The sequence below is a fragment of the Hemibagrus wyckioides genome, linkage group LG10 (genome assembly GCF_019097595.1).
Source record: "Hemibagrus wyckioides isolate EC202008001 linkage group LG10, SWU_Hwy_1.0, whole genome shotgun sequence".
Taxonomy (NCBI): Eukaryota; Metazoa; Chordata; class Actinopteri; order Siluriformes; family Bagridae; genus Hemibagrus; species Hemibagrus wyckioides.
In genome coordinates, this window is record NC_080719.1 from 15,741,213 (window position 1) to 15,813,301 (window position 72,089).

Here is a 72,089-nt window from a genome sequence, read left to right on the forward strand (position 1 = left end):
ACATAGTTATTATTCATACCATTATTCCATATGTAACCCCCTATGTAAGTGCACTATATAGTGATTAAATATGTTTCCACATTGTGTGATAGGGGGGCATAAGCGTATCCAAGGCTGTAGGCCTACTACTGCATATTGATGTCCATATGCAAACATTTTTCTGTAACAATTACTATTATTATAATAACTAGCATTTGATACATAAGTACACAATTAGGTACACTTTGGTGCGGTAATTGGTGCAAGATCTTTAAAAAAGTATTATACATTATTTCCACTTTTACACAAATGAGAAATATAGATATTGTCTTCACTTGGGGAAATAATTTGAAATGGAGTGAGTGCTTGGATGTTGATCAGAGTTCTATCTATCTATCTATCTATCTATCTATCTATCTATCTATCTATCTATCTATCTATCTATCTATCTATCTATCTATCTATCTATCTATCTATCTATCTATCGATAATGAATAGAAGTATGCATTTACACATACCTTTATTGATGTATACATCATAATACATTTTTGCTTATAGTGTTATTTAATTTTTTTATTATTGTTATTTTTTCATCATGTACTTGAATTCTTTCAGTTAAATCTCTAAACTTAGAGGAACAATATGAGGACGTTTGGAGTGGTATGAAGAAGATAACAGGCTTCAGGAAACTCAGGTCAGGGAGCAGAGGAAAACTTGCACATAGGCAACAAGTTAAGCCCATGTGTCTTTGAATCAGCGCCATCAGCCATTCAACACTCATCAACTGATTGTCAGACACCCTCTCACAACTACCCTCTGTCACCCTGCCCTTACAGCTTCCACTTTACAATACTTCCTTCATTAGCACAATCGTCAGCAGTATTGATGTTGCCTATTCAGTAACGATGGTTGTGAACAGCTCTATGAATACCTTCTTTATTATGGACATGAGAAGAGTGATGCAGAGACTGGGCTAAACAGCAGGACTTTTCATGGACAATCCCAGGATATTGAGAATTTGAGCCGACCAGTTAACCTGCCTAGTTTCTATACCAAAGAGTTGGACAAACTAGCCTTAATAAATGATTCAGTGAATGAAATTATAAAGTACTTATTTAATCTCAGACACTTTTTTATTTTCCAAAAAGGAAAATAAGCCATGACCTTTTGCTTTGTGTAGTAAAGCAAAACCCTTTTTTAGTCAAGTTGAAACTGACTCTTCGGTACAGATGGCCCAGGCCATGATGCTTGAGATTCTCTTCATAAACAAACCCCAACCACCCCCCCCCAGGCAATCCTCTTTTCTCTTCCCATCACTCTAGTGGATTTTAATATTGAATTGTTATATATCTAAGACTTTATCTGGTATACTATGGGCCTTTTATGCACTTTTTAACCAAACATAATTAGGCCTTTCTGTGCTTGTGGTGAACATGGACATCACACTGGTGCTTTTTTATTATTGTCTTTGTCACATATACAAATATTTTTTTTATGGCTGAAAGTGTAATTTAGATATTCATTGTAATTGGCTACTAAACAATGTGCTATACTGGCCATTGTCACTATACATTGTTTAGGCAGTGTTTTATTTGTGATTTATTTGGCTTTTCAGCCTCATGGTGACTTTCTTACTGGCACTTCATCAAAAGTAGCTGTCATCTAAAATCAGCTCTATTCCTTTTGGTTCTTTTATGCATGAACTAGGGTCAAAGAACAGCTAAGCAAGCAACTTCATGAGGAAGCTATGTGTAAAAAGGTGGGGTGGAGATTCTTGCAAATGAAAACCAGACATTTGAAATGTAGTATGTCACACTAAAAGGTGTTACCATGCAACCGCATTTGCACTAGACTTCATGTCAGAAATGTATCTGCTTAGCACCATTTCAATTGCATTACTAGTTTTGCAGAACTGCAGATGTTTGTTATAAATCATTATTAAGGTACCTAATTGTCTTTTGAAAAATTACATACTTGTGCACTGCATACTGACCTAGATAGTGGTGTTGTTTCTTACCCCAAGACAAGATAAAACACACTGGAGGACGAGGTGAAGCATACGCCAGATTATAAATATCTTAACCTCAGGACTAACTCGAGTTCTGTCCTCTGCATTAACCTCCCACACATACACTCAGCAGCTTCCTGTACATTACCACAGTTTTCCATTTAGCCTCTCTCTCTCTGACTCGTTCTCTGGGCCTCTGTCTTTTCTGTTGTTCTCATGTGGGTCAAACCTTGTATTAAATTTCAGTACAAAAAATGTGACAAATTAAAATGAATAAATAAATAAATAAATAAAAACACAACAAAATATTAAATCATAAAAATGGTCCAAATATGTGTTTGACATTGCTTTGTATTTGTGTGCTACTGCACTAGCAATAGCACATATTTGGACAGTAGAGGGCAGTATTTGTTTGCCTCAATGTGTAAGAGAGAACAATTTAAAATTTTAAATAGTTAAAAATTGAGAAATGTAAGTGAACCATCGATTGCTCCTGGACGTTTTTGAGGGTTTATTTGTATTGGTTTATTGCTATCTCTCTATCATGTGAATTCCATGTTGCTATATTTGGTGACCAGTTGTATAGTTCCACACATTTAGACTGCTTTGTCCTTATTTTTGGTCCATAGCATCATCATCATCATCTGCTTTATCCTGGTCAGTGGATGATCCAGAGCTGATGCAGGAAACACTGGGTACAAGGAATGAAGACACCCTGGGTGGGATGGCAGTATATCTAAATGCACCATAAACACACACATTCACAAACTCATAGGCATGCTTTTGGGAAATGCACTTAGACACAGGAAGAACCTGACACTAAATAACCTGAGCTCAGGATAGAACCTGGGACCCTAGAGCTTTGAGGTGGAAATGCTACCCACTGCACCGCCATCCTGGCCTAACGAAATATCAAATAGCATTATGTTGTATCAGTTCCAACTACATACACATGTGCGCTTCAGAATTGTTCTACTGTGACTATCCAAATTATCATTGAAACTGATCTTTGAATTGCATCTCCACCCACTTAGGTTCATATTTCCAACCCGAAAATGTCTCCAAACTACTCCTCCAGTTTTCTTAAATCAGTTGTGCACATCACCAACTCCAAATTGTGTACCCCTGCTTTAAACTATTTCTAGTTCTGTTTTTGAGATTGCGTTGTGGTTTGTATATTGTGGAGTTCATTTTCTCATACCACATGTCATTTTATTTATAAGGCGCGCTTACAGACATCAACCAAACAGATAGCCCTGTGAATAACGCTTTGGTTATTTTTCTGGCAGATACGTTGTGCTTTCGTTATCTGATGTCATCTCTGCTTCACTTGCACTGTATTGGCCCTCATAACATTTACCATAACACGACAAGAGCAAAAGCAAAAACAAAATAAACACAGCGCGGATAAACTCTCCTAAATACCAAATGATCTTTTATTCTCATTGCAAATTGTCAGTGCTTCTAAAAGTTCCCTAATCCATAGGTTAATATAATAATAATTAATATAAATAATATAATAATTATTTGTGTAGTGCTTTTAACAATAGGCATTATCCCAAAGAGGCTTTATAGATATACATACACTATATTGCCAAAAGTATTCGCTCACCCATCCAAATAATCAGAATCAGGTGTTCCAATCACTTCCATGGCCACAGGTGTATAAAATCAAGCACCTAGGCATGCAGACTGTTTTTACAAACATTTGTGAAAGAATGGGTCGCTCTCAGGAGCTCAGTGAATTACAGCGTGGAACTGTGATAGGATGCCACCTGTGCAACAAATCCAGTCGTGAAATTACCTCGCTCCTAAATATTCCACAGTCAACTGTCAGCTGTATTATAAGAACGTGGAAGTGTTTGGGAACGACAGCAACTCAGCCACGAAGTGGTAGGCCACGTAAACTGACGGAGCGGGGTCAGCGGATGCTGAGGTGCATAGTGCGAAGAGGTCGCCAACTTTCTGCAGAGTCAATCGCTACAGACCTCCAAACTTCATGTGGCCTTCAGATTAGCTCAAGAACAGTGCGCAGAGAGCGTCATGGAATGGGTTTCCATGGCCGAGCAGCTGCATCCAAGCCATACATCACCAAGTGCAATGCAAAGCGTCGGATGCAGTGGTGTAAAGCACGCCGCCACTGGACTCTAGAGCAGTGGAGACGCGTTCTCTGGAGTGACGAATCGCGCTTCTCCATCTGGCAATCTGATGGACGAGTCTGGGTTTGGCGGTTGCCAGGAGAACGGTACTTGTCTGACTGCATTGTGCCAAGTGTAAAGTTTGGTGGAGGGGGCTTATGGTGTGGGGTTGTTTTTCAGGAGCTGGGCGTGGCCCCTTAGTTCCAGTGAAAGGAACTCTGAATGCTTCAGCATACCAAGACATTTTGGACAATTCCATGCTCCCAACTTTGTGGGAACAGTTTGGAGCTGGCCCCTTCCTCTTCCAACATGACTGTGCACCAGTGCACAAAGCAAGGTCCATAAAGACATGGATGACAGAGTCTGGTGTGGATGAACTTGACTGGCCTGCACAGAGTCCTGACCTCAATCCGATAGAACACCTTTGGGATGAATTAGAGCGGAGACTGAGAGCCAGGCCTTCTCGTCCAACATCAGTGTGTGACCTCACAAATGTGCTTCTGGAAGAATGGTCAAAAATTCCCATAAACACACTCCTAAACCTTGTGGACAGCCTTCCCAGAAGAGTTGAAGCTGTTATAGCTGCTAAGGGTGGACCGACGTCATATTGAACCCTATGGATTAGGAATGGGATGTCACTTAAGTTCATATGCGAGTCAAGGCAGGTGAGCGAATACTTTTGGCAATATAGTGTATGTAGATCTTGTTAGCTAATGAGTAAGCCAGAAGTGACAGTGGAAAGGAAAATAAACCTTAGACGACACAAAAAGAAAACCTGAAGGAACTCAAAAGGGAACCCATTCTGTTGTAAGTGACACCAGAAAGTGGAATTATAAATCAAGATGTTCAGTATGAGTAGATTATGCACAAGAGTTATGTACAAGAAGTGCAAATCTTTAGGGTTGTCATGTGGGATGACCTACAGCAGCAGAATGTGAGACTGGAGTGCAGAAACCTCCCAGTTCCTTGTTCTGTTCATATAGAGCTCACTGAAAACTTCCAACAAAGCTGCTGTATCTTTCAGTGACTTCATAATCACATCCTCAAATTAAACCTTAAAACTCCCAAACATTGTCACATTCATTTCAGTCTAGTTTTTGAATAATACATAGTATGTAACTTCATATTGTCACACACAGTCACACTGCTTTATTTGGACACAGAGGATGTTATCTGTCAGATGCAACATTGCCAAATGTCTTTAAGTCGTTTTTGATTTAGAAAGTAGGTCAGTGAACCGTGTCGAAACATCCGACATCATTTTAAGCCGTTTGAGTGTTGAGGCCTACATGCAATGCATCATGTCCACACTGCGATCTATTTATAGACCTGAAATTCACAGCCTTATTAAATCCTGAATTGCGGAAGATAAAAGAACAAATTAAATAAATGTTGCAATCACAGTTATAAATCTCATAATATTCTGCAACTAATGAACTCAAAGCCTCAGAGCTCCAACTTTTCTCCTCATTATTATCTTCCTCTATTTTTTTTTTAAATAAATGATCCCAATTGCTTTCTAGATGTAACTGGAATAATTTTTTACCAGTAAGTGTTCTGTACTTATGCCTCCTTGCTAGAAAAACCTATATGAATCAAATAATTAGATATCAACCCAATAAAGAAACCCAGTGTGAGACAGCACAATATTCCAAATCACTGCTCCAAATCATTAACTCTGGGCATCTTTCACACTTTAACAGTCGCATAATCTATCAAATATCTTACTTTTTAAACAAAGATCTATACCTATTAGCTATGTGATGTACTTATTTTGTATAGTATGAATGTTAGGATTTCACCCCACATAAAAACAAAATGCCTCGAATGCCTCCATGGCAATGTGGCTGTCTTGTGCAGCCTGGTCAAACCAGTCATATCAAAGCTAAGAATATGTATATGCTCTGGATGTACTGTCGCAATCCTGAAAGCTTGTTATGTCTCTAAGAGCAGCAAAAATTCCAGAGACTGAAGTCTAGCATGAAGTGTACCCTTATTACATTACAAAAATCAGGTCAATAATATAAACAAATGATTGATAATGAAATGAATACACAGTGGAGAGTTTGAATGTTCTCCATGTGATTTAAATGCTTGTTTCTCTCCCAGTCCTAAGACATGCATTGTAGGCTGATTGACATCTCTAAATTGTCCATTATGTGTGAGTGGGTGTGTGATTTTGCTCTGTCATTGGTTGATACCCCATCCAGCGTGCCTCTGCCTTATCCCCTGAGTCCCTTGGGACAGGTTCCAGGCTCTGACCCTAAATAGGATGAAACTGGATGGATAAACGAATAATGTCCTACAACTTACAACCTATAATTAGGAATGATTTAATATACCATACACCTAAACCTGAATTATTTAGTGATGTTGTCTATATAATAACATTATTATTGTTAATATATAATTGTTACATAATAAATGAATAAATTATTGTTAATATTACTTTCTTCATTATAATATACAGGTCATTATTAGTTATAAAGTTTGAACACCTGTTACAACATAATTTCAAGTTATTACAAGGAATTACTGTATTTTATGAGGCATTATTAGAGCCTGTAAAATGCTTATAGGCAATCATTACAGTCTTAAAAAAACAGGATTTATGACTTCATAAAAAGTATAACCTTATTTTCCTGTAGTGAGAGAAGAAGAAATAACTTTCCCCATTCATAATGGAAACCGAAAGGACTCTTTTCAAGAAATGTTTAGAATACATAACTTCTTTGAAAAGCACCCGCTCAGAAAGAATGAATTACACACATTCATTCAGTGTTGGGTGTGAGGTGGAAATACAGTCTGGATGAGAACCTGGCTGTTTGCAGGACATCACAGACACTCATTCAAACCTACAGGAAATTTAGAGCCAATTCAGCTACTGGCATTATTCTAGGCAATGAGAGGAAAAGAGGCAAGGACCAAATAATATATAAATTGTCAGAGAATACTATGTAGGCCTTTATACTTACAAAAGTGAACATCACGGCTGACGATTGACCTCACCTTAATTCTTGGCTAAAAAGGTAAAGCATGAGCCCACTGTTACTCCGGGTTTGTTTACAAGCCAAATGCGGAGGTGGATAGTGCTTATTTCCAGTATTAGCGGCTCTGGTGTGTTTGTATGTGTGTGTGTGTGTATGCACTAGTGTAGGCGTGTATATGTGTGCATGTGTCTGTGTGTTTAAATCTTTATCAGTTCTGGGAAATAGTGGGTAGTAGTTTAATTTGAGTAACAAGAAAGTGTTTCAAAGAGCATTTGGTATGAGAGTGCAAAAAATAAAGGAAATGGTATTAGCATATTATTTTACATAAACAAATGTATGATATTATTGATACTGAAGTAAAGTGGCATGCTTTATTTGGAATGAGGAGCTAAACAACACGTCTGTCTTTATTTAAATGTGTGTAATGCTGCAGGGAAGACTATTAGTGTTTGCATGTGAATCATACATGTATGCTCAAACAAACCCATGACTCAAGCCATTTCTTTCACCACTCAGATTTATCTTAATCCACCACTTCACCTTATTATTAGAAGCATTACAGTATGCAGGATTGTGTTACGGGAATCCTCTTCTGTCAGCTGCCAGCTTGTACACAGAAACAATGAGCATTAAAATCCTTACCAAAACACATTGCTATGTGCGCAAGTGTAATTACATTTAACCCACAGAGAAATGCCTTCGGTTGCATGCTGTGCATTCTGCCTGGAACAAGGCCAGCAGAATACAGAATTCTTCAAAGACATTCCAAGCAAGCCATCCTTATTGCTACAGAGCCTCTTCATCCTCAGAGGAAGAGCCTGCGAGCACATTGCCATGGAAACGTGCTGTCCCTGCCTCCCCCAAAGAGCTTGACCCTGTTGAAACAGATACAAGGAAGCATCCTCATCCCTCACCATGGCACAGGAGATGGCTCCCGCTAAATGGACAGGTAATTGTGAGGTTCAAAATGAAGGTAAAGGTCGTCAATAATAACAACACAAACTCACATAGGAGCTCTTCATTAAAAAATCCTGTTCACTAATAATAAAAGGTTTAACCCTCCTCTGGGAAACCAAACCCTAGAGTAAATACAGAGAATCACAACAGAAGGGTGTTGGCGTCTTGTTGGCTGTCCCCAGGGTGTGCTGTCCCTGGGACAGAGGGAGACTGACTTGTGCCGTGTCCTGGCAGGCTCGTACACAAACAATGCTCGTTGCCATGGGTGTGTAGCAGCGCTTAATGACTGACGCACGTCTGACCCACCCCCGCAGCCGAGGGCGGATCTGCAGCTCCCACAGGCCTACAGTAACATTCATTCAAGGTGAGCTGCTGTTGACATGACACACTGCTGCCATGGCAGCCTGCAGGAGCAGCGACGTGTGTGTGCATGTGAGGCAGTGATGTCAGCTTTGCTTTCGTCTCCTGAAGCACATGGTGTTGCTCAAAATTTCACATTGGAGTCAAGAATAATTAGCAATAATTAGCAATAATATACAACTAACCTGACAATATAGATATATTAGAGAGCGCTATACCAAAGGATTCTGAAAAACCTCAAATTATTATTCATTTAGACATACCTAACATGCATACAGACATCCAATATTCATCAATTTTATGTCTAGAAATTTATAAGAAAAAAAAATCTATGCATAAATACTTTATAATAGTTTCCACTCTTACCTTGTCTAATAATGACGCATACCAGACTGAATATCATATTAAGAAGGGAAGATAGAATAAAAGTACATTTTACATTTCTATTATCAAGCGCACAAAATCAGTTCCAGTAAAAGTACAAATGAAACTATGTCCCTTACTTCTAAATATATGACATTCTTTTATTTGCTTTGATTTGAAAACCTGATTTATTTGTGTGTGTGTATACTGTATGTGTGGTATACGCATCTATATACTATATACTGTACATATAGTCCCCAGAGATTAACATCTAGTTTATTATGATGACTCACAGGAACTGAAATGTTGAAGATGGACTTTTTCTTACATTTAGCTGTCCAGTTTCTGTGAACCTGTGCATACTGCCTCAGATTCCAGTTCTTGGCTGACATTAGTATAACCCCATGTGGTCTTCTGATGTTGTAGAACATCCGCCTCATGACTCACGCCTCATCATCCACCTTATCGTTCTGTGTCTTGTGACTTCTTTGATGCATTTCTGCTCACCATGGTTGTATAGAGTGATTATTTGAGTTTCCAAAGTGAATTCGAACCTGTCTAGCCCTTCTCCTCTGACCTCTCTTATCAACAAGGTGTTTTAGCTTGTTGAACTGCAGCTGAATGGTTTCATTTTTAGTAAACTCTATAGATTGTGTGTCTGAAACACTTACCAGACCATTTAGGACAAAGAACATGAGATCACGGCTGATTTTATGTATTGCACTGCTTCCAGATTATTGGCTGATTGCATAATTACTTGAATGAGCAGGTAAACAGGTGTGTCTAAAAAATTTGAGTGTGTTTATAGATGGCACATATTAAAAATTAATATAATATATGTCCTTAAAGTGACCAGGTGTTTAGTAGACTAGCTTTATTTGTGACTGAATATAAAACAGCACTTTTGGGCACATAGTAGTGCACTTCTTAGGTAGTAGAACACTGAAATGCCACATTAAAGAGTATATGTACTATATACTTTATATATACTGTGTATTACATATCTTACTATAGATGATTTTATCACTCAGTAGTGATCATAAATCCAACCTGCTAACTACTAATACAAAGGCTGGAATAAAAAAAATGTAAAAGACACAGCTGCTTATTACCCAAACAATATAATTAATGATTACTGATTTTTCAAATTGTCCTTTTTTTCCCCCAAATTATTCCAGAGTCTTATTAAAGGCAACAATAAACACATAGCTGAGGATGATGCTATGGTTTACAAGAGTGAAAGTGTGAATCAGATTTTATTTATGATGGAAGTAAATCAGCTTTCTTTTCCACACTTTATGGAAACATGTGCATCGTTATATTTGGGTGTGCAGAATGCAACTGTGTGCTACCATGCACTTGTGTATTGCATCAGCACGCGTGGGCGTGCATTAGCTTGGTCTCTGCTGATCGATCACCTGAGGGCCGGGAGTGAAGAGACAGGAGGAAACACGAGTCTCCTTTCGCCCACCCTTTCCTGTCCTACCCTCTCGCACACAGCCCACAGACCTGCGAAGCCTCCTGAATCTGCTGTAAAAACAAACAATTCATCATGAGATAGACATCTAGGACTGAAATAGCTTATTAAACCAGAACACAGATAGATCGGACAGGAATGGCATTAAGCTATGATGTGACACATCATAAAAATGAGTAACACAGCAGTCTGGAGCCATCAGACTGACTGCCACAACAATCATTTCTTGTTCTTCAAACCTTTTATTGCTTCATAGCAAAGAATACACAATCACAACAGCCTCCTGTCTCAGGACTTGCTGGAAATGATTCATTTTCTGTGCTTCTGCACTGACACCGAAGATGAAGATAAGCCTGACTGCTTGGCCTTAGGCAGTGCAGGCCTATAAGCCACAAATAAAGAAGGGCTTTCTGCAGCTTGCAAACAATGTCCAAGTGTGGAGACAAAGAGTAAAAGTGGAATTCATGGTGTCTGAACTTAAAAACTTCCAAATTGACAGCAAAGAATCACTTCATTTCATTTATCCTACTTTCAGCTAAATGATCTCTTTGTGATCTGCAATATCTGAGCATTTCTCTGAGACAGTATTTAATATATATGCTACACAATAGGTTTATTTCTATGGGACAGTATTTAATATACTGTATATGCTGCACACAAATATTCACATAATATCACAGGTACCATGCAAAGAAAAATAAAATCTTCATTTTTACATTAAAGCTCAGATTCATTTTTTAAATTCATTCCCCCATAGTACTTTTCTAATTGCTGTTATTTAAATTGATTTTGGGTAGCTGGTTTGAAAATGGTCATTTTAACATCCCAACATAGTATAATTGTAATTTTTTTTTAAAATTTATTTAAAATTATAATTTATTATAAAACATGGGTTTTATAATAAATTGATGATTCCAAGGTGGAATCATGTCTTCGTATTCACTATATTGTATATTTTCAGTACATCGGGTATAATGTATAGCATTGTACACCTAAATAGTGTCCTGTAGCACTTGGCCACTTGTCCTGTGGTTGATGTTTTAACTTCAAATCTCTTTACATGTTTTTCATATTTTCACTAAATTGTATAACTGATGGATTCATGCATCTTTATTAAAACCTTTATTGTGGTCAGGTTCATGGTGGATCAGGAGTCAAACCTAGAAACACAGGGGAGATGGGAATACATCCTGGGTGGGACGCCTGTCCATCATAAACAATATCTTGAAAATAAAGTCAAGATATTATAATTGAGTTTCATTAAATCAGAGTTCTGTTCCCAAATAAAACAACACATGGGTCATTTAGTTAAAAACCTTTTTGCTGCATTTAACTGCATGTGGATTTTGGCAACAAATAATAATAATAATAATAATAATAATAAGAAGAAGAAGAAGAAGAAGAAGAAGATCTTAAACAGTAATTGAAAAATCTAATTTGTTACTAGTTTGAAAATGGAGCCAAGATGTAAACATGGCTATAATAAATTTACTTACTCACAGAACTTTATCACTTTAAAATGACCTGATATGAGGCACCTGCAGCGATGTAGGAGCACCAGCAGGGGTCCCTCACTGATCAGCTCTCACTTTCTGTCTCTCTCTGGCTCTACTGTTGGGGCCCAGACACAGGGCGGCTTTTTCTGAGGATAAGAACACAAAAACAGTTGGCTTGAGCAATTTCTCCAATCCCGTACCACCGACTCCTCCGATCATATCCCTCTGTCTAAGACAAATAAGGAGGAGTGCACCAGCTCTCCTCTAAACACAGCCTCTGCTGCTCCCCTGGGCTCCCACATACCCGCTCAACCTTCCGCCCACTCACGGAAAAATGCGGTCTGGGGCGGCGGGGTGAAACAGGACAGAGGACAGAGAGTGGGAAAGAGTTTGGGTGGGTGGGGTGGGGGGACAGTGAGAGACAGGCAAAAAAGGGAAAAGCTTGTAAGAATGATAGTGGTGGATGAAGAGACAGAAAATGGAAAGTGAGGTGGGGGTGGTGGGGGTGTTTGCAAGGCTGGCGGGGGGGTTGTTCTAGGGTTGTGAAGTTGGTAACAGCCCACTCGAAATGTTTGGTATGTCTGTTGTGCACCCCATTCGGCACATAGCCATGTTTTTAGGTCATCTGACGGAGAAACAAGGTTCTGCTGCATGCCTTCCCCCTGAACACATGCTGAGGCCTTTGTCTGAGTCGACTGCAAGGGGCTTACCAGCATGAAGAACAATGGAGAAACACAATAGGCAGTGTGTTATATCTGTCCAACAACATAGCCATGGCTAAGGTTACACATTTGATCAACAGCCAGTTATGATAATGAATAATTATAGATTTACCATTTACAGAAACACTAAACACAGTTTATAACACAGGAAATACAAAATAAAAGTTTGCACTATTTTGGACATTGAGACAATAAAGAAAATGAAATGGGAATTGAAATGGAAACTACAACTGAACTACTAACTGTCAGTAAGTTAGTAAGGCTTGTAAATTTACTTTGTTAGCAAGAAGATGAGCTAGCTAGTTCTACTTCCAGGAAAACAATAACCAACATGTTAACTATTCAAGCTAGCCATATAATTTTAATAGATAAAAAAAATCTCAGCTCAGGACACCTTCAGAAAAACAGGAAAAAGCAAATAAAATGACTCTGTATCTAGGAATTGTGGTCAGGAAGTCCTCCTTAACTCTAAGTTCAACACGTAATGTGGCTGACAGAAACAGAAACAGCCTTTAATTGTCACATATACATTACAGCACAGTGAAATTCTTTCTTCACATATCCCATCCTTGGAGGTTGGGGTCAGAGCGCAGGGTCAGCCATGATATGGCGCCCCTGGAGCAGAGAGGGTTAAGGGCCTTGCTCAAGGGCCCAAAAGTGGCAACTTGGCAGGGCTGGAACCCCTGATCTTCTGGTCAACGACCCAGAGCCTTAACCACTTGAGCCACCACTGCCCAACATCAACAATAAGCAAAGTAGCACTTCTTTACTTTTAAATATGTTTTACTGTATATACCGGTGCTTTAGATCAATCAACATATGAACATATTAGCTTGTTAGTGCCGTAACATTGACTAGACATTTCACAAAGATGAACATAGAGGCCTTAGTGCTTTTTGCCCCACATTTTGAAGCTTAAATGCACTGAGGTAAAAATGACAAGGGGAGTATCTTTCACTTTCTCACTTTCAAGTGTCTTAGAAGTCACAGGCTTCATCTGTTAGACTGGCCAGGTTTCTTAGTTTTAGAGAGATTTTGGTCACCTTCAGTCTAATTGTAGCAGGTCGGGTTTAGAGGGGATCTTATTCTAAACAACATGCTAGGTTAACCAGATAATCAGTTGGCAAGCATGTACTCTGACTAGATATCCAGTGTTTAATAGGAACACCCTAGCTTGTTCTATTAAGAAAGCAATGACTAGCTACTCAATGTATTAGCTTTTTAAAAGAACTTTTGAGCAAACAGCCAAACTAGCGAGTTCTTTTTCTAAGAAGGCAATGAGAAATACACTGAAGAGCCATGTTAGTCAGACAGACAATTTGACTGTATTGGAAATTTACTCAGCAGGCTAATCGAAGCTAGATACTAATTACATGAACATCTTCCTCTTCTTTATTCTAGGCTCAATAGTTACATTCCCCCAAATGATAATTGATCAAATAACTTTTGCTGAAAAATAATGGCCTAATAGGTTCTAATATTTGTAACAATTAATCATTCATTGATTAATAATTTCTCATGACATGTTATGACAAAGCGCTTAAGGATTCAACTCAAGCTCCTAACACTCAGCTGTGCTGATTCTGAAAGGTTTCATGTCACAGATTGAACAGTTTATCGGGAAGTAATTATATAACATTACACTGCAATAAGCTGTCAGAACAGTGCTGCGTAATTTCATTAACCCATAAAAATGATTGACAATTATGAAATGACAAAGAAGAAAGAAAATACCGAAGCTCGTTTGAGCTTGTGCTATCAAGGAATCAACGCATGTGGAATTTGAGCCAGGTGAGTTTCAAACAGGAAGAGCCTTGAACACGCATAACACACTCACACACCCACGCACACAGGATATAAGGGTTTAGCTAAGCGTGGGCGTCATTTGAATTCAGCTTTCACAAGTTGTAGTAGCTGATGGTGAGAAATGACCCTTCACACACAGCTGGCCTCGAACAATGACTCCGCTGTCACAGGTAACCGATAGAACAGGGTGGAGACAGCTTTCATTTCAAACAACCTCCCAAAGCCAACAATTCCAATTTCTCACCTTTCTAAGTAGCACAAAGGGCACATTTCTCATTGGTTATTGTATATGACTACAGTTTCCCATCCGAGACTACAGTAACATTTGTTCTTCGTCCCCCCTCCCATAGAATGAGTCAATCAGATCTAAGTCATCAATATTTACTCATAGTCTGTCACTGAACGTTAGCCAAACATGAACCTAGAATGATAAGCCATATCTAGGCATCAAATGAATGTAAAGTCTGGTGTTAGGCTTTGTTCTCCTTTTACTCAGGGTCATGAGGGTGAACAAAAGTACATACAGTATTTGTTAGGCATGCGAAAATCCATCCGTCTCAACAGATGCCGGTTTTGTTTCTTCTGTCTTGGAGCACTATAGTCTGAGAACATTTAATGTCTCCTCATGACACATTTGTTGACATAGGTAAACGAAAAAGCCAGTCACACTGTCAAAACAGGTGGCAGAAGTCTACATTGCCTATCCCGTTCACCTCTCAAAACGAGTTTATTAAAACAGCCAAAACATGAGTCAGCTAGTTCCCAGTAGACGCGGCTTAACTGATAAGATGTGGCCTGATTCACTTTGTAAAATTCTGCTCAACGTATGCTAACACCTGTTGCTTTATTAGCCAACTATTCATGATTATCAGGGTGAAATTATTTATGAGTCAGGATGTCATCATATTGACTTCCCTGTTCTTATCTCAGTGTTAATATTTTTTTTTCTTACACTCACTTTAATTAGTCGGCACTAGCTCATGGGCCTAAGCTGGTAAAACACATGCTGTGCTCTTGATTAGCATCAAGTACATAATTCAGATGTTCTTGAGTGCCTTTTTTCCATAGCTCACTTTGGGACTACTTAAACTGAAGGACCGAGCCTCTCACACAATGGGCAATAGTGGTTCTTTGGCGAGTGAGTAAGAGCAGCATTCTGCACAGGGTAGAGGGCATGGGGTGTGGGTGGCTGGGTGATGCATGGGCGTAGCGGCGTAAAGGCCAACTTCTGTGCAGCGCCAATTCAGGCAGCCCCGGGCCTCATCACCTCTAAGCAGGCCGCTCAGTTCGGCTGCCACCCACTCCTCAGCTGCCGGCCCCCGTATTCACACACACTTTAGCTTGGCAAGTGTGCGTGCATGTGTGTCTGCACCTAGCCGCCCCCGGAGAGGCTGCTATAACAGGGACGTCTGGTTTAGAAGGACGTACGAACAAAGCTTTGTGTATCTATGAACTTGAGACTGTTTTTTTTAAGTGCCTTCTGATTTTGAGGACATTCACATACTCATTCCAGCTCAGTGAGTGCTGTGTGGACATTGGGGAGGTCAAAGTGCGGTCTGCCAAAACACCACATTTGGTTTAAACCAGCCTACTGTCTTGCAATCTAAATAAAATGATTTCTAAGCTGGTGTAACACAAATAATATCCAAATATGGCAGATTCAGGAAAGGAGAGCACGGGTTATTGCGGCACAGGGCGAGGCTGGGAAATAGCAGCACTCGGAACATTGCATTCCCCTGAGCTGTTCAGCCCGAGTGAAAATTATGCAACAGGACAGCAGACAATGACATTTGAATGTGCTGATGTGTCAACTCAGAGCTAACACGCAGGTGAAGTGCACTGGAAAAAGATGACCTTCTCGACAAGGGCCACGTTCAATCAGTCTACGACTCTGCTTTTAGTGGGGGAGGCTGTCATGATCCCTTTATCTCAAACTGTTTCTCTACTGTTCCTAGTTATTAGCTAGGAGCAACTGAAACACAAAATATATAGAGTGATGGATGCACTGTAAATTAGAGGCTTACATATAAAAAACAAAAAGAAACACATAATACCAGGAATATTGTCTAAACTGTCACCTTAAGTATATCAAACCTCATTCTATGTCCCTGTGGTAAACCACCTGACTTCAATTTCCATGTCTGCAACCACGAATAAAGATATTGATCCTTGCAGATGTGTATACATATATTACAGGAATGGGAAATCCAACAGACTTCTGTCCTGTAAACATAGTGCGTCAGTGCAAAAGAATGCGTGGGGCACTCATGGCCTTGGGGACAAGGCCAGCGGTGCTAGGAATGGGAGGAAGTGTGTGATATAGTAAAGGGGGTTGGGCAGTAGAAGAGAACACGAGCAGGGGGTAATGAGGGGATGGGGTGGAGAAATAGAGACGTGGACTTAGGATAGGGGAAAAAGGGAAAAGAAGGTCAGGGTCTTGTATGTATGTATGAATGTATGCAACTATATGACACAGAACTACTATATTTCTGTCTACTGCTAAGAGGTGGGGGAAAATATTTGGAGCAGATGTTTCAATGCCTCCACTGACCCCAGGACAGAACCTGAGGAGTGTTGGTGATAGTGAGCAGAGCTGAGAAACTCACTTTCTCGCAATACAAGACCTGCTCAGTGGTGTGTAACTACATTAATTTAAAACCAAATTACTGAAGCTAATAAATAGGGACGACTCGGTTTCTTTACTTATTTTATGATGTACTCCAGAATTTTTCACATTAGTCAAGAATATCTGTGATATTCTTTGGAAAAGAATATCATATCCTTTTATGAAGAATTAGAACAAATGCTTGTTAAAAAACCTATAGAGCACAGATCTTGAAATTTCAGTAACAGCAGGTTATATATATATATTGCACTCGTTCTAGTATGTTTTTGTTTCTATAGTAACAAGAAATTCATAGGGACTTGTAGGAGAAACTCCAAATAATCCACACCTAATAATGAACAAATAAAAATCCGGTATTTATTTAACAAAGAAAATACATTAAAAATTCTCTAATGTGTTGAAGTTGTCTTTGTTAACATGCGAAAGGAGACTTGAGCTATTTGTTTCACAGATGTATCATGTCAAATGTACATATACATGGATAAAAAAAATATAATGTTGCTCTATAAATAACTCCAAAATTGATGAATTGTTGTGTTGTTAGAGGAATAATACCATTCACAGTTGGCGTATTATTGGAAAATCACACCGTCCTGTTGTGTATTTTCCTATAACAGCATAGCCAAAGTGTTTTCTTCCTGTGGATTAATACAGTTCATTCAAACAATTTTACAAACTAACAAATGCAAAGGTTTAGTCATATTAGTATTAATTACGTACATTTTTAATTTGACATTTTTCTGAAATATCTATTATTTTTATTGTAAACGTTTTTTCGATGGAATTCAACAACTGCCCTTATTATAGATGAGTTTTAGGTCAACAGGTTCACAGTACAGTGAAACACTGGAATTCTTGTGTGTCATAATGTCACACACCCTTCAGATGCAGTAAACAGATATTCGTTTAAACATCTGAGAAACATTTGATTAGTTCTTGATGACCTTATGTCCAGGAGCTATGGCAATCATCATTTACTGGTGACTGTGACAGCAAAGGTTGAACAGAGCTTGATTTAAAAGCAGCCAGATTTCCCTCCGAAGTTAAAATCGGTGAGTGAACTTATCTGTGCTTTAAATCTGTGTTTAAAATCAGTTTATGAAAGATCACTTTATGTCCTGCCTCACCCAAAGAGAACTGTATGCTCACTCCCTAAAATAAGTATGACAGGCAGCTCAGAAGGACCGGCGAGCAGCAGCTCATAAAAAGGAACCCTGGCAAACGTGAGAATGAGTAAGCCTCCAAAAGTGTAAGTGTCGAGTGTGTGAGAGGGCCCACAAGTACGGCTCCACGGCGGTGGCGGTTCCAAGTGTGTGTGTGTGTGTGTGTGTGTGTGTATGTGTGTGTGTGTGACTCATACTGTGGAAGTGTACTGCTACAGCATTAGTCACCACTGAGGAGAGACCTTGATCTGTAGCCCTGTCTGATCAGAGGAGAGGAGGAAGGGAGCGATATAATAAAAAACTCTTTCTTCCTGCATGGCTGCCACTTGAGGTGAGGTGTGGCTATTTTCCGAAAAAGAAGAAGAGGGGAAAATGAAAGCTAAGCTGCCAGCGCTGACCTCACTGTCAGTGTATGTGTATAAATTCAAATGTGCACAGTCTCAGCAAAAACTCACTGCGTTGTTTTCTTTTTTGCTGAAAATTTACGTGCACACTTATTAACGTGGGGGCGGCAGTTTGTGGTCAGTTCAGTCCTGTTTAGGGATGACAGGATGTGCACGTGGCTGAGTATATGTGAGAGTGATTTTGTTAGTGTGTGTGTGTGTGTGTGGGCGGGAGTGTGTGGGTGGGTGGTACCATGTGCTGTGTGGGTTTCAGGGTGTGGGTTTTGATTATAGGCCTTTGTGCCAAGAACTCTCTGCACTTCTGTCTGACATAACAACTAAACAAAGCACAGCAGATGTGCACATGCTGATAAGGCTATGGCTCTTCCACTCACATACACACAAATACATTAGCAACATGTCACGTACACATACACACGTACATACAAAAGCCAGTCCGTCACGGTATGTCAAAAGTCTAATCTTAGTAATCCCTAGATAAATCTTTAGGTAGCAAAATAAGTCAGGTGAAAGAGAATCATGATGACTTGCTGACATATTTTCTATCTCTTCCTGGTGTACTTACAGTTACTCATTACCTTCAGATCCAAAACCCTCACGATATCTCTGACTGCCTCATGTTCATCATGACTGTGTGTTCTGTTTCATGTAGCCAATAACATCACGTCGCTGATATTAATCAGTCAAATGTGTCCTGGTTATAAAGAGAAAAAAAAACACATAAAAAGTCATCGGCTGATGACGTGGTGCAGTTTACAACATATGAAACTTTCAGAGTCATTAAATGTTTAGCGAATCGACCACAATGCCAGCGTTTATGTTTTAGCCATGGTATTTATAACTTTATGACCTGATTTGCTTTCGGTAGAGGTTACTTTCCTTTCACAGTGACATTATTAAGATGAAATTCACTACAAAAACAGATTCTTCTCATAAGCAGATTCTTATAAAATTAACTGCTAGGATTAAATTGTTAACAATGTTATCACATCTGGATCGACCAAGCAATGCTAATGTGACTAACAGGGAATGACACTAGCAAGCAGAGCCTGGACTGACCTGAAAGAAAAATGACCTCTTACTGAAATGTGGCAGGAAGGAAGGAAAGTTTCATCAGAAAAAAACAATTTCCACAATTGTCAAGAAATGGACACCATCAGCCATGTCGCTTTTGGAGATTTTACTTAGTTAGTTTTTAGACTTGCACTTGAGCAACAAATAGTCCTGCATCAAATAAAATCCTTAAGATATATAATGTCTTATATGTCTTGTTTTAAATAAAAAGTTGAACATTCACCTTTGTAAGGCAAAATCACGTAAATGTTTTGAGAAATATCAGTAAATACACTATATTGCCAAAAGTATTCGCTCACCCATCCAAATAATCAGAATCAAGTGTTCCAATCACTTCCATGGCCACAGGTGTATAAAATCAAGCACCTAGGCATGCAGACTGTTTTTACAAACATTTGTGAAAGAATGGGTCGCTCTCAGGAGCTCAGTGAATTCCAGCGTGGAACTGTGATAGGATGCCACCTGTGCAACAAATCCAGTCGTGAAATTTCCTCGCTCCTAAATATTCCACAGTCAACTGTCAGCTGTATTATAAGAACGTGGAAGTGTTTGGGAACGACAGCAACTCAGCCACGAAGTGGTAGGCCACGTAAACTGACGGAGCGGGGTCAGCGGATGCTGAGGCGCATAGTGTGAAGAGGTCGCCAACTTTCTGCAGAGTCAATCGCTACAGACCTCCAAACTTCATGTGGCCTTCAGATTAGCTCAAGAACAGTGCGCAGAGAGCTTCATGGAATGGGATTCCATGGCCGAGCAGCTGCATCCAAGCCATACATCACCAAGTGCAATGCAAAGCGTCGGATGCAGTGGTGTAAAGCACGCCGCCACTGGACTCTAGAGCAGTGGAGACGCGTTCTCTGGAGTGACGAATCACACTTCTCCATCTGGCAATCTGATGGACGAGTCTGGGTTTGGTGGTTGCCAGGAGAACGGTACTTGTCTGACTGCATTGTGCCAAGTGTAAAGTTTGGTGGAGGGGGGATTATGGTGTGGGGTTGTTTTTCAGGAGCTGGGCTTGGCCCCTTAGTTCCAGTGAAAGGAACTCTGAATGCTTCAGCATACCAAGACATTTTGGACAATTCCATGCTCCCAACTTTGTGGGAACAGTTTGGAGCTGGCCCCTTCCTCTTCCAACATGACTGTGCACCAGTGCACAAAGCAAGGTCCATAAAGACATGGATGACAGAGTCTGGTGTGGATGAACTTGACTGGCCTCCACAGAGTCCTGACCTGAACCCGATAGAACACCTTTGGGATGAATTAGAATGGATACTGAGAGCCAGGCCTTCTCGTCCAACATCAGTGTGTGACCTCACAAATGCGCTTCTGGAAGAATGGTCAAAAATTCCCATAAACACACTCCTAAACCTTGTGGACAGCCTTCCCAGAAGAGTTGAAGCTGTTATAGCTGCAAAGGGTGGACCGACATCATATTGAACCCTTTGGATTAGGAATGGGATGTCACTTAAGTTCATATGCGAGTCAAGGCAGGTGAGCGAATACTTTTGGCAATATAGTGTATAACCAAAATATATCAGTAAATGGCAGTGATTTGGTATTTCAAGATGGCTGACGTCAAAATGTTATTGTGCAGCTAGACAGTGAAGTTTTGTTCATTTTTTTAAAGATACATTTTTTAAAGACACATTTAAAACTTGCCCCCAGGCTAAAACATAGATGAGATGTCATGTTTAGTGTCAAGTGTTTTCACTTTCTTCACGTTTTTGTCTTTGTCCTACTAGGAGGTACTTCAAACGTCTGTCAGCATGTACGCAAACCTCTGGCATAGGGGATTGTTGAATATGGATGTGTATTCACACATATACAACAATGTGGATTGGCAAGTTTACGCCAGTGTGTGAGTTTCAGTGAAGCAGTGATATAGTCTCGCAACTAGCCAGACTACCTTTCTCAAGCGAATCTCAAAACTTTTTTTCTCGAGACATGGGCTAAAATCACCTTCTTTTATAGTTAGTGGGCTTTTGACTGATATTGCAAAAGGCCAACTGTTGTTATTCACCACTATTCAAATAAAATACCCCCCCCCACTCTCCCCCTCTCTCTTTGTTGCACAATCACAATTTCACCATCATGACAAACTTCAATTAATTGAAAGTGTTTTTTCCTCAATTCTCTGTAAATTCTGTATGACTGATCCTGTGATGCATGTGGTCCAATGTTTCTTCAGTTCTCCACTCACAGCTTTAGTTTTTATTTGCAATTCGTTCTCACAAAACATCAAAACCTATCATTTTTAAGTTTTCCTTTTATCCCGTCATCTATGACCTCTCATGACATGTGTATAAAGATATTCTGAAGAAAAGTAAAGCTTGGAGAGCTTGGTGGTTCGTCTGGTGATGTATGGTGGCTTGTTTCGTTAATCTGCCAACAAAGCTAGACTGAAGCATAGTATGTAACATATAAATCAAACACAGACAAACAAGGACCCACCCAGAAGAAAACTAACAAGTAATGTAATGAATGTATGATATGCACACTGGGGATTTCAGATGCTCTGTAAGCTATGAGCAGAACGTCAGTGGATGAGGTCAGGACTGATGAGCATCCAGAAATGTAGCTGAGATGTGTACCTTGTTGGTGACAATAAATAAATGAAAAAATGAATGGAGATCAGCGGTAACACTGTCGAGTCTGTTTTGCACATGCAGTTTTGCTAAGCAGTTAGCATGTGTTAACTTGCAACAGATTGGTGCTAATACAGGGTTTGGCTGTCTTCCTGAAGCAGGTGAAAATAGCTGTTTATCCTATGTTGCTCTGACAGAATGAGATAAGTGGCAGCAGGGGAACTCTGTAACCCTGTAATAAAGCAGTTAGGTAGACAGGTGTCAGAGGACAGATGTAAGCACACCTATTGCTATTTTTGTCTGCTGTCTATTTCTAGGCCAAGACTCACCCAAGTTGGCACTGAGGAGCATGTGCAGACACCGCGAAGGCCTTTCGTGACCCAGATACATGGTAGCCTTTTTCTTTCATCTTTGTCTCACTTTTTTTTTTTTTTTTTTAATTCCTGTTGGTTTTATGATGAAGGTATCCTTTTCCATTTTCCACTGAATGAGCTTTAGCATAAATCAGATAATAAAAAATACGCATCAGGTGTTTTTTTGTTTGTTTATTTATTTATTTATTGTTGTTTTTTTTGTTTTTTTTTAATCAAATGTCAGGTCCTCTGTTATAACTGATAAAAAAATATCTGGCAACATAAACACATTAATTTCATACAGCAAATTCATTACAGCAATATTTTAAATAACATTGTTATAATTGAAATAGTCTGTCACTGACAGGCTGTTCTGTGTATCTGAGGTGGAGCTGTTTTAGAGAAAGAGGAACTGGTCATGACAGCTCTTGCAGTAAGTGCTGTAAAAAGCCCAGAATCCAGTGGTGTGAGGTGGAAGATTATCCACGACATCGAAAATCGAGTATAAATTGGGGCTCGTAATGGTTTGCAGCCAGGATCCCTCATTCTTCATACATATTTTTTTTTACCTGAACATTACCTGAAGCTCTTGACATGTATCATCGTGATTTTATTCATTGTGCTACTGTCACCTGATTGGCTGATTGAGTAATGACATGTGTACAGGTGTTGCTAATAATGGAGCTAAGGAGCCAAAATTAGACCTATTATATATGCAGCAATAATAATAATAATAATAATAATAATAATAATAATGACTACTACTAATTTCCATCTTCTAATGTTTTTAATTTAATAATAATAATAATAATAATAATAATAATAATAATAATAATCTTTTGTTGTAGAACTGGCTATACGTCACAGATCCCTGGGGTCTAGAGGAGCAAGATGTTGTCGTGAGTCATGTGAAAAACAGCGTAATGTGAGTTTAGCTCTGCTCTCTGTTGCTGGCTTACAGTTCCCCTTCCTGTAATCTGGTTCTGCTGCATGCTGTAACACGTTGGCACTAAACAGTCCTCAGTGGGAGCTCATGTTAACACCTCTGAGTTTATGGAAAAAAATAAGTGCCATCTCTTCATGGCCTCCGTTTTTTTAATCTCCAACCTTTATGGTTTCTGATGATAAATCTATAGGAGATAAAAAAAAAACAAAAACGTATACTTTGTTGTGGGATTGTGACATATGCAAGCTTGAAATTTTGTTAATTCTGTCTTTCTTGTTAAATGAACATCAAGTAAACGCTAACTTAAAAACAGATCACTCTCTGATCATGGTGCTGCCCTGGATTTGATGTTTGGCTAGTGAAAGCTGAGAGAAAGCAAGTAATCTGACGTGAGTTGAAATTAGCAGAGCCTCATTTCCAACTGCAGCAGGCTGTCTCAGGCTGGAAGTCTGTGCCCCCAGCGAATTCTGTCAACCTTGAAGTGGGGGTAGTTACCGGCAACTCTGGTAACTGAATTAATTAAGAGTCTGTGGGAGTGAGCAGTGGCGAGGGTCCTCAGCAGCCGCCTGGATGACAAGTTAGCCCACTCTGTTAGGTTTGAGTAATCAAGTCTCCCAGTGAGATCAGAGGCAGAGAAATTCTGCAACTTTCAAGAGGCTGAAGAAAAAGCTGCAGTGATATTCTGCCAAACTAACCTGACTCTATGATTCATCCAGACATACAGGTTGCACAGAGGACTTACTCATTCCTGAATATGCTCAGGCTGTGTGTATGCCAAGCAGACAACTACTACGTTATTGCCACTGTGCTGTATATACAGGAATAATAACAACAGTGTGACAAGAGATGATTTGAAAGGATAATTTGGGAAAAATGGACATTAATGCAATTCCAACGTGTACAACCCAGTGTAACTACCGACTTATAGAGGTAAATCTCAAATCTTTTCTGTAAATACATACATTAAGAAATGAGACATAAAAGAGTATAATTATTCTGTTAGCATACTTAAGTGCATTTTTCAAATCTATTTTTATTTAATACTCTTAAACTATGTATTATTTATACGTGCTACATCACTAAATTTCTCAAATCTAATATAATCTACACATAGTGATTTTTTTAGCATCAAACTGTTTAACTGTTTCAACATGAAACTGTTTCAAGATTCCTAACTGATAACTAATGTCACGTCTGTGGACAGTTTCACACAGTTCATCGCAGCCTACAAACTCGACCACCATGGACCCATCTTCCCAGCATCCACCTGCACTCTCTAGCTCCCAGTCACCAAGCTTTTCATTGTGTTCACCATGTTTTGTTTAACTCTGTTTCAGTTTGTGAAGTATATGCTCAGTTCTCTGCTGAGCACGTATCGTTGCTGAGCACGTATTGTCCTGTTTGTGAATTGAGCAACCCATGCCTGTTCTTGTATAGTGTTTGCTTTTGGAGAGTGCGCTGGACCTGTTCCTAATATTGTGATCTGTTTCTAATAAACTGACCTGCATCCACTCTCCAGAGCTGTAATCTTTAATTGTGACCGCACGTTATTGGCATTCAAACTAGCTTGCATTGCCACAGCTGCTGCCATGCTATCATGCATTTGAAAGAGAGAAAGATGTTAGCTGTTTTCCCATGTTCATTTGTTTGTTGGTGAAAGAAGCACCAATTTACCATCAGTGACTAAAATCAGTGAGAATATGAGGGACTTCTGATGTGCTTTAGGACACAGTGTGACTTCACACTTCAGTGTATTCCTAAAGACATTTTGGAAATCTTAAATCATTTTCATGCAAAATGTCATATTTACCTCTAAAATTCAAGCCTTTCATAAGAAAGCAGATAGACCGTCATTTCCAGCTGTTTATAACTAAACATTTTCTGAATCACAACTACTAATGCTACATTGTAGGGAAAGTATTTATGAAGACAATTAAAATCTTAAACTTTTATTAATCAGTTTGGTCAACTAATAAGAAAAATGATTTACCAGCTTGGTCTACCAGCTTGACAAGTTCAGCTGTGTTTGGGTAGCTGCTTAGACCAAGCAGAACTGTACACCAGGGAAGTAAAGAATTGTATGAATTACTTTTCTCATACATTCATCACTTGTGTAGTTAATTGTTAATGTATAGTTCCATAGCAGAGTTTTCATCACTGAACAAACTGATGAGGTAAAATTGTGCACCAAAATGGGGTAACACTCCATCCTTAGCCAAAATGTGAAACACTGGCAAACCATGACTCTTAAAATCAAGAGTGGTAGAGCAAGAGCTAAAGAAAGAACCGGCAAACAATAGGAAATACAACAGTCTCTCCTCTGTGGATGAAGTGATGGCTCAGCAGTGCATGTGGGTGTCAGAGTGGGACTGGAGCATCATCCAATTGTTTACTCTCTTTTTTTCTTCCCCTTTCACACGCCTCTGTCCTGTTCTGCCTCTCTGTCCCAGGAGTGCAGAAAAGGCAAACAAACAGACGGGACTGTTTACTTCTGCCAGTAGGATGGTGAAGTGCTTCATTAACCTCACATTACCTTGTTTTAGGTTACTCAGACAGCTATATTTATTATAGCTGTATCTCTCCCTTTGCTTTTATCTTTCTGTTTCAGTGGCCATTAAAGCAGAAAGCCACCCTCATAGCACACTTAAAAACACACACACTTCTATACACTCCCTCTCATGTTTCTCATGTATTACTCAAATACTATATTAGGAGTGTTATTAATACTTTTAGCACATTTACAAACAAAAAGTACAGAAAGATGTCGGATAGAATAAATGCAAGTCATCATCGGAATTTTGGATTTGCCTTCTTGATCTTAACAAAGAGAGAGTAAACTAGCCATATTTTGGTTTTCAAAAAGACCTTTTGTTAGTACACTCCCACTTTCCATTGCAAAATTCCACTCACATACATCATATGCAGAAAACCAACACAAGGTGTATTAGTAAGGTGGTGAGCCATTGTTTCTCCATGTCTCTGGAACTGTACTGGAGGGATATACACTGTTTTTCCGAAAGATACATTCTTATATGGTGTTGTTTTTGTGCTGGTGGTGAAGAGAGCTGTTCAACACGTCACTCCAAAATCTCCCATAGAAGTTCAGTTGAGTTCAGCTCTGGTGACTGTGAAGGTCAGAGCATATGATTTACATCATTTTCATTCTCATTAAACCATTCACTAAGCCTTTGTGGCCTTTGGATGGGGCGGGGTCATCGTGTTACCACACCCGTATTTATTTATAGCAACAGTTCCCTTTATGGAGACAAGTGGTTAACAGGTTACCTGTCTGTATCTAGAATATAAATGAAATAAATATTTTACAATGTACATAGAAATAATAGAATTGAGAAATGTTCTAAATGAAATCTGATACTGAATAAGTTAACATTTCTGAGCTGGCAAAGTTCTTAAAGCGATATCAGGAAGAATTAGGGAGTTGGGGGGGGTTGGGTTAAAGGGAGTCAGAATTAAGAAAGAATACAGATTGTATATCTATGAATTAAGAAAGAATACAGGTTGCAGGAAATCATAAAGACAAAGGATGGACATAGAGAATATTAGAAAATATTCCCCTTTAATAACAGAGATGCAACCACTGCACCACTGGGCAATTTTGCTACTTCTTATAATAAAGGAAAAAGGAAAATCTGTGAGAACTAACAGTCTGGATAACATGCTGCTTGTACATTTAGATTACATTTCTGTATCACTTTCATTCTGCACTAAGGGTATGCAAAGTTTGCACTTGACTATGCATAAGAACCCTTTCCTTTACCCCTTCATATGCTCATTTCTTTTTTCTTTGAACTTCTCATTTTCTGAATTCTTCTCTTCTGTATTTAAAAAAAAAAACAATATCCACATGCTTGTACATTCCTGTACGCTCATCATGTTGAGTTGTCACCACATATTTATTCATGTCCTTGTTCCAGTAATTGTTCATTGAATTTCTAGTCAGACTCTTATTCTCCTGGTTTACTTTTAGTTGTCTGTGGATGGCATATCTTAGTACCCTATTAAAATTCTGCCAGTACCAAGCTAGCTATCACCCAAACACACACACACACACACACACAACCATCTTCTCGAAACACACACATTCATACACACTCTTTCTTTCTGCTGAACCATGCACAAGGAGCAAGTGAGCATCGATTTCTGCACTTTCGCCTGAGAAAAGCCGTTTTCTCACTGGAAACCAAGGCTGAATTATTTATCCCCCTCATTCAATTTTTATTGCACGCTCCTGGTGGAAAAATAACGCTTCCCCAATCAGACGCCAAACAGCCCAGTCCTCTCTTTCTACCCCAGTATTTCTCTCTAACTGCTCTCTCTCTCTCTCTCTCTCTCAATAGGGACAGTGTTTCTGTAAAAGGGACAGAGAGGAACAAAGAGCGACAGAGAATTAGATCATGTAATCTGAGCTTCCATGATAGCGGGAACTATAACTAAGTATATTACACACTGGCCATCTGCGGCCCTTATACTTTCCCTGTTATGCATCATGCATGTCCAGCGCTGGAGGAGAGAACATAGCAACAATCTGGGCTTTGTTTGTGGGGGATGAAATAAGGATTTCAAAAAAAGAGGTTGTCAGGTGCTTGGGCAGAAAAAAACAGAGAGTGGGTGGCTAGAGAAAGACAGAGAAAGAGAGAGAGAGAGAGGTGGGGGGGGGCAGAGGAGAGAGCTTGAGTGCCCACATCTCCACATTAGCCAATGCCAGACATAGCAGCTCGAATTTGGGGAGCCAGCTGCTGTTTTTGCTCTGCCAAGGAGCTTGAACTGAGCCGTACAGCTGCCAGTCCTACATGACGGGCTGCAGTCAGGTATCTGCACCGCAGAACGACAGAGAAAGAGTAGGACAGAGAGAGAAAGAGAGATAGCGGTTAGAGACAAAGGCTGGGGCTAACGACTAGCGAGTGATAGCTGGGCTCTCCAGTCGAGAGATAAAATATCTGCAATTCCACTGGCTGCAGGCCCACACTCCATTTGTATGGAAATGAGTTTGTTTTCATGCTGCCAAGGTGGGGAGAGAGGGGGAGAGAAGGGCTAGAGAGGTAGTGAGAGAGCAGGACAGAGGGAATAGAACGAAAGATGGGGTTCATTTGCGGGCTTTAACCACACAAATATTGTACCATACCCTACTGCATGAAGCCCCACATCCAGTGGCTCTTTTTTGTTATACCATAACTCAAGTGAAAAATGAAAGCATAATTACATCAATATATGGTATTTTTTACAGGAAGTAACCTTGCAAGATGCACCATAATAGTAAAAGGGCTATAGGGTTTGAATGAAGACATTGTCAAGAGGTGTGTATAGATGGTATCTAATCAAATCATGTCTCATTTATAATGTCCAAGTCTGTGATTGACATGCTGATATTCTGGTGGTACGCAGAAGCCTCATGTGCAACCCTCAGTAATGGGAATGTTATTTAATAGCTTTCGATTGTATTAATTATATGCTGTTATGTGCATATTCCAGCAGTCTATATCCTGCACCAACCAACTGTCTGATTCACATTTAATCACCACAAGTGAGATATTTGTTTTGATCTTTTAAACAATTTAATCTGTTGGATTTAGTTAGTCATTGGTCAGTATCTTACTGAACTGTACTGAAATTGAATGACACAAATAGTGTATTTCTTTACCAGAAAAATATGTTGTTGTTCTTGTATCTGTGCTAAGAGGAGGGTCAGGTCTGGGCCAACGTGGGTTAACAGTGGGTTGAAAAGCCCAGTGCATCAGCAGATTTTGAATGTCAGTCTCCATGTTACACTGCTCCACCCACATGACTGCAGGTGCGTTTATTTCTGTCAACAAAAATAGCAACTGTGTGTTAAAAGGAAAAGATCGGATCGCACCCAACCAAATTAGCGATACACCAGTATAATTGTTGCAACTGTATAAAAAAATTTAGCCCGAAAGCTTGTCCAGTGTTATACTTAAATGCTGTCAGGAAACAGCTAGTCAGACTGAGTTGACGTCTAAAGATCCAGAACTGATAAAGTATCTCAGGTGAAACTCACAATGTCTTCAAGATTATCTCATGGGTATTTGAGATTTCAAACGAAACTGAAGGAATGAAAAGCTTCATGATAGTTAGGTTCAGCTCAGCCTACATGCCACTGGGTCATTAGCAGATGTGCAGCTGAACCTGTGTTGCCCGTCAGCCTGTTTCCAACGTGCCAGACATCCCTTGCTGACGTATTCACGACCAGCTGCTCCTCGTGTTCAGGATAATGGCTCTGCCAACTCAGATGCCTACTTTACTTCTATGCCATTTATCTTGTCACACTGCCAGGGAGCACTAGACTGTGATGGTCTGAGAACCGGACATAAAGACAACACACATAGTCACAGTCTAAGGCTTCATGTGCCTTAACTCTGTTCAGCAACAGTTGCAGGGGTGATGGTGTTTGCCTTTCCTATTTCTCCCTACTAAAGAAAGATAATCCTCCTTAAAACGTTTCTCCTGTTGCTGTGGAAACCAAGGTGACAATCAATGGATTGATCGTTGGGCCACTCCAGAACACACAGTTACAACACTAATGCAGATTAGTCTGTCCTGCAACCTTTTAAAGAATGCATTCACTGGGTTTTCTTGTCAGTTTTTGTCATTATTTTAGCACCTTAGACTTTGACTTTCCCTTAATATCAGCTACTTTTAGGTCATTAAAACAGTATAGAATAAGAAATGGTTTAATAAATTTTTACTCCCCCCAAAATGTCCTCTTTACATTACCAAAACTAGCTAGCTCAGAATTATCAAATGTAAAACCCAAGTAGGTCGGTGTCTTGATTTGGACTCTGATATTCTCACAGATTTATATAATAGCCAATCTTGTCAAAACATACAGTATAATAACCATGATGATGTTCATTACTAGCATTAGTTAGCTAGCTTGTCAGATTAGCACACGGTTATCATGGCTAAAATGTTCCTGATGCACTAACAAAATATGCAACATGTTCTCCAGCTATCTTAAATCGCTAGCTGGATAATTAACGGCTAATGAATTAGCTCATATTTGTGACTAATAGACATAAATGTGATTTCTTAGAACTTAATTATACACTCTTACATTAGCAGCAAATTTTATATTTGTCAAAATATACCATAAGCACCATGATTTAAGTTTAGCTAAGTTAGGTGGCCAGCTAGCTAACTGCTTACAGACCAGCTCAAATGTCTCTGAAGTAAACATGGGTGGGATGGAGATTAATACACATTAACCATCCTGATTTAGGCTCATATATAACCATATTAGATTAACTGATAAACTAGCGCATTACTAGCTTTAGTTAGCTAGCTAGTAGCTCAAAGGTTCCAGGAGAAATATGTAAGTTTAGTGCTGTGTTGCAAATTTGAGCCAAATATTAATATATTTTATCTGACTCTGACATTTGTGATAATTTGCCATTTAAAATGCTGTCTTTTAAAATTCAGGTGTACTATATGTAATCAGTTTCTATCACCTCTTTAGCAGGAAGTCTGTTTTAATAAAATGGGTATAATTTTACTGTCCCACTCTGTAGGTCATGTATTTATTTTCAAACAGGACTTACACTGTGCATGCGGTCTTTCCGAGCTGATCATCTGGTCAATAGTGAACAGTCGATGATGAACTAAAGGCGACAAAGTCAGAACGACTCGAGTTACACAGTCAATAGATGGATGGATCGATTTATCCAAAATCGATGTATCAAAATAAAGCTCACTTTTACAGGTACATTTGGTTATTTTGTCCATTCATAGCCTTCATAGGAATGTCTTTGTGTACTAGGAGCATTTGTGACGTGTGTGTGTGCGTGAGTGTGTGTGTGTGTGTGTGTGTGTGTGCGCATGCTTGTCCACCCACTCAGTGGTCGCACTCCCTCAGAAAAGCTGGGAGCTCATTGGTATTCGGGTGGAATTCTCTGGCAGCCCCGATGCTGCAGCCACTCCAACTGAATGTGGACACACAGGCCTGCTGCCTTCAGTGTGTGTGTGTGTGTGTGTGTGTGTGTGTGTGTGTGTGTGTGTATTGAGGAGGGAGTTGACAAAAGAGGGAGGGAGGATGGGAGGCTTTGGGGGAACAGGCAATGAGATGCAGAGACAGAAAAAGAAGAAGAAGAAGAAGAGGAGGAAGAAGAAGAGGTCGGTGTCAATAAATGGGGGCTGAAAACAAAGATAAATAGGGAGAGGAGGAGAACAGTAAGGAGAGAAAAGTAAATAGGGAAAGATAAAGAGAGAGACATAGAGATGGAGGGGGTGATAGGAAATGAAATTGAAGCCTGTGCTTAGAGATGGGTGGAGGGAGGGATGTTGGATTTAATGTGGCATATGCTAACCTTAAGCTTCTGCTTGTGCATCATTAGGACCCGAAGGAGTCGTGTCTCTCTCTGTCTCTGTCTCTCTCTCTCTCTCTCTCTCTCTCGTAAGTCTCAAAGATTGTTGTGTAGGCTGCATTCTGATTGGACTAGATGTTCCCCTAAGCAAGACCTGCAAAAGCCATTGGAAATCTGCTCGTTGGAGAGCAGAAGGTAGGAGAGTGGGTTGTGAGCTTTTCATGCTCTTTCTCTCTTTATTTCTAGACCCCCACAGTGCGTGCTGTTCTCTCCCACCCCCATCCATCACAACCCATCTCCCATCTCTCTTTCTCTCGGTGCCCACCTCCCCGCTCTCTCTATTTATGCCCTTTTCTTCCCATGTTCCTTAGCGTGAAGAGTCTCTCCATCCCAGGTGGCGTGTGCTCCTTCTCGTCACCACACCCACCATTCCCCCCACCCCCCACTCACTTGCCCTTTCTCCATCTATCTGTGGCTATCTTGCTGGTTCTCCACCCCCTCTCGCCAGTCCGCTTTCCTTTCACTTTCTTTTCTTTTTTTCATCTGGGCACGCATTCCTTTCCACCCACACTAAATCATTTCAAGTGTCTGGGTCCAGGCACACGCGCGCACACACACACACACACACACACGACCCTCTAAGCTAAGCAAAGGAGGGGGTAAGACAAGGGAAAAACAATAAGAGGTTGGGTAAAAGCTTTATATCCCTCTTCACCCACCCCACTGAGGTACTGACCGTATCGAAACACAAAGCAGGTGAACAAAATGGACGCCTCTCAGCATTTTTCCATGGCTCCATGGTGTCCTGCTGATGTCCCCAGGTGATAATGACTAACGTCATTATGTTAAATTTCCTCTTCAGCTGTTCAGGGACAACCTGGCCTGACCCTGCATTAAGACTTTTTAAATCTTTTTTTGGTAGGCAAAAATTACACAATAGATTCTTTCATTCTTTCTTCTTTTATTCCATCAATAATTAAGGTGCTGACATGAATAATTCAACATGCTGAGCTCATTTTTTACAACTTCTAATAACCTCTGAGATGAGCTTACTGAGAAGACATACAGGATTCCACACTACAAGACCTCACTAATCCACTGTCGTTACTCAGCCCTTACTTACCAAACCCACGGCTTGCGTCCTGTACTCGCTTCCTGAATGTTCCCTTTCACACATATTCAATTTTCCTTCTCCCTGTCTTGTCACTGAGATTACATGCATGTGGGACGGAGGCCTGGTGGCTGAATGGAACGACACAGAGGCAGGGATAAGCGCTGGTGGCTGAGAGGGGATTTCATTCGCAATCCTTTCGCTGTACAATGAAGCCCACAATCACACGAAGTAATCCAATCTATTCGAAATACTGTGCAGTGGCGATACCCTCGCCTCAGAGAACCTGGTATTCTTGCTACTTTTTGTTCCTGTTAGGAGACGGTGTCGATGTCTGAGTCACACACTAATATTATCACGTCTCCTCGCACTCATGTCCTGGCGATTTGAGTCATTTGAATCTTTTTTGGAGAACAGAGTGAGATGTCCCGATATAGTGCTATGTTCTTGTTTTGTGTACACAGGCTTTGTCCAGCTCAGTGTCTTCACAATTATATGTGCTAACAATAACGAAAAAGGACAGAGACACAGTTGGTCAGGCTTAAATTAGAGTCAGTCTCAGACACTCCATCCACGGACCATCTGAGGTGTATTGTACACTTAACTGACCATGACTATCAGGATCTAGCCGGCTATTAGCATGTGTACACACTTCAGCGTACTGTTTTTAATCAGTTGCATGGGGAAAAACTGAACACTGTGGCAGAACTAAACTGAGAAAAAGTTTGGAGGTCTCTCATTTCCCCACCATTTTGTCGCAGTGTTTACATTTGTGTCACCTCAGAATTCACCGCACTCCTCCCCCGAGACCGTGTCTGTTTATGTTTCACACCAACATCCCTTTTCAACTGCTCCAACGGTCAGGACACGTATACAGAGCGAGGCCTGGCCAGCACCAGCTAATCAGCCTGTGGCGTTTGTTTAGAAAACAAAGCAGTGCTCCATTTATGTTGCCCCAGTGCATGGTGGGAAGAGGGTGGTGGCATGGTCACAGAGTGGCTGAAAATAGTTGTGGTCACAGGACACTTGTAAAGGTAAATTTGCACAAGACTTAAATATGGTAAAGTGTGTAAACCAGAGCTACAATAAAAAACAAGTTCTCTGTTATGTGGGATAAAATGAATGCAATATCAGAATTCTTGATTCTGATTCGTCAGAAGTTGTTGATTTATATTGTTGTTTTTGTTGTTGTGCTCATTCCAATTTGTTATTGTTTCTAAAATAAAAACTAAAGGAGTCTCCTGTGTCAGACCTTTGAAACAGTCAGAGTTGTAAACTTTTTCTGGAAAGCTCTCTGCAGTTTCTTGGTAACATCAGCTGTCTAGAAGTGTTTATATATTCTTTCTTTCTTTCTTTCTTTCTTTCTTTCTTTCTTTCTTTCTTTCTTTCTTTCTTTCTTTCTTAACACTGTAAATTTGCTTTGATTTTTATGCTAATATGTAAATGAATAGTGCAATTTTTTCCTTTATGACATCTTTATCTAAAAAAAACCCCCACACAATACTGTCCTCTCTTCCTTTTTGCTTAGTTTCTGAAAACAAAAACCATGCAGAATTGTTGGAAGAGCAGCTGATTTTTAAACATGTGTCATAGGGTTATAAAGGCATTAAGGGGGCTTTGTTTTTTGTCTCAACCCACCATCCCATACAAAAGCAGCTTTCTGAGAAACATGCTAACACACGGCTGTTCGTTTAAAAGCCAAAGGAGCGCCTTCAGCAGAGCAGCAGAGCAGCAGGAATCCACGTGAAGGTCAAACCCCAATGCTTGTGCGTTGTGTGTTAATGCCTGTGGTGTGTGGTCAGCACTATTTCTTTCATTCTGCACAGAACACAAAAGGCTAGCTTTAGCGGACCATCCTTGGGACGGTACCTGTCACTGCATAATCAGGTTTTTTGTCCTGCGGGTTTATTCAGTTGGCCTTTTTCAGCGCCTGTGAGCTGATGTATCAGAGGACAAGTCACTCACAGCCACACACACACACACACACACACACACAGATACATGCACACATAAAAGGTTAAAGTCTAACAGGAAGTAACATCCAGCCACATCTGACTACTTTGTTCTAGGGCATACTAAATATAGAAGCAGGTCAGGAAACTACAGAGAAAGAGAGAGAGAGAGAGAGAGAGGGAGGGAGGGAGAGATTTAGCATTTACCTTTACTCTGTCTGACCTAGGGCCTTACAGCGGCCCTTTTTAAATGGCTTACATAGGCAAAACGTCATCCATGTCCTTTGGCACGCCCATTACAGCTATTTACGCCCACGGTGCACTGCTTATCAGTTTGTTCTGTGCATGCTGTCCTTCTCATAGCATTCCACACACACGCACGCACACACACACACACACACACACTTTTTGGGATGTGCCAGGCCTCGAATTGCCTGTAGCTCCCTCCTGTATCGCCACTGGCCTTTTTCCCAGCTCATAGTGCCTGGCAGTGAAGAAAGCAGCTCTGAGGCGTCAGCCGCTTCCTCGCCAAAGATGTTAGTCACCGCCATGGCTCAAACAGCCTGGGGCCATGCTTGAAGAGTTGGCTGTGTGTGTTTGTGTGTGCCTGCAATAGCACAGTGAGCCCAATTTCAGCTCTGGAGTTAGTTTTGTGATTTTTAGCCCCTTCTCTGAACTACAGCCTCAATATAATGTTGAGTCTGTTTGTTATAAAAGACAGATGGGGAGGCATTTAGTTCAGCCAACAATGATAGGAGGTCCATGTTTAAAGTAGTCTATGCCTATAGAGATTTACACAGAAGAAATTAAAACAAGGCGAGGGCACCCTGAACCGTGAAATGAATATCCGACTCCAACGGATATCCAAATGTGAAGATCAGATGCACTGTGAACTTCTATTAATCTGACTTGAGCAGTGGACATGGAGAATTACACCAGTGTATTAGGATAAGAAAGACATCCAGAGTTAATCTCAAACCTATTTTATTTCACAAGAGAATAGATGCTGGTTCAGTTCCAAAATGTTGCTTGCCTAAAAAAACCCCACAGTGACGTGAAAAGGTTGGAGATGGCGTCATTTCAGGGCTATGACAAAAACTGAAAGAATTTGTTTACATGGACAATTAAAAAAGATTATTGAATGATTACTTAAATATAAAACTGGCTTGGAAATGATTGTTAAATACTGTTTAAAACTAGACTTTTTTTTGGTAAAATGAAACGTTTTGAAGAAACAATGTCTATTGTTAAAAGTTCTATACAAATAAAATTTAATTGAACTGATATGAAATGTTAATATATAACATGTTGTATATGTTAATATACAACATCATCTGTGAACTCAAGGTGTGTCCCAGATCTCATACTTATGCCCTATTCTACACCATTGTGTAGTATAAATAGTGTGAATAATGAAAATTCCAACCAAAAGACATGCGCTTCAAGTATCCACTTATCCAACCAAAAAAATATGAAGTATGGAATGTTAAAACATCATGAACTCAACGGTCACAGGTTTGCTTGCGTAGAAGAAGGGGGCAGGGTTTCCAGGAACTGACAAAAATTTCAAGATGGCCGACGACACTCCAGTGGCATCTTACAAATATGTTTCAAATTAGTTTACAGTGTGTGATTTATTTTTCAACATTTCTAAAACAAAATCACTGTATTCCGATAAAGCAAGCGGCATCACATTATGTGTGTTTGACATAATTTGCCTTAGACTTGGAAACGGCTTATACTTAGTAAAAAAAAACATTAGAGACAGTACTCTAATTTACACTAGCTGCTAGAGTATATAGTACATAGTACACAGTACATCGTTTGGGACACAACATCAGTCTCACAGAAAACACCAGAATTCACCAATGTTAACACATTTGCAATCCCCAGATTTTGAACACTCCCACCTGTTTCTAATCACACACACACACACACACACCGGTGGTAGCTCAAGTGGTTCAAGCCCAAACATTGCCAAACTGCCACCATTGGGCCCTTGGGCAAGGCCCCAAACCCCCCTGTTCCTCAAGCCCTGCATCATGGCTGACCCTGCGCTCTGACCCCAACCCTCCAAGGATGGTATATGCAAAGAAAATATTTCACTCTGCAGTAATGTATATGTGACAAATAAAGGCAACTTACTTACACACAGATAAAAAGGAGTCACTCACAAAGTAAACACTCATTTTGTGTTCAGCCTCTGACAGGTACCAAACCTTATTATCATGTGTTTGTTATGCTGATGTTTTCTAGTTTCTTAGGTTTGCTTTATCCCAGTTTGTTCTACACCTGTTTTTTTATCTTACCCAATGTTTTAAGGACTTGTTTACCTGCCTGCAAAATAAATTTCGCCCAACTGCATCTGTATTCGTTTCCACTTCTTATAACATGTCCGTATCACAAGTGCGCAAGACTTTTAACCCCACTGCTGCCCTTTCCTGAAGGAATTCCTCCAGTTATTTTGTTGTGCTTTAAAACTAAATAAATACTCGATTAAATTCTTGTACTGTGGCATAGTGATTTCTGTTGTGACTAGCACTATGTGAAAGTGTGCTTTTGTACCTACAGGTTGCAAGTCACTTTCAATCTCACTAGTTTAGAGTCAGATCAGCACTGAATGCCAGCTCAATGAGGCTGATCTAGACATGTTTTCACGATGCTTCTGAGGCAGGAGTTGGTGGTATTCATTGGATCCTTCATCCAAGGCCTGTCATTGAGCTATAAAGAGGAATTTATAATTCTACAAATTTATTACACTGTTGGATTTATTTTCATAGCTACATACTTAGCCTTAAATGTATTAAAGCTGTAAATGTAATTATGTTGCCTGTTAATTGAAGTGGAGTTTAATCTTTGTTATTGTTCATCAGCATTTAACTGCAACAATAATAATAATAATAATAATAGCTGAAATATTGATATCAGTTTTTGCTTTAGCTATGGAAAAGATGGCTACTTAATATATATATATATATATATATATATATTTTTAAATTACTGTTTCACTGGGAACAAAAAAAGTAATAGTTGTGCAACCCTTAGTGCAGACTCTTATGGGTTTGACTGTGGTTGGTATTTTGTTCTCAAAGCCAAAGTACTTTCTAATACCCTCCATGTGTGTGTGTGTGTTTTATACGTAGATTAGAAAACTCCCACATTTGATTAGGTAATGTCTTGGCTCTTTAACTGGTGTAAACGTGGCCAGCTTTTTAAAAGGTTTTCTGGTTCCCTGAACCAGCTCCAGCTTCAGCCTGAACACCCTCATCATTTGCACACACATATAAACACCCGTATCTTCAACCCCTCCCTTTTTTCTGCCCTTCCATTGCCAGCATGACCATGCCACAATCAGTCCTCACATGCCTGTAACACAAGCCCTTTAAAATAGGGGTCCTTTGCATTCTCGGGCTTCTTCCTTGACACCTCTGTTAGCCTGATTAAATTCAGAGGAAAGGAAAGGAAAACACCTAACAGAGAAACAGTCAGTCACCTTCAGTCGATGTGTGTGAACGAGCATGGCTGAACGGGACTTGAATGGAGGGCAGGCCAGTTTGTTATGACACCAAACAACAGTGCTGCTGCAAAAACAGACAAAAGTAGAAACCAGAGACAGGGAACCGTACAAGCAAAAGACAAATAACAGCCAGCAGCTACAACAACTAAAGCTCTGGCTGTTAAATAAATATACAGAGTTTACTTTAACAATAAAATCTTAATGTTGCGAGTGGAAATGTGATTACAGACAATCAGAAAAAGAAATATATATATAGGTAAGAAGAATTATATTTCTAGTACTATTCATATTTATATTACTGTTTAGTACTATTTACTATTCTATTATATATATGTATATATATATATATATATATATATATATATATTTAAATAGACTATATCAGTATAGTATACATACTAAAGTAGTAGTAGTATAGTATACTAAAGTAGCCTTTAGTTCTTACTTACTGTTCGCTGGTGGCTCTTTTTCCACACCTGATGCACATCTCGCAAGAGAAAATCAAAGAATCCTTTCGTTTAACCTATGGTGCGCTCTATCTTAACTCTTTAATGGAAATCTAATTTACATGAGGCACAAAAGTTCAACAAGTATGGTTCAGCCGAAGCCAAGAAATGACTTTGACCCCAGGCTCATTAAAACCAATAAAGTGTTCCACATATATTAAACACGACAGAGCCAGTTAAGAAACATGACGACAAATTGAAGAGTGTGCCTGCGAGGCTCCTTGTTCATGAAGTGTGTGGGTTTCAGATTTAGCAGCTGTCATTAGAGTAGAGTCTGTGCAAACATTATGGCAGTATATTAGGGCGCGCATGTACAATGGCTGTCCTGAAGGTTTGTTTAAGGCCAAGACCCTTGTGCTTGTTGACACAGCTGTCAAGGGGGGCTTCAAGGAAGTGTGACATAGAGAGGTTTAGTTCAAGCTGATCAGGATCAGGGGTGACATAAGTGTAAGGGCATCCTGACTTTATAAAAGCAAAAATTTCATTTTATTGCATGTTTTATTTTTACGAGTGTGTTTGTTTGTGTTAGAGGTGTTTTGGAAAAAAAACACAACAACAAAATAATAATAATAATAATAATAATAATAATAATAATAATAATAATAATAATAATAATAATAATAATAATAATAATAATAATACCCTTATTTATATAATACATTTTGCTGCATTTTAATGTAAACAAAGTAGTTTACAGAGGAAAAAGACAACAAGCTAAGAAAACAAAAATGTAGACAAATTAAAGAAATAAGAATGTAATAGAATTTCTAAAATGTTTTAAATAATCCTAAAATATATTAATAAAGTAATCATTAAATAAACAAGTAGTTATCATTAGTTGGCTAAAGAGTTGTATCTCAGAAAAAAAAAGTAAAAACAAATATAAACTCACCAAAATTACAAACATTAACAAAACCATTGCTCATGAAACATAAAACGCTGCAACAAATATAAAAGTAAAAATAAAAAACTAGATTTTTAGCTGCTTTTTGAAGTGAACTAAAGATGCTTGTTGTATGGCTTGTGGCAGATGGTTAGTCTGTGTGTTTTGTTCTTGAAACCCGAAAGTGAACATGTTGATTCCTGTAGCCCTGATTTAAAAATAAATAAATAAATAAAATAAAAATCAAGAACCCTAAAAACCTCCGCCCTTTTGTCGAAATTAACACGCTCTTGAAATTGCATCTTCATACTGACTTTATGCTGTGAAGAATCTGATATAACAAGAAAGAGCATAAGTAAAATGCTCTTATCATACTGTTATCTTTACAATCTAGAACATGTAGTAATAAGGCACTGAGCTGTGTATGCTCTGCAGGTTTCAAGGTTTCCCCTGATGGACTCCGTCCTTCAGCATGACCCTCAGAACTGTCAGCATTGTGCTCTGTGTCCATGGGGAGGTTAAGTGAACCATAGAGATGGAGGAAGTTCAGCAAGGCTGCTGATGTGACATAGACTGAGCTCAACATCCAGGGGCCTTTGTCAAGTTTCCTGTTTTCCGCTTCTTTCTTTTAAAATCATGTTATGTTTAAGCAGGTTGTGTAACAGGTTTTTTTTGTGTGTAATGCTTTACATATAGGTTTCTTTACCTCACATTATTTATACCACCATGCAATCAAAAGCTTGTCTTATATTGTATTGCACTGATCAGAAAGTATAGATTAATTGTCTATAATAGCATGGGATTATTTTAATAATATCGTACATGCTGTTATGGGAAAATAATCAGCTTCGGGGTATTACTAGTAAAGTAACTTCACTTTGGGCTGCATCACATCACACTGTCACTGAATATTTTTCTTCGGTAGTTTAGCTACAGCAGTGGCAGGGGTGATAAGCAGTTTTGGGTTTCCGCCAAATATACTGTTTTGTTCCGAAGTCAACAATTTACATTTTAGTTTCAGAATCAGAGCAGAGGAGCTTTTTTCTGAGTCTGCAACATGTTTTTTTGACGAACTCCAAACAGGATTTCATATGGTTCACCGCTCTGTCATAAATCCCAGTGTTCATGGAAAATACATGCTATGGTTCTCCTGTGAACAGCATCTCCAATCTGAGCTGTGAATCTCTCCTGTTCTTTCTGAATTAACCTTGGCTTGTTGGTTGCTCCTCTGAATAATGCCCTCCATCTTACCTTGCCTCATTTCCTGCCCTCCTTACCATTCCTCCTCTAGGTAGCACTTCCAGTCTGAATTCCAGTTTCCTCAGGTAGATTTACTACATTTGTGTCATTTTTTGGCCAAACTGTCAAAGATTTGGATCTAGACTGGGTTTTTTTTAGACCAGCCTTAACAATCAGGTTTTTCTACTAAGAGTTAAGAAGAGCTACTAAATCATTTTTGACATTAATTATGTCACGCCTGATTGCAAAACACATACAGTGTGTGAAAATCTTGTCCCCCTCCCTCACCTTATAATCTCAGCTTCCTCCAGTGTATTGACTGCAAACACAGCTAATCAAGCCAAGAAACCCAAAGATTATTGGTTCCTGTCAAATAAAGGCAGGCAGAGAATAAGCCATTATCAATATGACAGAGAAGAAAGACAGAGAGAGACATGGGGGTAGGAAGCGACATCAATTAATTCCACTGTCAATATCATTTGAATATTTAAAGGTAAGATTAAAGACAGTGAGGAGATTTAACGCAACTTCATTAAGGTCTTATAATACCAACATGTCTCCTCTGAGGTCTTTGCTCATGACAGAAGAGACTTTTTTTTTTCTATTTACACACACCAAACATTGTACTACTATTAATACTGTAATAATTCATCCAGTCACATGGAATTCATTTGAACTCTTGCTCTTTCTACAGAACAGATCTTGGTTGATGATTTATTTTAGACATTCTGTGAGAGCACACATTGTTATGTTCATAAGAAAGACCTACCGTGACTGGTGGATTGTTGTCTGTTACATGACTCAGCAAGCCAGATGAATATCATCTTTGATGAGTACGCTGTGAGTGGAATTCACAGCAGCTCCTTTTCTTCCTGTAACTAAATCAACGGCCTCTTCATACAAGATCTGCTTCAAGCTGCTAGAGAAAAAGAGCAGGATGGACATGTTTATAAATTGGTACTGCAAAACACACTGGCCTTTATTTGTCAAATCTGATCGTGAAACCAGCGTAGGCAAATTTCACCAACAGATTCCTTATTCATCAGTTTCATCTTTGCCGCATTTGGACAAACTTACATCTGGTCAGAGTGTGGGGAAATTTGAGCCTAGGGTATTAAAAAATGCTTCATTTTACATATTCAAGATCGATATCTGTTTCATAAATAATTATAGCAAAGAAAAAACAGCATTAGCCAAGTAAATAGGTAATGAGGTTTTGTGACACTATGTTAGATTCTTCATTAGCTCATTAGTTCCTTGATGGAATATAATAGGCACATTTCTGTACAAGAAGCACAATAAAGTTGGGAAGTAGTAGTTGAGCTCCTTGAGAAAAGCCTAAGCCCTCAGCTGCTTAGTTTTATAAATAAGATAAATGTACGTTGCTATGGAGAAGGGTGTCTGCCAAATGCCATAAATGTAAATGTAGACTGAAAAACTGTCAGAGCCAAGATTCACATACCATGCTGACACTCATTGGTTCACTGGTTAAGCTCATTGGTTAGCTCATTGGACTACTGACCAGAAGGTTGAGAATTCAAATCCCTGCACCTCCAAGCTGCCTCTTTTGGGTTCTTGAGCAAGTCCTGGTCCTGAGATAAATATTGCTCTGGATAATGGGGTCTTCCAAATACAGTAAATATAAATGTGATGAGTCTGGATGTATCTCAAAGATATTGAAACTCTTGCATGATTTCCTTGGTGTTTCTAAACCAAATACATGGACATGATCAGGACATGATTCATTTCCCTGAGTAAACTTTTTTTTAACGTTGCCTCCATGATAAAACTCTAGCATCTGGACAACAATTAAGTGAATAAGAGTTTCTGTCAGGCTTGATTGTATGTACGATTGCATTGCACATAGTCATAAGATCATTTAACATTCTCAGCCTTGGTCATGGAGAACCCCCTTTCCTGCAGATGTTTACTCTGCTCTAAAACACCAACTTATATAGTCTGATAAGACTGGAAACTGGGAAGACTGGGAACTTCCAATCACTTATTTCTAACAGAGTGAACATTGCATATTGTGGCATATGCAAATATCAGGTGACTTTATACATGTAGCTGACATTCAAATATTTCCTTTAATCAGCCTTCAAAATAAAACTGTTTTTTTTTATTTTTATTTCTTTATTATATATGTTTAGGTAGAATGAAGATGAAGAGATTCTCTGAAGGATTGTACATTTCAGGAAGTGGATACACAAGCTAGGGACTAAATATGGTGAGTAGCCACAGCTGCCTGCTAAATTACGTTGTAGTCTTGTCAGCTTAGGCAGCAGTTGCTTCTTGGAAGGAAAGTCAAATAGGTGCTGAGTTTCAAAACAGCTAGCTCCTAACGACCATGAAATATTGTTGGTTCCATCTTTAAATGTAAGGTAGAAAAGGTAATAACATTAATAAATTAACACTGTATTATTATCCAAGGGATATGGGGTTTTCTGTACACCCTGGCTAGCAAACCCTGATAATGGTTTTAATTACATAACAGCTGAGTATTAACTAACTTGCTAGAAACCTTGGACTAAAGGGTTTTTTTTTTGCTTGAGATTGGTGTCAATCATTTCTCCTAACATTGGCTACTTGTTGGTAACTTGGTAGTCTCACAAAGCCAGAGTTTCAGACTGAAGGTTGAAGGTCTGGAAACTTTATTGCAACAGCAACCAATCACAATTTGTTTTGTTCAGTGTTACGAAAGTAGATCGGAAAAATGAAAAGTGAAAATAGTTTGAACCATAGATGATTTATTTAAGAAGAATATGAGAAAAATTATTAAGTCTATCCTGTAAACACATAATTTGGAAAATCCAGTGTTTAGCTGATCCTCATAAGCGCTCATTGTCGCAGTTGTAAACACAGCAGCTTCCTTCTTCCATGAGGGAAGTAAAGCGTCACAACGGCTTTGTTACCAGGCAGACTGTTAAAAAAATCTCCCAGAAATCCCGTAGAATTTAAACAATCATATGGCGACTTTGAAACTCCTGAAATGTTTCCAAATTTTGCGTGCATCAGACGCTCAGCCAGTGGTTTGTGGGTGTGACGTCTGAGACTGAAAGTAGTAATTTGGTAACTCTGTAGCAGGTATCTGGTGCAAATGTTTCTGAATCAGCAAAATCAAACTTCTTATCTTATTTTTTATGTGTGTAATATGAATGAATGTGTTGGCAAAATCAAGAAGCTGTAAATCCAGCACTTGTTGGCTCTTTTTAAAAGCTCTACAATGGCTCACTTGAATATAATATATGAATATAATATATATGAATATAAATGCAAATGTTTTTTATTTTCTTTTTACAGAAATCTGAATGGCTCAATTTAGGAGAGGGGATGTGGCTTTCCATCAAAGCTGTGTGAGATAGCTAGATGCGCTGTGTCCTGTACGCCTGCACACACTCCCGCGAGTTAATACTCTCCCCTTATGACGCACGTCCACGCGCTGATGCTCTCGTTGAGATTACAACAGCCTAGGTAAGCCTGAGGAAGAGTATCCAGTGTTAACAATATCAGAAAGACAGCGCACGTACACGAGCACACACCCAGGATCAACATGTTTTCAATGCACTCCAGAGGCAAATAAAACGATCCATTCATCTCTTAATAGCATCTCTTTCTTTCGTTCTCTCTTTCTCTCTCCACTCTGACTCACTGAGGTAGCTGTGTAAATGTCAAGGGAATTAGTTGGCTCGGACTTTATTTACTGGCGCCCACGGATGAAATGCTGACAATGACAGCATGAGGACAGGAGTGTGCATGTTATAGAAACACTCTGTACCATATATTCACATGTACCGCAACCTGTATGGAAAAAAGTCTGCAGAAACCGAAGGTCATGAGGTTTCTGATACTGCTCACCAGGTTAACAGTGTAAACTAGGGGATAACTATGTCTCAAGAGAGAGGAACATAAGAGGACTAATTCAATATCAAGAGGATTGTAATGGGACATTGTGTCACAAGACACAGTAATAAGAGAAACCAACGTGATACGATCAACTTCACATTAAAGGCACAGTCAGCGATTTAACCAACAATGTATTTTTGTAGTATTTGCTAATACTTCAGTAGTGGCACATGGTCAGAAGAAACACTCTGGGCTCTGTGGCACCTCAGGTTTTCCAAATGGAAATTAGATATAACAACAACCAACTAATCAGCACAAAGATGCATCTGTAATGTGGCTGCATTTGAAAATTCAATTTCTATTTTCTTTCAGTAGTGAAATGTTTTTAACAACTAAAAATTTTGGGGAAAATGGGTGTGTATGAGAGTGTAAGGGTGTGTATATTTAGCAACCATGCAAAAAGGCTTTCTTTGTTGCTTTGCCATCTTGGATAGTGTCTATTAAATCAAACCGGGTACACGGTGTAAACTGGGAATGTAATTCACATTAATTTGTTTTGCTAATCTAAAAAAATGAAGCAAGTGTGTAAGATGTAAATCAAACAACTAATCTTCATACTGAATTTGTTTTGAACTACTTAGCTGCAGAGCATTTACATTTTGGATAATTTTTTTCTCATAAAAAAAACAACAACAACAAAAACAACAAATCCTCTGGAAGGTGCATGCAAACAAGCGATGACAATAGCATTTGTTACATCCGCAAGCAACATGAAGGACTTGCTAGTGTGCATGAAGAATTAGTTAGGCCTTGCACACTGTGAGAGGCTCTGTATTTCAGTTTAGACACATAACTTGTTACATAGATAAGCCTTTTTTTTCTTTCTTTTTTTTTTTAAAGATTTTCTTTCTAATTTAGTCTTGGCCAATTCCCATCCACCAATTAGGTCTTGCCTATCATTTTATAGCAAGCAATACCAGTCTGGGAGCATTAAGGCTATCATGTGCTTCCTCTGAGACATGTGAATCCAGCCAAATGCAAACTTTTTATGCTGCTCATGCAACTTGGTAGCATAGCACGCTCAGAGGAAAGCACTATCTGCCCTCTTCTGCATGCATGAACTCACAGACACTCATGCTTGGCTAGTTTAGCTTACTTGGACTTCCAGTCACTAATGGTTATGGCATCATCAGGATTTGAACTTTCTGGACGATATGGCAAACGCCTTTCTGTTGCAAAACTCAGGAGCCCAAATCCCCATTTCCAATATTGGTATAGAAATGATCTTGGAAATGCCTCTTGTGCATTCAGGCACCAGATTGACTAGATAGTATGCATGCATGTGTTTTGAGGGTGTTGCTTTGGGGAATACTGAGGGCAGTGACTGGAATGAATTTCAAAACAGCTAACTTTTTCTTACATCTGCCAAAATCTCTGACTGCACTTTTACATTTTATAAACAAACTCGAGTAACAACAAATACAAGTAAGCATGGAAACAAGGTCATATTCAGAACAATTTATAAAAAAAAAATAGAAATTTTTGGACTGATTTGAGAACAACAACCTCTTTACTTGGGACAATGGCTTTAACCAAAGAAAGTTTATTGTCCTTTGAGTTGAATAAGTTAAAACAATAAGGTGAAGTAATCTGTCATAAGACATAACACAGTGAGTTGCTAGGGAGTAGATTAAACAAGAACAGGAGTGTTTACCTGGTAGAATATTATCTAAAAGGGTAATGTGTTAGGCATGGCAAGGTCGTACCTGAGAGCATGATTAAAAGTGTAGTGTGCAAAGGCAGCTGGCTCCCAGGATGGAGGAAGTGACGCCGGCTCACACTTTGTTTTACTCAGTCTGGTTCTTCAGCTCGTCTGGTCCTGACTTTTGTCCTCATGTACCACTGTGAAGAGTGAGTCAGAATGAAGGAGTGTGTAGGCAACTTCGCTGCCTGAGCCGCTCTCTCTCACTGAACGCCCACACTCACAGCCGTCTGAATATAGCTCCTCCACATTTAGGCCAGGCCACTCAGAGACAGGGAGAGGGAGCTGGCTGGCGCTCAGTCACTGGATTTTTTATTTTTTTATTTTTTTAAATCTTTTTGCAGTCATTGTGTAAAAGGAAGTGCAGCAAAGATCAAATTCCAAAATGTAAGAGATTCTTACAAGGACAAAATGAGAGCCTGATGAAGCAAGATCAGCACTAATACTGCTATATCACTACATCAACAATGCACCAAAACCAGAAACCTCTGGTGCATACACTAAAAAGGCGTTGAATCAAACACTGACCAAACGTTTGTGGACACCTGACCATCACACCTATATTTGGTTCTTCCCCAAACCCTTGCCACAAAGATGAAAGCACATAATTGTGTAGGATGCCTTTGTATGCTGTAGCATTACAATTTCTCTTCACTGGAACTAAGGAGCCTGAACCTGTTCTAGCACATTTGTACCCCTGTACACAAAGCGAGCTACATGAAGACACGGCGTGTTAAGGTTGGAGTGGAAGAACTCGAGTGTCCTGCACCGAGCCCTGACCTCAACCTTACTGAAGAGCTTTGGGTTGAACTGGAATACCAACTGCACACCAGGCCTTCTCACCCAGCTTCAGCACTTGACCTCTTCTGGTCTTGTGACTGAATGTGGATTTCCCTATAGCCGTGCTTCACAATCACACAACATGTTCTACCACAGATATTTGGTATATTGGCTATTGGCTATATCTGTTTAAATGATCTTTTATTGCTATTTTTATATTATTATAGTTCTATCATCCCTGAATGAGACAGACACATGAATGGTCACAATTCTGACCACTGGGATAACACACTGGCTCTTGTTATGCAGTGACCTGGCTCTTGTTATGCAGTTCATGGTGCATTCATTAGTTTCTATTTAGAAACTATTGAAACTATTGAACTATTATTTCATTCTGGCAACTTTATATGTTAAAGTCAGATCATTAGACATCTTGCAATATGTTTTATTCATTTTTTATGCCTTTCATTTTTGTATTTTATATATTATTATTATTTTAGTTTGTTTTTTGTTTATTTTCTCCTGTTTTCTTCATGTTACTTATTTTTGTCATAGTTTATGTGGTCTGTAAAATATTTGGTAAATGAGCTAAAAGTTGTTGTTTAGTGGGCAAAATGATCAAGTATCAAATATCTTTCTATCTACAATGTAGATACAGAAGAATCCCACTACTCCCAGTAAAGCACACTCTTTAGTCTTTAGTGGTCAAAGCTCCATGATGGTTTATTCTGATTTCTCTCAGCCTAAGTGCACCCCACTACAGTAATTGCTTTTCCACCTCTACATTTATCATCATCTGCTGAGGCTGTCAGGCTGATGGGGAGAGGGGCCACTGAAGTAGCTCCCTCTCTGCTGGCTCGAGGCCAAAAGAGGAATGATGTCCATTTTACATCAAATGGAGAATCTCAGCCAACTAATGAAGTGGACTTTGGACAAGCGGGTGACTAGAGCAGGTCACAGGGAAATAAACGCAGGCCTGGTGCTTATAGAGCAGTCATTTACAGTCATGCTTCTTAAACTGAGGCCTGGTGACCCCAGAGATCTGTGAGTCATAGCCAGAGAATACAGGATTTTGTGATTTGTGATTTTGTTACAGTAGTGGAAACCACAACCCACTATTATTAAAGTTCTTATGCCTATAAATAATGTCAACCAGAATGTAATGAGAGCCTATACGCCTGCTGTATAGGTGTTTGTTGCGCATATATGAAAATAACCTGCAGTTTTGGTGAGCAGGTGAGCAGAGGTTTACCATGGACCCATTGTTATTCACATTTTGAAACAAAAGATGTATTAAACGTGTTAAGACATATTAGTTATCCAAATTTACTTTTGATCTCTTTATGTTTTTATTTTTTAAATTTTTTTACTTAAGAAAGATATATAGAAAATATAGAAAAACCTCTTCCTTTCTGTTGACTACCTCAAATCCCCCCCACGCTGAACATAGACCAGGTTACACCCTCACAGTGTTGATCTTTAGCCAACATGCTCATTAAGCATAAACAAAATCTCACTTTTAATTGTTTGAATGCTAAAATAATAAAATAATGCTTTTATTCTATTTTGTAATACAATTTTGAATGTATCTTAATTTTACCATCCATTTTATTGGTCACTCAAACAAATCAGAAGTTGAATAGATTCATATGAACGTGGATGTGTCTTATAATAGCTATTATTACTGTTACTACATTTATAGATAAGAAAAGTTTATACATGTGCAAGATAATCCTGGCAGTGTCACAGGCATGCCGGACTCCACTCCTCGCCAGCAAACTCACTCACCTGAGTTTTAATTAAGTTCGCCTGCACCTTGTTTCCTGAGCACGTTCCTGCTGGGCTGAGTATCCTACGCTTTTCTCTTTCCACCTGTTCCCCGTTGTTCTTAATAAACATATCCCTCACAGGGTTTAAACTCCAAGTTTGTTCCAGACTAGTGATTTGTGACAGAAGACCAGACCGACGAGCGGCATGGAGCCAACGGACGCTGACCCAATCCAGCAGCTGGTTAGCGTGTTGCGGAGAATGCCCCACAAACTTCAGGAAACCAACGCAACCCACCGCGGCAACTCGCGCATCGCCTGCCCCAGAAACTGTGTGCTCTGCCGGTCCCATGGTCAACCCTTCTCCCTTCTCTGGTTCGGCCGAAGATTGCAGTGGCTTCCTGCACTAGAAATACAACCCCACCGCTATCCAACGGATAAAGCTAAGATCTCATTTATCATCTCTCTTCTCATAGGGTAGAGCGCTCCGTTGGACCGATTCCCTCTGGCAGCAGAATGGCCCGGATCTCCAATCCCTGGATTTATTCACCACTCATTTTAGAGAAGTTTTTGGCAAACCGCTTGGAGATGCCGCAGCAGGTGAGCAATTATACCACCTAAAACAAGGTAATTCATGACTATACATTACAATTCAGAACTCTAGCTGCTGCCAGTGGGTGGAACAAGCGATCCCTGCTGACCACCTACAGACAAGGACTAGAACCTGGTTTACGTCTGCAACTGGTCAATCTCTACTGGTCACTATGAGTATCTCGTAATGCCGTATGGTCTGGTTAACGTGCGATCAGTGTTTCAAGGTTACATGAACGAACTGTTCCATGAGTACCTTCACTATTTCGTCCTCTTCTACATAAATGACATTCTGGTGTACTCATGGAACAAAACCGAGCATGTTCACCATGTTAGAACCGTCCTCCAGAAACTCCGGCAACACCACCTCTTCTTGAAAGCCGAAAAGTGTTCATTTCACCTACAAACTACAAACTTTTTGGGCTATGTAATTAGCCCCGATGGCATCAAGATGGAAGAAGGCAAGGTGGATGCCATCACCTCCTGGCCGGTCCCCACTACCGTGAAAGAACTACAGAGGTTTCTCGGATTCACCAATTTCTACAGGAGATTCATCAAAGGTTACAGTTCAGCCGTCGCCCCCTCAAGAATCTCCTCAGAAAGGGACCCAAGACCCTACAGTGGGTTCCAGAAGCCGACCGAGCCTATAACCTCTTTAAACAACTGTTCACCTCAGCACCCCTTCTAGTGCATCCTGATCCTGATCCTTCCTTCATTGTGGAGGTACATGCTTCAACCACAGGAGTGGGGGCGGTTCTTTCCCAAGACCATGGTAGCCCAGCGCGACTTCACCCATGCACCTACTTCTTGAAGAAACTCTCATCCTGTGAACAAAACTATGATGTATGGAACAGAGAGTTGCTGGCCATTAAATTAGCCTTGAAGGAGTGGAGACACTGGCTGGAGGGAGCACGCCACCCATTCACTGTCATCACCGATCACAGAAACCTACAATACCTCTGTGACGCTAAAAGGCTCAACTGACTTCAAGCTCAGTGGGCACTGTTTTTTACCCGGTTTGATTTCAAGGTTACTTACTGCCCAGGGTCCAAGAATGTTATGGCAGATGCTCTTTCCTGCCTATATTCTCCAGATGCTCCCTCCAAACAACCTGAACCCATAATACTGCCAAACATGCTGGTCTCTCCCATTCAATGGGGATTTGAGGACGACATAGCATCGGCCAGTGCGTCCAAGCCGACTCCCCCGGAATGTCCTCCTGACCTCACTTATGTCCCTTCATCCCTTCGCCAATGCCTTATCCAGTCGGCTCACTCCTCCCTGGGCACTGGACACCCAGGCATCAGTCAGACTCTGTCGTTTCTACAGGAAAGGTACTGGTGGCCTGACCTACCATCAGATGTTAGAAGGTATGTCAGGGGCTGTCAGGAGTGTGCCATGGCCAAAACCTCTAGGCATCTCCCATCAGGCAAATTGGTCCCATTACCCACTCCTCAATGCCCCTGGTCACACCTAGATTTCATCACAGACTTACCTGCCTCAGATGGTCACACCTGCATCCTGGTGGCAGTAGACCGGATCTCTAAGGCTTCCTGTCTCATCCCTCTGAAAGGTCTCCCCACAGATTTAGAAACCACAGAAAGTCTGTTCCAGACCTCTTCTGAAATTTTGGGATCCCAGAGGACATCATCTCAGACAGGGGACCCCAGTTCCCTTGTACCTTCTGCCACAACCAGCAGAACTCCTGGCACCGTTTCCTTCCATGGGCCGAGTATGCACAGAACTCTCTTTGCCGGGGTGACACCTTAGATCCCAACCTCCTCACAGACTTCCACACCTGTCACCCAGAATGCCCCACCCCACGTAGCAGAGGCCGTCCACCACGGCGCCGAGGGTTTCGGCCCTCAGGACTAGACCATGGAGGGGGGGTTCTGTCACAGGCATGCCGGACTCCACTCCTCGCCAGCGCACTTACTCACCTGAGTTTTAATGAAGTTCACCTGCACCTTGTTTCCTGAGCACACTCACTCTATTTAAACCTCATGATTTCACTCTTCCTTGTCTGGTCTCACACGTTGACACTGACTCGCTTCTACTAGCACTAATATTAGCATCAAGCTTCATCTTCTAGCAAACTCCATTAACTTTCTTCAGTTCGTTCCCATTCCGTTTCTTCAGCTTTCCCATTTCCCCTCTACTACTGCCTTCTCCAGCTCCACTTACCTCCTTCTCCAACGTGGACTTTTTCTGGGTCCCTCTGCCTCCTTTACCTCCATTCTCCGGTTGCCACTGCGTGCTGGGCTGAGTATCCTACGCTTTCCTCTTTCCACCCGTTCCCCATTGTGCTTAATAAACATACCCCTCACAGGGTTCAAACTCCAAGTTTGTTCCAGACTGGTGATTTGTAACAGGCAGGAGGTTATTACTCCTAGCAGAATTGAATTGAAATCCTGAATGGTGCCCTAAGGCATGAAGTCTTTCTCCAAATCTGCACTTTTGTGATGTAGAGTGAATGTGTCTGAAAATCAAGCCATGAGCATGTCATTAGTCACCTGAATGCTTGTACAGATGCATTGTGATTTTTTTTTTTCCTTCAAGAAAACAGACATTTGTCAGCAATCATCTTTAGGTTAACTGAATGTTTCTGGATGTTATGAGTCTAGAAACATTTGATTCAAACTTGAAAACAATTTTCCACATTTTTGAGCTTCAACAATTTATATAACACTTGTAACACTTTTGTACCATGCCCCTTTTATAAGTATCAACACTGAGTAGCAACTATTATTACAGCAGATGTTTCTCAAACATTGCAGGAATTTCATGTGAGGAATATATTCCAACAGGCATGTTATTCTATGAAAATTATAAACATCACAGTGGTGTGCTGCTGACTGATGAGACTGTAAAAGACCCAAAACTATTTTCATTTAACAGCACATACCAAAGTTTGTTACTCCTTTTATTCCACAACTAAGTTTTCCAAGTTTTCGATGCTAACAAGCGTAATTTTTTTTTATCTGTTTAGGGTTACACTTAATGTTATGGAACATGTGTAAAACAAGTAAATGCCACTTGCCACTATCCCTTTAAACCATCATTGTATTTATTTTAAGTTAATAGGACAAAAAATGTAGCAGGTCCTCTTACAGAGAAAATGGAAGTGTAAACTCCTGAAGACTTCCCCATACTAGAAAACTTCAAGTTACAGCTCCAACTTGGAGTGTTCGCACTGACACAGGAGACTCCTTCCAATAATGTTAAATAAACATCTTCTCAAAGAAAACATCACTATAATAACATTAAACAGCATCCATTTATGTGATACTCTCTGCCAAATCCCAGTGTAAGATTTCTTTTTTTATTATTATAGAAACATATTAGTACAAGTGCATTAATAAAAACCTTACAGCCTGAACTACTGTCAGAGCTGCTGCTATAAAAAAAAAAATATATATATATATATATATATATATACATATATTTAAAATAATAATAATAATAATAATAAAGAAAAAACACTTTCTGACCAATCAAATTTGAGAAATCATCAGCACTGGAATGTTTGGAACATTTCATGTTAACCTTTCTAAGAGCTTGTGTAATTTTTATTTAATGTACTCTGTTAGCTGGGAGTGTGCCAAATACAAATTAATGATCAGTTACTGGTTGATTAATAATTTGTTACTAAACTCCGTATGAAAAGATGACAACAGATGAATAGTTCTTGGGTTATTTGACTGTTTTACATGTTTTTTGGCCAAGCAATCAACTTAAATGCTTTAAATATTTAAGCTGACGTTTATGTTACCTCCTCCATGTTTACATTCCAGATACTGAATGATGTTCTGGGTAAAAGTCCACAGCAACATGTTTCTCCAAAATGAAAAATGTGTTACACTACAGCCTTGTAGACCTCACCAAGCATGAATAAGAATTATAAAAGCGCACCTTTCAGGGCAGGGAATGTGTATGCACGTGTGAAATGGTGTGCATGCTTTGTGCACCTTTCTTCCCTCCTGCTCTTGCTGCTTCGAAGCGGTTGCTAGGCGACGCCACTCGCTGACGTGGACGCCGTCCAGAGCGGAACAGTCTGGCTTTTTTCGGCTGCCATTTGAAATGTAAAGCAGATGAAAAATAGTAACACGCACCCTCATTTCGCGCCACAAGGACAATTGAGCAGCTATCTCAAGTTCTTTTTTTAGTCTGCACCTCACAGATTGAGATTTTATAACTGCTGCTTATGTGAGAGGGTTAGATTGTTCCACAGGTCATTGGTATTCAATAGACTACATGCAATTTGAATCTGCATCTGCTTCCCTTCTACTGTGCACTCTACTCTCTCTACACATCTTGGGCATTACTAATGAAATTAGCTATCTGGTTAAATTAAAGTCATGAGGAATTTTGCAAATGAAATACAGTTATTCTGGATAGTGTTGCTAATAATTTGGATGTGCGGTTGTCTATAACAGGGACCTGTAAGCACGTTAGAAATTTTGTTTCTCTCATACAAAAATAAATAGATTTAATCTCCACTGACTTCCTCAGAACAGATTTATTTTGTGAGATTAATCTAACAATCTAACATAATTATTATATAATATATATATATTTCTTGAAACCATGGAGATGTTTATTGCTAAACTATAAACTGACAGAACTCATTAGGTCCAAGTTGGCATTTTTGCAGGCTAATTAGTTTTGAGTTTTTGAGGTTTGGATTCAACTTATTCAATTCAAGTAACCAATAACTAAATAATAACTAAAACTCAATAATAAATTTTGTGTTAATAAAGTTGGGTAATGTTTTTTCTCTACTGTTGCAAAAATAAAAATCATGATTATGCTTGATTATAAACCACTAAGCCTTATAAAATCCTTTTATTTTTTTAAAATCAAGATCTCATAAGCATATTAAATCTTGAACCAGCCGAAGGTGATTAATTGTCTTGACTCCTGAGAAATAAATGTTCCCATTTATGCATTTATGTTTAGTTCCCTTGTGTGGATTCTTTCACCTCTTTTTGCAACACACGCAGCTTTACACACTAAATATTCCATTCAGTTTCCAGAATAGGGTTGTGTGTGTGTTTTTTTTTTATGAAAGATTGGATTAACAGCAATTTATTTAAAAAAGGATTAAAATATAATTTACAAATTGAAGCTATAAAGTGTCAAAAATATTCACATAAACAGTAATCTTGATCTGGCAGGAATTTAATTCCACTGACTATTCTAATGCAAACCAGCAAAAATAATTTAAATGATTTAATATAGCACACTCTACATTAAGAGCACCGCTTGAAGAAAAATGTTGAGCTATTTCTTGATTGTTGTTAGATGTGATTGTGTTGGACTGGCTGTGAAAGGTGAGGATCTGCCAAAATTTCCAGAAATGTCTGAAAGGGCTTTTAGCTACAGCTTTCATAGGTCTTTCTGTTTCACAATCAAATGATTGTGTTTTCACATTAGATCAATGACCCACTCTAGAGCACAATCGATGAAAAATGGATAGAAAGTACATTTACTTTTCTCTTTAATACCACTGTGCAGGTTTGGGATCATGGACCAATACTAAGTGGTCAAGGAAACAAATCAATCAGTTTTAACTTGAAGCACTCTAAAGAAAAAAATTCAATGAAGCAAAATCAGCATCAGTGAAACAAAAGAAATCATTTTTCTCACTAGAGGTAAAGGAAAGCTCTAACCTGAAACATGTAAAATATGGTTATGTTGAATTATTTGTGATGTTCTGAGTGATTCCGGCATTATTTATTTATTTATTTATTTATTTGATTCTTTCTTTCTTTCTTTCTGGCAGTATTTTTGTTATTCCCATATGAACAACAATCTCAAACAAGGGGATAACAATTGGCACTATTAACTCCTAAAATCAAGAGCTTCTTTTCTCTCCCACCATTGTCCAGTCATCAAATCCTACATTTTCATATAGAGGTAATGGAGACATTGATGCAGACTTTGGACTTCAGTTTCAGAGCGTAATGCAGTTATTTGACAGTTGCTCTAATTAATGGCAGAAACTAGGATTGGCTAGTCAGAGATCTATGAGATGATGAATGTCCTGGCATTAGTGATAGTATTAGCAAGAAAGTCTTTAGTTGAGGAGGTGAAGAATCTGGACAGATTAGAAGTCTTAAGTGCTGCTGTATCACTGCCTTAATGTAGAGATGAAACGAAGGCTAATTTCCGTTGGCACCAGTGTCAGCAGGTAGTCAAACAGCATTGTGTGTAATATAGGAGACCATTAACCAAAGTGAAAATAGACCAAGAACTTTAAACTAAAATAAAAAGCAAATCAGAATTTTGTTATAAAATACAGCTTGAATGTCAACGAAGATAGCATGTTAATGATAACCATTAATATGCAGGTCACTCGGGGCAATTTCTTATTTTTTTCTGAATAATTGTGCAATTAAAAGTCTTTGCATAACCAAAACAATAACCTAGTTTTATTCCCAGTAACTGAACATGTATAGACCTACTAACAGTAACTCATACAAATACACACACTCTCAGACACACTGTCCTGTTCAAACAACACACACAATGCTACTGTGGAAAGTCCATGTTTTATGGGGTCAGGGTCAAAGCCTAAGGGACACCTTGCTTCCCGTTTCCACATGTACACCGAGGAGCAAAGATGGCTTTAATCACTGGGGACGTCAGGGAGGTAACTTCCTCTGAAGTCCGGACATAAAGGTGATTTAAACCAAACAACTAAACAAAGGAAGTTGTACATTCCTCACTGCACACCAAAAGATCTTCAGGGCAAGGGGCCTCAGCCTCCTTCCTGCTTGGCAAATTTGTTGTATACCTGTGTTTCTAGGCACAGCTTGGTGTAGTGAAGTAGTGCTAGTGTAGTGAAGTAGTGCTTGAAGTTCTGCTGCAAATATTTTCACATCTTGGCAAACTGACCATCTTCAGACCATAAATAAGACCTTAAAATGTTTGTGTAACCAATTCGGCTGGTTAATTAGAAGATCCTGTCGACATGACACCGGATAAAGATGTCTATGCCTTTTAAACTAGTGTAGTGTGTAACTCAGGGTGTAGTGTCTTTCCACTATTAGTGTTTGTATCTATATGTGTTAAGTGCTCTGAATATTCATATCTGTATTTGTATATTGTTTGTGATCACTCAAAAATTTGATTGTTTTCCAAGGAAACACACACAAAATTAGTCTGAATAGAAAATATTGCAAAAAGAACAGTTCATGTTGACATGTCAGAGTTAGAAATAATGATTTTGATGGAAATGATGAATGTTTTCTTCAAACTTTGCCTTCATCAAAAAAAAAACACCTTTTGCAGCAATTACAGCCGGGGCATTCTAGCTGTCAATTTTTCAAGATAATCTTGTGAGATTTCACCTCATGCTTCCTGGAGCATCTCCCTCAAGATGGACTGGATGATGGAGTCTTCCTCTGTAGCTGAAATCAAGCTGAAATATGCAAGTGATCCCAAACTTTTGAGCAGTATATATATACTGTATATATCTGAGCCACCTGATGCTTTGTTTTTTTTGTTTTTGTTTAGTTATTATTGATTTCCCTTTCACTTGCAAACAGAAGGGCAGACCACACTAGAAATGTACAACAAATACCATAAATAACAGAAAAAATATCAATCAAAATCACTTTTCAAGAATTTCAGAGTGTTAGAAAAATATTCTAACCATAACAGAGAACATAGCTTGCTCATAAACTTTCCACTTCTGTGTGGTTAAGTAATAGAAGACATTGTAAATATTATGCATTCTATATAATGTATATTGAAGTATAACCCTTCCATTTCCTGGACTACTTATCCTACACAGGATCAAAGGGAATCTGAAGCCTTTCCCAGGACCACAAGACAGGGAACACCCTGGATGTGGTGCCAACTCATCACAGGGCACAGTCACACACACCCTCACAATTTAGAAATGCCCATCAGCCTACAAAGCATCTTTGTACTAGTGGAGGAAACCACCTTCTCAGTCACGGTTGATGACATATTATGGATGTGGCCATGAAGCGGGCTAAAAAAAATATGAGCTGAAACAGAAATTACTGTCAGTTTTTGTAAAAGTTTGTAACATTTGCAAAATTAGACTGTATAGAATATATGTAAGAAAATGATTGAAAATGTATGCAAAGCAATATAATATGTATTTACAGTTTGGTACACACAGAGCACAGTTGTGTTAAAAAGTAAACGTAACTTTACAGTGGCTAATTTTAACCAAACTGTGAGTTCGATGATGAAAAGCACTATATTAACAAACTCTTATTAGAAGACTTAGGGAGAAGAGATTCTCTAAAATCAGTGTGAAATTTCAGCCCCACCAGTCTTTACCCAGTTTCCCTACAGCGATGTAAAATGTATCGTAACTAATAGGGAGACTTGTCTCTATGTTGCTTGCTCTACCATTTGTGCTGTAATGTGTTTGGAAATTCAGTCCAGATATGGTTAAACTTGATACATTCTTTCATACCAGAGGTTCATTAAAATTCATTATTCATGTTTTATTGGCTTCAGAGGACAAGTTGCTGTCTATCTAAAGCACCTCAATTTTGCAAATTTATGGATCTTTTCAAAGCCAACTTGTATGAAATGAAAGAAAGTTGAGGTTGAAGAGGTTCAGGCCTCAGGGCTGGTTTAGCGTTCATAACCTCATTCGTAAGACATCCAAACTGAAAATCCTACAGACTGAGCTGCTTCCAGGACATAGGGGAAAGAAAAAAATGGACAGGATATACGATATCTGTACGAAATTGAAGACAGGCGTGCTGGAGTTGGGGGAGCGTTAAAAGGATGACTCATAAACACGAAGGAAGCCTGGAGGCTGGAAGGCCAGGGGCCTGTAGCAGGGGCAGGGATTATATACATGACTCGGTAGGAGCTCAAAGAAAAAGTTATAGCATCCAGAGAAACTATGGGTTAAATGGGTCAGACCTCAAATCTTAATTTGCTGTTTACTGGTTTGCATAGTTTGTATACTGGGCTCGAAGGCAGCTCACACAGTACCTAAGACAGAGAGTGGATTTTTTTTTCAATACACAACCAGTTGGTATGTAACGAAATACAATTGCTTAGTTACTTAGTTATTGTACTTAAGCCTGCTTTTAATCATCTATTTTACCTCTTAGATCAAGCTTAGTTATGCTAGCTCATTTATACCAGCTGCCCCCAGTGATCATGCTAGATAGTGTGGGAGATTAGGAATAAAGCTGCTGTTACTGCTGTAGCTGATATTTTCTTATGTTCACTGGATCCTTGGTAAACAAACCGCTGATTAACCATCAGCACCTAAAATCAGAGTAAGATTAAAGCAGAAGTCTTCTTCTTTTATCAGACTTTCTTGTACTTTCATGTTCATAATTCTGCTTTGATTGAAGAAGCTGTACTTCATCTTTTATCTGTGAATTATATGATTGAATGAATAGGTTTTGCTTGAGTAAAATCCTTGGGTGCTTTTGCCACCTCTTTTGAAGTTCAGTTTGGACTCAGTGTGAGTTGAATGCAGCCTCTGGAGAGAAAGTCTTCAAGTCTTTCCTCTGCTGTCAGCAAAAGCTCCAAACAGCAGGGCAGCAGATGCCATGCATCTCCCCATCACTCGCCCCCTCAGTCTTCTCTCCCACTTCCGTGAAACACTCCTCCAGCTCCTCCTCCTCCTCTTCCTTCTCCTCCTCTACACATTCTTCACTTCTTCCCTTGTAAATCTAAGGTCACAACTTCACTCTTGGAAACGTTCCTTCAAAACACTGGAGTGAGGTTGTGGCAAGGTTAAATCAGCAGAGGAAACGAGTGTGAGGCAGGGGTGAATAACCAGCAAACAAACAGTTTTTATTTTGACTGGCTGGCCTTGTGATTTAATGAGCACATCTCTGGCATTAGCGAAGGCTATGTTTTTTTGTTTTTGTTTTTTTTTTTGACTGAGAAGGAGAGATTACCCAGAGGTGAGTTCCTTCAAGTTCCTCTCCTACTCAACTCGGCCAAACTGCGGCCCACGGAGTCACGAATGGCCTCAGGGCATAGCGACAGGATACGATCCTTCCCCTAGAGGCCTGAGAAGTGGGCAGCTCTTGCAGTAAATAAACAACCCACGCTTACTGCACATACACACGTCTGTGAGGCCCTGAAGGACAGTAGTGCATCTTCCATTCCCAAGATGGCCTGACACAAGCATCAGTGCCACCCCCCTGAAAAGCCTCCTAACACAGCAGATTAAATCCCGCCGGGCGTGCGGGCATTGTCATATTTTTTCTCCTCACCACCCACACTGTGGCAAAGTTTGGTGCTTTTTTCGGAGGCGGTTTCACGGTAAAAAAAAAATCAGAAGAACAATGAGCAGTGGGTGATGATGTGTCGCTGGAGGAGCTGGAGTTCGTCCTGAGGGGGCTGCAGCTGTGATGAGAAACTTCATTAGCAGAGGAAGTAGAAGAACACAAACACCATTGAAGGATTTGCACCACATCTCCAGTTTTAGTCATGTCACAGTTCTCATGGTACATCCAGCTATATGATGTTTACTCTTTCTCTAGATATTAATGTCACCATAAAAATAATTTATTATGAATTTAATTTGTTCTTTCATTTTTAGTGTGTAAACTGAAGTTTTCACTGCTGTGACATTTTTAAGAAACAAAAAAAACTGTAGCTTATTGTATCTTTCCATTTTGTCAAAATGGTTTGACTTAAGAAGAACATGAAGGACATGAATTTATAATATCAATAATTTATTAGTAATTTATAGCATTAATGTGGGAGCATTCACAGAAGGAGTCACAAGTGTCAGAACTTTGTAATAATCAGTATGTCTTCAGTGTAGTGGGCTGTGCACAACAAGCTGAGTTTTATTTTTTTGGCCTCAGATTGTGTGCTGTGAGAGGAATAAAACACTTGTGTTGTACAGGAAAATTTTTGTATAGATATTTAGTTGACATGTACTAAATACTGTAAATGATTTAATAGTTTACATGCCTTTTCTAAATAATTTATAGCCCACTTTTCAGCTATATGATGCCTGCAAACTCTTCCATATGCTCTAAACAGCTTTTGTAAAGTCTCAGGTGTAATACTGCTCCAGTGCTGTTCCCTTTAATCAGCACTAGCAAAGTTCTTTTCTGCTAATAATTATCAGCAACGATAAAGTGCTCTGCATGCTGGAAGCATTTTTGCTCTGCAGATCTGCACTTCTGCATTGGCTGTTTTGGCAGCTCGTCCTGCTGACTGTGCATGCTGTAAGTCACGAGTAGTGAGGGTGGCTGGGTGAGCAGCTGATGTCCCTCCTCCATCTTTACACGCAGAGCCAGGAGCAGGATAGCATGCATTAAATGAAACAGGCTCCCATGATTATGATCCCTGGTTTCTGTGTCATCGCTGACTGAATGGCTGCTTCGGTAGGAGTGTTTACGAGTTCAGAGACATCACATGTCCATTCTTACAGTCTGCGCCAGAAACGTCATATGACGTAAGGCAAAATATACAAACACGTGTGTGGGGGGAAAAAAAACGAGTTTTCCATACATCATAGCGAGAGATATTCTTGTACTCCCTCAGAGAGGATTGGAGCCATAAACATGAGGCTGTGTTTGTAATCTGGTAGGATGGAGGATTGACACAGCTTCAGGCCATCCTCCCACACATCTTTCTCCACACACACAGACACACAGACACACACACACACACACACACACACACTTACGTAAGCGTGGAATTCCACCCAAACAGTATTTACATTTGCTCCTACTCTCCATTTCAGGTCATCTATTCCCTGTGGTACACATACTGCAGACAAGGAGGTGTTTGTTTAGATCTTGAAGACTGTCTCTGTTTTTTATATTAAATATATTAAGAACAAATGTAATCTAAGTTTAAAAAAAGATCTTTCAATTGTTTAGTAACCTCTTCAGGGTTGTAGGAGATCTGAATCCTATTCCAGGAACACTTAGATGTTTGCAGGAATACATCCTGGATGGGACACCTATACATCACATGGTATCATGCATACACACATTTGCCCAATAATTCCCACCTAAGGCTAAGTTCGAGCAGCCTATCCACCTACAGACATGTTTTCTGGCTTGAGAATTTCAGAAACTGCAGATCTCCTGGGATTCTGACACACAACAGCCTAAATGTTAAACGTTTTGTTTTGTTGTTGTGCTCAACATGGCTGCAAAGAGTAATTATTTGAGTTACTATAGCCTTCCTTGTAGTCACAGAGGTCAGACTTGTCCCCATTCTGATGTTTGAACATTAACTGAACTCTTAACCTGTATTTGCATGAATGTACTGCCCCTTCCAAGGATTCTGCACATGCCACAGATTCTCAATCAGAATGAGATGCACTTGAATGCATTATGTGTTCTGACACCTTTCTGTGATAGCCATCATCAATGACATAGTGCTTTTGTGGGATCGAACCAGACAGGATAGTCTTCGATCCCCACATGTATCAGTGATCCTCAGGTGCACATGACCCTGCTGCTCATTCACTTTAGGTAGGTACTAACCACTGCATACAGAGAACACCCCACAAGACACCACTGTTTTTGAGATTTTCTGACTTTAGCAATCTAGCAATCACAATTTGGCCTTTGACAATCAAAACTTGCAACACATTAACTTTGAGAGCTGAGAACATTCTTGCTACCTTACAGTTGCAAGGGGATTACAAAAAGGTGATCTTTCTCTCTCTCTCTCTCTCTCTCTCTCTTTCTCTCTCACTGGCCTGAAGCAGAAGTGCATTTCAGGGCTTTGTGTTTGTGTTCACCCACAGGATTAGATGCTAAAGTACCTGCTGCACCACACACATCAAGCTTCACTGAATTTATGGAAAAGTTGTTTCCCAAATGGTTTCAAAAAGAGTCACAAGAACATTTCTGTAATAGAAAAGGCATCTTGTGTGATATATGTACAAGGTGAGCACACAGATGACTGAGTTACACTTCTTTGACTATTCTAATAATATCATGTCACTCATGTGTGACATTCTGCTTTGTGTGTAGGAGTCCGTGTAGGAGCACTCACCCAGCTGTAGTGTTGCACTCTTTTCCTCTCTGTTAGCTCTCTTTTACAGACATGATACTACTGCTTAAGAGACTTGGCAAACCCTTTTGGGAACCAAGTTGCCTTTGCACTGGATTGACAGTCAACCTATTACAGTTTCAGACATGTGTGTACCTATTAAGAGTTTTTAGGAACTGCATTACTTGCAGGATGACACATACAAGGTTTTATTGCGCTGAGCTGTTTTTTGCGGGAAATAAAGCAGTTCTGCCAAGACTCTCCCCTGCAGTGGAAAGGAACAGGACTCGGTTTCCCAGAAGCATTTTAAACTTAAGATTATCCTGATTAGTACAGAGATTTCAACGTGGTTCTGACTCTACCACTTAACCATGATAAAACGACGTAATGCTTTTGGGAAAATCAGCTCTGTAGGGTTCCAGAGTCTGCTTTGGCAATAGTACTGCTTTAGAAAATTGATTTTTGTGAGTCTGCGTGAGGTTGTATGAGTCTGTGTGTTAGGGATTAGGGGGGTTACATGTTTTTATATATTGGTTGGGACCCATGTTCCCATGAGGATAGGAATATCTGACAGTTTTCATTTTGTCTGGATATTTGGCTGGTCCTAATAAGAACATTTTTTCAGCTCTTATTGCAGCTCTTATTTTAAAGAAAAAAACAAAAAAAACTGAAAGACTCAAAAGGTACTTTTGGTTACTGGGGTAAAGGTTGGGTTTAGATGTACGCATAGCGTTAATTGCTTGCATTAATAATCATGACAGTGGAGCTGCTTAGTTGAAAATATAAAAGCACCACCAAATGAATTAATAAATGTCAATGTAAATGTAAATGAATCAATGGAATAAGAAACACACAAAGGATATAAAAGGGTGTATTTACATCTATTTTTCTGCCTGAGCTTTAATAACCTGGCCTGCCTTCAACACTGTTTCCCCCAGCCAGACGAAGAGCTAATTAATATGATAATTCAGCCTGCAACTCTGCCTAGCAACCCCCCCCTGCCTCATTAATGACAGATGATGGGGTCAAGATGCCGTGTTCGGCCTGGTCGTCACACGTCAGCGCGATCAACACTTCTGACAGCCAGGCAGGATTATGGATGAAGTATCGGAAACAGCATGTCAATAAGCATTGCCTTCTCAAGGCACATCTCCTCACCTCACACACACACACACATACACACAAAGCATAACAGCTTCTGAGCTTTTCATTTTATTGATTATGGAGGCATTTCCTTGCACTGTAAAAAAAAGCTAAAGATGTCTACATTTGATTTGCAAAGTTGTTTACTTACTTGCAAACCAAATATCTACTTAGTAGTGATTAACATATTCATCAGGATTTACTATGTTAATAAGTTAATTAACTGTTAAAGACATTGAAACAGCAGTACTCAAATCTGATTGGGTAGAAGGTGTTTATTTTGCATTTGTGTCTTCTGAAATAAATCTCCAGTGTCATCTTTGTAACAGTTCAAAATAAATCTGTAAGTTTTCTGTTATGGGAAAATTTTCAGGATGCAGTTTCATGCATTTTTTTTTTTTGTCTTAATAATGCCAAGAGAGATGAAATGCTTCCAGATCATAAGATACTGGAAATAAGGCTATTCCACAACATAAATCATTAAAATAAATAAATAAAAAGTACCAATTGTCATTATTTGCTCAATAAAAATGCAATCTCTGACAATTTGCTGAATAATATCAGAAGATAATCAACTTTGGGGTGGTAACAGTAACTGCTACACACTGGGCCACATCACAACACTTCATTGTTGATTATTATCAGTGCATGCCTCAGCATGTTTTATTCCTTACTTAATGAGTCATTTGTTAATTCAAATAACCCTTTGGGAGCAAAAAAAACATGTTGAGAGAACAAAAACATCTAAATGGAACATTTTCTGCACTTGAATTCACTTGAAATTCTTTCAGCTGCTGCAGGTATTAGGGGGGATTGGAACAAACGGAGTGTTTCATAACTATGCTTTTCATGGCACATTCCAAATGTTCACATTTTAAATCGTGCCAAATGGCTGCTTTGTTTTCAGGGCACAAAAGTGCAGTAATCAGAGAAGGCAGATTCCAGGATTCCTCTGAGCAAGACACATTTCTATCTTTCAATATTCCTCAAATCCACCTCCTAATAAAATATTTCTACTGATAATCCCTAGTAAGGGTGCAAGTAAAAATGTAATAGAATTTAAAGTGAGGTGTTAATAAAAATCACATAACAGACAACAGATTGCAAAAATGCTAACCATAACAAATTCACTAATGCTGGGAAGGCATGGCAGAGAGACTTGCAGAAACATGGCGGTTATCTGTGAACAATATAAATCGCAATGCCATATGTTTCTGTTTCTGCTTTTTTTTTTTTTTTGCCTGTTTCTGTTCTTCAACCAGTTCTTTTAAAAGAAATAAGGACAAAGTGCTATGTGTTGCCAAGAATGTCTCTTGAACTTGAGTGAGACACACGGCCTTTTAGAAACATGAGAATGAGTGAAAATGTTGCCATATGCAGCCTCTAAACAAACCAAATTTTCTGAAGGCTCTGAGGTTAGCACTGGTATGAGGTGGGAGTTCTCAATAACACACCGCTGCTGAAGACAGTCATTTTCATTTTGCAAGAATTGACATAGTGAACACGTTTCTGCCTGGCACCTGGAGGTGGGAGGTTTCTGTTTAGTGGTTGCTTTTGTTGTTGTTGGTAAATTGACCATATTCACACATCGCCCATATTGCTTAGGGAGGGTTGAATGCAAGCAGCAGATTTGTAGATGTAGGGCAAGTGGTACAAAAATGTGATGTGTGTTCCACACATAATTAAGAAAAAATCTAAACACACAAGCCACAATAGACACAACAATAAAATACAACAAGTAAGGAATAAAACATCATGTGAAGGGCTAGTTTAGGAAAATAATCCACGATGGGGTGGTGTAATACATCCTGAAGCAAAGTGAATTATTTTCCTATTATGGCACATCTCAAGTGTTTATACGTAACCTGGAATGTTGTGGGACATCCACTACACAAGTTACTCCCTGTTATCACTTACATTCTAACAATTATAAAGAGTGATTCGATTATCAGCTTCATTTTTCTTTCTTTTAAATTAAAATGAGACAAAAAATTACTATACAGAAAAACACCCTCTGTTAAAACAGCTTAGACTATTAGGAAAAGCTCTTACAGTGCAATCAATATTCATAAATGTCAAATGAAATACATTTCTCCTTAAGGAAAACTTCACCTTTCTTTTTTGTTATGAACCAGTTTTTCTTTGTTAAATAACAACACATTTGTATTCAATTTCTTATTATGTTTAGACTGTATGAAGCATTGATCATAGAAGTGCTATGAATAAGTGCTTACTGTATTATAGAAACAAAAATGTATGCATTAATATAAACCTATCATTTTATATTATAGCCGGAGCTACCGTTAGAGCTGCTTCTGCTATAGTAAATTAGTCTACACCTTCAGATTTGAGAATTCAGCAGCACAGTGGTATAACTGCACTTAAATGACTTGAGTTGGTTGGTAAGATGGTTTTAAATTGTGTATTGGGAATTTCTCCTGCAATTTTTTTTATTAATAAAATGTCTAAAAATGATCAACCCACTCTAGAAATGACAGACTGCAAAGTGCTTCCGAAAATAACATAAGATATGATGGTCATGTAATGGATGTTTGTAATATTAGTTGGTACATTAGACCTCAGAGCTTCTCGAGTAAAAGTTCATGACTCTCAGTCTCAATTTGTCAGTTAGTAATTTATGATATAGGACAGACTATATTGGGTGGCCTGGTGGTACAGCAAATACTGCTGCCAAGTCACAGCTCTTAGTTTCGTTCTGAGCTCAGGTTACTCTCTGTACAGAGTGTCTGTGCATGTTCTCTTCCATGTCTCTACAGGCTTCCTCTGGGTTCTCTGGTTGTCTCGCTTCCCAAACCCATGCCAGTAGGTGTACTGGGTGCACTCATTTATACCTAGGTGTGAAAAAGGGTATGAATGTGTGTCTGCATGGTGTCCAGCTTCTCACCCAGGGTGTACTCCAGCCTCCGCCCAATGCACACACACACACACACACACACACACACACACTTACATACTCTAAGTTTCTGTTCCCATTTGAGTTGCATTCAGATGAGCCTGGCCTGTCGTTCATGTAAATAATTCACCATTACTTTTATCCTGATGGAATCTTAATTCCGCTTCTACAGAGCTCTCCTAAAAGCTATTCATCTCTCTCTCTCTCTCTCTCTCTCTCTCTCTCTCTCTTTCTCTCTCTCTCTCACACTCCGATATACACACAAAGCAACTCAGTATGAATTTGTTGCTCCTATTTTGGTTTCCTGATGTCCTATAGTTATTGATCTTCAGGTCAATCACCTGAACATCTCAACAACATGGCTCATTTGCAAAACATTTTCTTCATCTACTGACAATTTCAATTGTATAGGCTAAAGCCAGTAGTTAAACTAAAAATAAATAAATAAAATAAATCAAGGGCGTGGAGAGTTCAAATAACTGAAACTATCAAAGCAAATAATCAGTACTTAGTAGAATGTTCTTAAAAACAAACCCCAAAAGCCATAAATCACTCTAAAAACTCACAAGCAGAAAGCTAATTTCACAAATAGAGCAAAACTAAAGTAATACCATGGCTATAAAAAAAAAAAAACCCAAAACAAGTAGTTAGTCAGTCAAGTCTTTTAAACAAACATGGCACAGTGACAATATAAACAAGATAAACCATTTGGAATATCAACATTTAACTCAGAAATAGCTGTTAGCTAGTCTGGGGCTAGTAATTTAGCCAGCTATCTCATAGCCTGGGATAATATAGAAACGGATGAAAAAAACAGACAAGTTTTTGAGAAAGCTACATTTCAGTTATCAGCTAGCATACATAGTATCTTCTTCACAATTTACTAACAGATTTGAGGAAAAATGTTCATATTCTCAAGTCTTTGTCTTGTTTCTGTTTTCACTGCTGTGCTGAAAAACCCTGCTTAATTTGACCAGCTACCAGCTGCCAAAACACAGATGGTAGCTTATATTTGCCAGCTGGTAACTTATTTTCTAGCTTCCTTTTTACTTGAATAAAGTGATCAATAAATATTTGAGGTTTCTAATTACCTTAGTGTTGAATTCTTAAAAAAAAAAAAAACAATGCATATGTAGTATTACTTGCAGTATTTCAGAAATCATTTTCATTTTCAAGCACTTACCAACTGGCTAATATGATCTACCAGCTTGCTCTGTGTTTTGGCAGCTGGTATCTGATCAATCTAATCAGGGTTTTTCAGCCCTCCAGTGACAGTAGAAACAAGACAAAGCCTTTAATTTTTTTCCTCAGATGTGTTGTACAAATTCTAAGAAAAGACACTATAAGCTAGCTAGTAACTGAGGCTTAGCAATGAACTAGACAGCCCCTAGCCAAGTCGTTTAAAACAGGGTGTAGTGACTGTAGAAACAAGAAAAAAAATCTGGAATGTTAAGATTTTCATAATGATTTTCATCTAAAATTAGCAAGTATTGCTAACAAAATGTTCATTGGTTCTGCAATATTGAGAATATCAGAAAGCTAACTGAACTTGTGAATTCTATAAAAATGAGTTCATATGGAATTTTCTCATAAACACATTGAACCTGACCCTGTTTGAATGTGGAACAGTTTGCTACCTGAGGGATTAATTTGGGTTGAATACAGTGAGTTAAAACTTTTGGAACATGTGGAGCCATGTTTTCTACTAGTCCTGGGGTTACACTAACAGTACAGCAGCCATGTTGGCAGTTATTACACTAGCTATACCAATAGGCCCTGCATGTTTTTTTGCCCTCATTGACCTTCCCTGTTCCCTTCCTCCTTTCCAGGCACACCTGGTTTGGCTTCCAGCCATTTTGTCTTTCGCCCATGCAGCGACAAGAACAGACCTCCTTCTGTGTTCTCTCTCCACTGATAATCATCGCATTACTCACATGCCTCCTTTTCTTGCCCTGCCCGGCTGCCTGTAGCCTCGCATGCCTGCAGAACAGCCTGTATGTGGAAAGGTAGTGACCCTCGAGCAGGTCCTGTATGCCCCCAAAGGTGTTTTTATGAACAAGGTGGAGAACATTACCAACGCAACCAAATAATCCTCCTCAAAAACAATATAATTTTGACAAAAAGTTATTTCACAAATGATATGAAACGTAAGTCATAAAAACCCAAAGACCATAATACTATTACTGCTACTACTACTATTACTAATTATCATCATCATCATAAAAACAACTTTTGTTTAATATTCAAATGCATTACAATATTAATATAAGCTAATCATTTTATATGAACCAAATCCCATGTTAAAACAAATCCCAGTTTTATAGTCACTATGTACTGTATATTTAAAGATATTACCATTAGAGACTTTATATTTCACACATGCTTTATATTTATTTAGAGGACAGTGAATAATAAAGCATAGTTAGTGGGTTTGTGCAGTTTTTTTTTTTTTACAATGGAAAAAAATCCCAGTCCACAATTATTAAAGTTATTGTGTTTGTTATTATATTCTTTTGATTATTAGCCTATTCGGCTAGTCACAGTATTCAACTGAGATAACTTAAGAACTCGAAAATGCATACGTAATTCAGTGTTTTTTCAGCAAAAAGGTCAGGAATAAAAAATATTTATGTCTCTAATACATCTATGACAGATTCTGTACTGAGTTTCATGGAATTTATTTTACAGTAAAGGACCTCCCTGACTGCAGATAGTTCATAGTAATGAAATGTTAGATGCCTTTCGTAAACTGAATGAGATATAAGATGATTTTGTTAGATGTCAGATATTTCCACAGACTAAATATAGTTTGTGGGGATTTACATGTTTGAATGTGGACTGGTTTGGTTTTCAATATGTGAATCTAATGAGAATTGAATTGTATCTGAACAATGAAAATTGTTCTGAAATAGTGGTCTAATTTTCAAATAAAGTATTATTGAGTACTGAATAAAATTCAGCTCATAAAGTGAACAGGTTTTGGCTGTGGAATCAACTGTTGAATATGTTGCTACTATATGTCATAATGATTAACTAGAGGGCAATTTTCTCATGGAAGTTCTATGAAACTCAAAATAGAGAACTGCCATATATCTGATTTATTACAGTTGATCTCTGAAAATGGCTCTTTTGTTGCAAGACCCTCCACAGAGGCAGAAAGTCTGAACTGTTCCTTTGCTGCTTCTGTTCCACAACGAGACTTGGAGGAGGGTAAGATGACAGTGGGGCTGTGAATTGTTCATGCATTAACTCACACTATCTATCTGCCTGCTATCTTGTTTTCCAAAAAGTCCAACATACAGACAGATTGGCTATCAGGAGTAGCTGTCCCAGTCACGCTGAAGCGTCTCTGCAGGTAGCTGGTGGGGTGAGAGAGGTGAGACTGAAGCAGATGGACTCACTGCAGAATCAATCCAGTGGTTTAAACATATTTCTGATAGGAGAAGATAGTGAAAGGTAAAACATTAATGATACCTGGGAGTGGATGACAGAGGAACTGCTGTGTTTTATGTGTAACTATTACACTCATTCTACATAAAATATATGTGAAACATACACTATATTGCCAAAAGTATTCGCTCACCTGCCTTGACTCGCATATGAACTTAAGTGACATCCCATTCCTAATCCATAGGGTTCAATATGACGTCGGTCCACCCTTTGCAGCTATAACAGCTTCAACTCTTCTGGGAAGGCTGTCCACAAGGTTTAGGAATGTGTTTATGGGAATTTTTGACCATTCTTCCAGAAGCGCATTTGTGAGGTCACACAGTGATGTTGGATGAGAAGGCCTGGCTCTCAGTCTCCGCTCTAATTCATCCCAAAGGTGTTCTATCGGGTTGAGGTCAGGACTCTGTGCAGGCCAGTCAAGTTCATCCACACCAGACTCTGTCATCCATGTCTTTATGGACCTTGCTTTGTGCACTGGTGCACAGTCATGTTGGAAGAGGAAGGGGCCAGCTCCAAACTGTTCCCACAAAGTTGGGAGCATGGAATTGTCCAAAATGTCTTGGTATGCTGAAGCATTCAGAGTTCCTTTCACTGGAACTAAGGGGCCAAGCCCAGCTCCTGAAAAACAACCCCACACCATAATCCCCCCTCCACCAAACTTTACACTTGGCACAATGCAGTCAGACAAGTACCATTCTCCTGGCAACCGCCAAACCCAGACTCGTCCATCAGATTGCCAGATGGAGAAGCGCGATTCGTCACTCTAGAGAACGTGTCTCCACTGCTCTAGAGTCCAGTGGCGGCGTGCTTTACACCACTGCATCCGACGCTTTGCATTGCACTTGGTGATGTATGGCTTGGATGCAGCTGCTCGGCCATGGAAACCCATTCCATGAAGCTCTCTGCGCACTGTTCTTGAGCTAATCTGAAGGCCACATGAAGTTTGGAGGTCTGTAGCGATTGACTCTGCAGAAAGTTGGCGACCTCTTCGCACTATGCCCCTCAGCATCCGCTGACCCCGCTCCGTCAGTTTACGTGGCCTACCACTTCGTGGCTGAGTTGCTGTCGTTCCCAAACACTTCCACGTTCTTATAATACAGCTGACAGTTGACTGTGGAATATTTAGGAGCGAGGAAATTTCACGACTGGATTTGTTGCACAGGTGGCATCCTATCACAGTTCCACGCTGGAATTCACTGAGCTCCTGAGAGCGACCCATTCTTTCACAAATGTTTGTAAAAACAGTCTGCATGCCTAGGTGCTTGATTTTATACACCTGTGGCCATGGAAGTGATTGGAACACTTGATTCTGATTATTTGGATGGGTGAGCGAATACTTTTGGCAATATAGTGTAGGTAATATTGTGTCTCTTATAAGAAACAGAGCAGTTTCAAATTGCTTCTTTCATCACTGAGCAAAGCAGCAATTTTCAGCAGGGGGCATGATGTGTCAAGATTGACATTTTAAGTAAATACGGCTTCCATTTACCGCTCATTAAAATAAAGAAGAAGCAATGAACACTTTTGAAGCATTACAGAAAACACTGATCACCTCACACCATAGTGTGTGCACTGATGCTTCTGTTTTTAAATGTACAAGATTTTCAATTTAACCATCTAAAATGTAAGGTTGAGTGTGGTGAGGCAGTAGACACAATAGGTTTCCAATATCAAAAGCTCTTCTTCCTGTCTGAGGATATCCCTGCTGAGTCAGATCATCTAAAACGAAACCTGAAGAGGTTTTCACTTGCAGTCTGACAATGCCAGGACACTGTTTACTTCCTGTCTGTATTGTGATGGAGTGGAGGGACTGTTTTTAATATGACTGGTTTTCTTCTTAACTG

The 72,089-nt window shown here is 39.4% G+C and overlaps 2 long non-coding RNA genes across 6 annotated transcripts; one reads left to right on the forward strand and one right to left on the reverse strand.

Annotated features, from left to right (window-relative positions):
* Positions 1–7,627: 7,627 nt before the first annotated feature.
* LOC131360072 (uncharacterized) lies at positions 7,628–46,877 on the reverse strand. Of its 5 annotated transcripts, none has more exons than XR_009205842.1 (6): positions 46,607–46,877; positions 41,764–41,913; positions 41,283–41,360; positions 38,343–38,430; positions 11,769–11,914; positions 7,628–10,325 (listed from the first exon to the last, which is right to left on the reverse strand). It is a non-coding gene; the product is annotated as an uncharacterized LOC131360072 (long non-coding RNA). The 5 variants fall into 5 exon arrangements; XR_009205843.1 differs by having other exon boundaries at positions 7,628–10,322; positions 11,811–11,914; positions 46,607–46,876; XR_009205841.1 differs by having other exon boundaries at positions 11,811–11,914; positions 46,607–46,876.
* Positions 17,860–24,900, forward strand: LOC131360073 (uncharacterized). Its single transcript, XR_009205845.1, has 4 exons — positions 17,860–17,974; positions 22,466–22,539; positions 23,350–24,377; positions 24,652–24,900. It is a non-coding gene; the product is annotated as an uncharacterized LOC131360073 (long non-coding RNA).
* Positions 46,878–72,089: the final 25,212 nt, after the last annotated feature.